Genomic DNA, 60,948 nt, shown 5'->3' with positions numbered 1-60,948 from the left:
GAAAGTAAAACTCACCCTAAGTTCTGGGCCCAGAACTTTTGAGCCTTAGCTGGTCTGGGGCTGGGGCTGCTGGCTTAATAAACCTGAGTTCTCCAAGCCTCCGAGTGTGCTGCTTGGTTTCTCGAGGGACTGATTTCTGCAACAGGTTAAGTTTATTGATTGAGTGATTTAGACCCCGCTGCAGGCTTGTAGGATTTTAGCTCCCTGAGCAGGGATTGAACCTGGGCGCTTGGCAGTGAAAGTGAGGAGTCCTAACTACTGGACCACCAGGGAATTCCCCTAAATTTATTTTTTAAAAGTTTATTTTAAAAAATGATAAGAAAAGTTTATTTGCTTTCATTTTTAATATGATGGTGCTCATCTGAAATCTGGTTTTGTGTATTTGTTTAGCAAACTCTTTAGTTCATATAGTGCAGAAATCCACTCAGCAAGGAAGATCTTTGAGATGTAGAGACTTAGAGAAGCTGGATCCTAAAGACCTCAGGCTGGTTGAGTAGTGAAATCTCTGAGCATGGACTCTTTAAGAGACATATACCCAAAAGATAGGACGGAAAACAAAGATAGTGGTGCTTGCTTCCAAGAAGTGTCAGCATACCTTCTACCCAAGAAGGCCTGGGCCTCAAAAAGGGTGCTTTTAAGATAATATCGAAGGGGAGGTGGGAGAGGTAAATTGGGAGATTGGGATTGATATATACACATTACTGTATATAAAATGGGTAACTAACAAGGACCTACTGTATAGCACAGGGAACTCTACTCAGTGCTCTGTAATGACCTATATGGGAAAAGAATCTTAAAAAGTGTGTGTGTGTATATATATATATATATATATCAATAAAACTGATTCACTTTGCTGTGCACCTGAATGCAACACAACATTGTAAATCAACTATACTGCAATGAAGTTTTTTTAAAAAAGTAATATTGAAAATAATAAGACCACTAAGGGAAATTGCAGGTATAACCGAGGAAGAAGTTCTCAGCTCCTGTTTTGTTTCTTTCTTCCTTATTAAGGACTATACAGGGGAAAATCACCTTTAGAAAGAGGAAATGGAAGGCCAGGGTAGGTAAAGTGCTTCTATGAGCCAGGCTTCAACTTGCTGTTAGGAAGAACAGACTGTATGCAGAGATGCCATCAACTTGCATGGTGTAGAGGGTCTCCAAGAAGCCTATTGGACTTGTGATTTTTCAGCTCCCTTTTGAGCTTAGACTCTATGATAAAATTGTCTTTGAAGCCATTATACGCAACCTTGAGTCACCCTAACTCATTAAGGCAGAATGGAAAGAGGCTTTGGAGTCAGTATGGTTCTGTACTCTGCCCTTATTAGCTGTGTGATTTTAGGCAAAATACTTAATTCCTCTGGACATTATTTTCCTTAGCTGCCAGGTCTGTTACATAACAGAGGTTAGTTCTCTCTTTGTGTCACTTCTAAGTTAGTGTCTGCCCATCCTCATTGGGTACTTCTATGGCCCTAGTTCTCCAAACAGCATTTTTCTTCTCTCCCATTCCTTCTTATTTTTCTTCCCTTTCTCTATGCTTAATATCATCTGCTTTTCTTCCCCCTGCCCTTGACTCTGTATACACACACACAGTTGTATCTTTGAAAGAAGTCTAATTTTTTTGTGTTGTGGGGGAATCTCCTGGAATAATTTATATGATGAAAGGTAATGCATTTATTTTTCAAAAGCTGCAGAACGTATTGGCAGTCTCCAGGAATATTACTATGAGCTATGTATGGAAAAGTCCCAGGAAATTAAACCTTTTATATTGCATATACTCCAAGAAGTGGATGAAGAAATTGAAAAGGGGTAAGGAAGACAAATACATGATTACATAAGTAACATTCAGTGATATTCATCTGTTCAAAAATCCTGGAATACTGAGTGATTTGAAAGCCATTTGCAAATGCTTGATAAAGTGGACATACTTTTTGATTCAGCATAGATGATCAACATAGGTAGGTTTTGGAGGTAGTGGAGTTTACTGAAAAAGCACTAGACCAGCATTCTCCAAGTCTGGGTTCCAGATTTGGCCTTAACTCCTATGAGCTGGGTTTTTTTATGCAAATCATTGAAGTCTTCAATGTCATTATCTATCAAGTGGGAATTCTTTGGTTTCCTTGTTGTTGAGAAATTAAACTGTGCATATATTAAAGTGCTTTGCAAAAGCGGTAGAATATTCATTAGTTTTAAGTTACTTGATATAAATATGTATTGTGGTACATACTTAATTCCAGTAAATGCTAACCATGATGTTACTAAACATGAAGGAAAAAATACTTTTATTTCTTTACTGGATTTCTTTTTTATATTTTAACAGATTGGTAGGAATCACATTAAACATTGCTGGTAATAGTCGCTTAATGCCAGTAGAAAGAGCAACAGGTGAAGATTTTTGGATTCTTTGCAGAATTTTAAAGACTACTCCATGTGTTAATGGTATGTCTCCTTAAGAATCATTCCTTCCTACTTTCACTTTCCTGATTTTAAATATTCATTAGAAGGAATATCAGCTTCTATTCATCTGTGTTCTTCAGGTTTGGATGTTAGATATAACCACGTAAGTGATGTTGGCGCGTACCATGCTGCAAAACTGCTTCAGGTACTATTTTATTACAAAATGTTCTTGGTTCATTTTTTTTCCTCCCGGGACCCAGTTAAGAAGCAATGCTTTTTTTGGGGATGTGCAGGGTTTCAGCACCCCTAGCCTGCTAAGCTAATCCTTTACTGAAGACTTCACTTTGGAGATACTCAAGCTGAAATGCTGTTTTGTGGTTGCATTTTATTTAAGAAAGACAGTGTGGTCCACCAATCAGAATAGGTGTCCTTAAAGAAAAGGCTTTATTTCCACCTTAGAAGATTGGCACATATGTGTGTATGTCTGTATTTTCAGTTAAAATAAAATGTTAAAGCAGCATATATCATTTTTTTATTCTTCCCTTAAATTGGCTTTTAAATTTCCTATTTGTTCTATTCTCATCTGCTACAAGTGCTTCTCATGAGCTTAAAATGATCTTAAAATTCTCATATCCGTGAAATGGCACACAATGTAAGGACGGAGTGAAGATTAGAAAAAATAATAGTAAAGTAACCAAGTTATTTTCAGCAACTACAAATAAAAATGCTGCAAAAATCATTGCCGTCAAAATATTCTTAGTTCTGTTTACAGTGAAATCACCTAGCTAATGACACACACACACACAAAATACTAGTTTTGCAAAATGTCAAGTGTCCTGACTGTGCCATATTTATAACACCTGAAGTACACTAAAAACCCATTTGTGTATTTGGTCTCAGCAGAGCTGGTACCTAGAGCCTGCTGAGTCACCTTTTGCAAACTTGTACACTATGGTTAAGTACACAAAGCACATCTATACTTTGAATAATTGATCAAAAATGCATATAGTTTTTTTCTTTATATTACAATTATATTTGTTTAAATGGTAATGGTTTCTTTCCTTAATGTTCCTGTCTTTTGCTGGACCTTGAAATTTTCTGGTTATAAAGATTTTCTTTGGAGGTAAACAGTTTTACTTAAAAAGCAGTTCTTATATATTATTGATTGAGTTCTAATAATACATGTGTAATAGCTTCTTTTCTCTCCTTATTTTAGAAACAACATAATCTCATTTACTTAAACCTTATGTTTAATGACATTGGGCCTGAAGGTGGAGAACTGATTGCTAAGGCACTACATGTAAGCATTCGTAAAACTAACATTTTATTTGGGAATTTTAACTTCTTTGATTTTAGCTTGGAACAACAGAAACAAATGTTAATGTCAACTTATTTTAGTATTGCTTGAATGTATATTTTTTATTGCACTTTAATTTATTAAAATCTGGACATTACATGAGCACTTTTGAACTCATTTTTAAAAATAAATAGCTTTATGGATAAACCATAATGGAAAATATTAAAGAATGTATATAGGTGTGTAAGTCATTTTTCTGTGCAGCAGAAATTAGCACATTGTAAATCAGTTATACTTCAATAAGAAAAATAGAGAATAAAAAAATAACCAGCTTTATTAAGATAAAATTCACATATACAGAATTTACCCTTTGTAAGTGTTCAATTCAGTGGGTTTTCAGTATATTGAATACAGTGGACCCTTGAACAGCACAGGTTTGAACTGCATGGGTCCGCTCATATGTGGATTTCTTTCACTAAATAGATACTGCAGTACCACACAATCCATGGTCAGTTGAATCTGAGGATGCAGGACCTCGGATACGGAGGGCCAACTGTAAAGTCAAACTCATTTTCAGCTGCGTAGGGGGTCGCCAGCCTTAACCCCTGTGTTGTTCAACGATCAGCTTTATTCACAGAGTTATGTGACCATCACCACTATCACTGTTTTTAGAATATTTTCCCCCCAAGAAGAAGCCCTGTACCTGTTAGTAATCTCTCTATGCTTCTCTCCGTCACTCTCCAGTACCTGGCAGCCACATCTGCTTTCTACCTGTAGATTGCCTGTTCTGCCCATTTCATATAAATGGAATCATACAATATGTAGCCTTTAGTGACTAGCTTAATGCTTTCAAGTTTTATCCATGTTGTAACATGCTTTATTCCTTTTTATTGCCAAGTAATATTCCATTGTTTGCAAATATCACATTTTCTTCATCCATTAGTTAAGGGACATTTGGGTTTCCACTTTTTTGTCTATAATGAATGATGCTACTATGAATATTTGCACACATTTTTCTGTGCATGTATGTTTTCAATTTTCTAGGGTATATACCTAGGAGTGAAATTGCTGGTTCATTTGGAAACTGTTTGCCATTTTGAGTGACTGCTAAACACTTTTTCCAAAATGGTTGTCCCTTTTTACAATTCCATCAGCAATGTATGAGTGTTCTGATTCCTCCATATTCTCACCAGTACTTGTTATTGTTTTTTTGATTTGAGCTATCCTAGTACGTATGAAGAGGTTTTGTGGTTTTGATTTGCATGTCCCTAATGAATAAAGATGTTGAACATCTTTTTATATGCTAATTAGTTATTTGTGTATCTTTTCTGGAGAACTATCAAGTTAAATCTTTTGCCCTTCCTGGATATGAGCCCCTTATCAGATATATGATTTGAAAATATTTTCTCACATTCTGTAGGTTGCCTTTTCACTTCCTTAATGGTGTCTTTTGAAGCACAAATTTTTTTAATTTTGATAAAGTTCATTTTATCTATTATTTCTTTTGTTGTTTGGGCTTTTGGTGTTACATCTAAGAAGGCTATAAATTCATGACTTTGCCTAATCCAAAGTCATGAAGATTTACACTTACATTTTCTTTTAACAGTTTTTTGTTTTGGCTCTTTCACTTAGTTCTTCGATACATTTTGAGTTAATTTTTGTATATGATGTGAAGTAGAAGTCTAATTTCATTCTTTTTCACATGGATATCCATTTGACCCAACACCTTTTGTTAAGACTGTTCTTTCCCCATTAATTTTGACATCCTTGTTGAAAGTCAGTTGATCATAAATGAGGGTTTGTTTCCATACTCTCCATTCTGTTCTTTTACTTTATATGTCTGTCCTTAGGCCAGTCTCACACTGTCTCGACTACTGTAGTCTTGTAGTAAGTTTTAAAGTCAAGAAGTATGAGTCCTCTTTGTTCTTTTTTCAAGATTGTGTTGGTTCTTCTGGGTCCCTTGCATTTCCACATGAGTTTTAAGATCAGTTTATCAATTTCTGCAAAAAAAAGCAACCAGGATTTTGAGAGGGATTGCTTTAAATCTTTAGATTGATTTGGAGAATATTGCCATCTTAATGTTGTGTTCCGATCCAGAAACATGGGATGTATTTCCATTTATTTAGCTTGTTTTTATTTTTTAAATTTTTATTTATTTGTTTTTGGCCTCACTGTGCAGCGTGTGGGATCTTAGTTCCCCAACCAGGGATCGAACCCATGCGCGTTGCAGTGGAAGCTTGGAGTCTTAACCACTGGACTACCAGGGAAGTCCCTCTTTAGGTTGTTTTTAACTTCTTTCAACCATGCTTTGATGCTTTCAAGTTTTCAATGTGTAAGTCATGCCCTTTTGCTAAATTTATTCATAGTATTTTCTACTTTTTGATATTGTAAATGGAATTTTCTTAATTTCATTTTTGAATTGTTCATTGCTAGTGTTTAGAAATACAATTGATTTCTATATATTGATCTTGTGTCCTGCGGTCTTGCTGAACTCTATTAGTTCTTCTTTTTTTTTTGGCCAGCTTGTGGGATTTTAGGTCCTCGACCAGGGATCAAACCCAGGCCCTTGGCAGTGAGAGGCCTAACCACTTGACCACCAGGGAATTCCCCATTTATTAGTTCTAACAGCTTTTGTTTCGGTTTGGGTTATTTTTTTGGTGGATTCCTTAGAATTTTCCACATATAAGATCATGTCATAGGGTTTCCTTGGTGGTGCAGTGGTTAAGAATCCCCCGCCAATGCAGGGGACACGGGGTCGATCCCTGGGTGGGGAAGATCCCACATGATGCGGAAGAACTAAGCCCGTGTGCCACAACTTCTGAGCCTGTAAGCCCGTGTGCCACAACCACTGAGCCTGCGCTCTAGAGCCGACAAGCCACAACTGCTGAAGCCCATGCACCTAGAGCCTGTGCACTGCAACAAGAGAAGCCACCGCAATTAGTAGCCCCCGCTTGCCACAACTAGAGAAAGCCTGCACGCAGCAACGAAGACCCAACACAGCCAATAAATAAATAGATAAATAAATAAATAAAGATCATGTCATATGCAAACAGAGAATTTTCTTTCTTTTCCAACCTGGATGCCTTTTTTGTTTCTTTTTCTTGCAGAATTGTCCTATCTAGACCCTCCAGTACAGCGTTAAATGGAAGTGGTGAGAGTGGACATCCTTGCCTTCTTCCCACTCTTAGGGGGGTTTGACTTAATTTTAAAGACAATTATTTACACTTATATGTCCATATATTTATTCATTAGGACAATGAAATGTCTGTAATTTTGTGAAAGATTTATCAAAAGAAATAAGACAAGGAATTAAACTTTGCAAATGTTTGAGAAATTGTATCACTTTCAAAATGATATAGGGGGAATGTGAAGTGATTGCTTAATGGGTACAGGGTCTCCTTTAGGGGTGATAAAAATATTTTGGAATTAGATAGAGGGTGATGGCTGCACAACACTGTGAATGTAGTAAAATCCAGTGAATTGTACTTTTTTTTTTTTTTTTTTTTGGCTGCACCATGTGGGTTGTGGGGATCTTGGTTCCCTGACGAAGGATTGAACCCAGGCCCTCAGCAGTGAGAGCATGGAGTCCTAACCACTGGACTGCCAGGGAAGTCCCAAATTGTACATTTTAAAATGGTTACTTTTGTGTTATGTGAATTTCACCTCAATTTTAAAAGGTGGTATAGTTTTCTTAGAAGATAAATTTATAGATTTTTCTAATGAAAGTTATTAAAATCTGCTTCATTTACTGGTCATTATTTTGGTGTCTGTTTCCTGGGCATTCTCTCTACTAAACTATTAAACTAGATTTTTATCTGTTATGGGGAACTGAATGTTTCCTTTAAGGAATATGTCCTGTTCTATCTCCATGAAAAATTGAGTCCGCAAATAGTAATATAGTCTGCTAACTCCTGTAATCTATAGAGAATTCTGTGGGTTAAAATTTTAACCAAGTTTTGCCTCTTTTCCTTTTCAGAAGAATACAACTCTGAAATACCTAAGAATGACTGGAAACAAGATTGAAAATAAGGGTGGAATGTTTTTTGCTGCAATGCTACAAATTAATTCATCCTTAGAGAAATTGGATCTGGGTGACTGTGATCTGGTGAGTTAAGTTGGTTATGAATAGTCACTCAGATACTGGATCATTCTTCCTGGAAACGAGTGTAGAGAAGTGTCAGAGACCAGCTAAATGACAGTCCTATGATTGATTAAGCTTGTCTCTAAGGTCTAATATCAGAGAAAAATATTTTTTAAATAAAAATCAGATTATAATAAATAATCTGATTAAATTTGTCTCTAAGGTCTAGCATCAGAGAAAATATTTTTTTAAATAAAAATCAGATTGTAATAAATAATACTATGGAAGAATATCCAGTGTAATAAAAATCTTCCTGAACTTCCATCTATTACTCTTCTTAACTGGTATGGGATTTTCTAAAGAATATTATGTTCCTTTTAATTAAACAAATATTACTTCATTCGTATAATATAAGTTTTTTACTTATGGAAACATTTTGCAGTGAGTAGTTATGTTATAGCATAAAAACCTAAGATGATGCTAAAAGCTGCTCTGAACCTTCATCTGGCCTGATAATGAGAAGTGTGTCTGTTTTGCATGTCTTCAAATTCCAGGCTTCATTTTCTCAAACATGCCTTTCAAACCTTCAGGCCTGAAGTTAGGGACCTATTGTTAATAGGTTAATGCAGAATTAACTGGGACAGGGAAACAGTAAGATGGGCCAAGGAGGCTTTTTGAGGTAATAGGCTCTAAAGCTTAAGAAGTGGGTAGATGGAGCCAGTATGGTCTTGGGAAAGCATTAATTCAATGTACAGTTGACTCTTGATAGCACGGGTTTGAACTGCTGGGGTGCAGTTACATGCAGATTGTTTTACAATAGTAAATACTACAGTTACTACAGGATTCAAGGTTGTTTGAATCCGTGGATACCAAGGTACATAGTTGATCCTTGACCCTTTAGGGGTCAACTATGTATTGTCTACACATAACAGTCACAATTCTAGATTCTAAGAATACAAGAGTGCATCAGATATGGTCTCTGCCCTCATAAAGGTTATATTTTGGGAAAATATCAGTAAATTAGAGAAAACTGGTACAAAGATGGCAAAGTACTCTGATAATGGGCAGAAGGTAATCCGCATGATAGGATGGTTACCCGAAGACCTGAGGAGGTAATACTTAGGAGCTGTGAAGGATGAGAAAGAGCTGCCTTGAAGAGGGTGCGTGGCAGAACATTCCAGGCAGGGGGTCCAGAACACACAGACTCTAAGGTAGTGCTTCCCCAAGTGTGGGATGGGTAGCATGACTGACACAGGTCGAGGTAATTTTAATACTCATGTATTTATTTTTACAAATGCTTTCTATTTATTTCAAGGGATTATGGTTTTCCATTTATGGTAGTGACAGTTTTGAAATAAATATAAATGAAAAAGTGAGTTGATTTAGTGGAAAAGTATTAGGTAAATAGTAAAACTGATAACTCAGATACGGCAGAAGTCATGAGCAGGTACATGAATGATGAAATACTGAGTCTGAGAACTAAAAGGCCAGAGTAGCTAGAGGAAGGGAGTTAAATGCAAATTATGGAAAGGCTTTAAGTCGGGAGTGGGTAACATGATATGATTGGTGCTTGTAAAAGATCACTCTGGTTTCTCCATGGGGAATTAGAAGGTGGCAGGAGAAAGCCCACTGACCACTTAAGAAGTTTCTGCAGTAATTCAGGTGGGCGATGAGGACTGGAGGTGGGGGTGGTAGCTACAGAAAAGGACTAATTTGAAACATCTTTTGGAGGCAGAATAAGACTTGGTGATCAACTGATAGGAGGGTAAGAGGACTGGCAAAGTGGAAGAAAGCCCGTGTTTTCTGGCATAATAACTAGATGCATGTGCATCACAGAGATGGGAGAGGATTAGGCCCTTCCAATAAGATAGAGGGCCGCCTATGGGAGCTGTGAAAAATGTGGTTAGTAACCCTTTCTTGCCACAAACACACACTTAAAGTACTATCATGAATGTAAAAGAAAGTTTGCATTAAGGATATACGTTATAAGTTAGTATAGAGCCCTAGCTGGGATCCACTTGTGTGTCTGTATATCTGTGCATCATATAGAACTCTGAGGGCTAGGAGCAAACCTAGAAGTAAAACACCTGAGGAAATGGATATTGAAAGCTTAAGAAACTCCCCAGGCATGCTATAGATTTTAGGGCAGGGAGAAAATAACACAGTAACAGTTCATTTCTGAATGTGATCAACATACAATTCAAGGAGCAGGAAATTACTTAAACTCTTTAAAAACACAGTTTTGATTGATCAGAATCCAGATTACTGATCTTGAATTATTAGGGAGGTTAATTTATATGCTGTCAGTTTCCTTGATGAATTCACCTGTTTTCAGGGAATGCAAAGTGTGATAGCATTTGCTACAGCCCTCACTCAAAACCCAGCAATTAAGGGATTAAACCTGAACCGACCTGTACTCTACGGTGAACAGGTATGTAGTCAAAGTGAGCCGTTCATAACGCTGTATGTGAAGAAAATGAAAGTATTACTTACTGAACGACATGCCAAGGTTCATGGATGCATTGTATTTTTAGAATCATAAACTCCTGTTTACAAAGAAAAACTTGAAAATTTTAAATTCTTGGTAAGACTTTATAAGTATGGTTTTAGATGTTGCCTACATAAACAGTAAACATATCATCTTTTTCTCTTATAAACTCATTCTCAGTGGGTAAACCTGTGAGGGGCAGAGTGCTTAAGATGAAAGCATAAATGATGAAAGTTTTAAAGGCTGGAGGATTAAAAGAGCCCAGTGTGAACTGCTTTGTCATTTGCTTGTTTTTGTTATATTGATGTGATGAACCATTACACCTTTGAAATCATGAGTGATAATGGAAAATGGCATATGAATGGCAGGCTGGGAGGTCTGGGCTTGCTCCTGTAGGTAAACTGCATGCTGGAGACAGATAGATGGTAAGAACATGGTTCCAACTTCAGCGCTTCTCTTGCCCCTGAACGTTGTTTTAGGTGGCTTTTCTCTCTTATCAGCAAAATGCTAGGGAATAAGAACTCATGTTACTGTTGGTCTAAACAAAAACAGAGTATCTACTAAAGGAAGAAGTTCAAGGACTTTGGTCTTTAAATCATCTACTTCACCGTTCCCCGTTAGTATCAGTAATTCAGAATTAACCATATTTTAAAATTTTTTAAATTTTTCATATTTTTAAGTGTATTTTGCATTCTTTGTCTACATAGATCTCTCCCTTTGAATTATCTCTGTACTTTTTTGTACCAAAAATTTTGGAATTTTACATCATGCTAATTGTTTCATGTTTACAAATTTAATCTGCTCAAAAAGACATCCAGAATCCTCAAACAGAAGAAGCTACTTTAAAGACCAGCAAAATAAAGCATTCAGTAAATTGCTTCATTTCTGATTCTTCATTCAGTAAATATTTGAATGCAACCCTAAATAAGAAACGATACTGGTGCCAGGGATAATGTCAAAGCACATAGCCCTTGTTTTCAAAAAGCTTTTTTTCAGTCCACATGGAGGGAGAGTGATATGCTCAGGGTGCCTTGGGAGCAGGAGAAGAGACATAGGAGTCAATGCAGGGGATGAGAGGTGGCAGGCAAGCTTCTCAGGTTGAGGGCATGTTGAGAGATTTGAGGCTAAATCAGAATTTTCTGGATTAAAGCACTGAGGAAATAAGTAGGTTAAACTATATGAAATTACATTAGAAGCACAGTTCCTCTTTTAAATATGCTGAGTGGTATCATTATTCCTAAATCCATCTGAGAATAGTTACTAAAAGCCCAGGGCCCTTTCTCAGGCCCTGGCCCTTGCTTTCAGCCTAGTGCTTCTGGGCAGTCAGCTAAACTCTAGCCTGCCTTCTGTTCCTCTCCAAGGCAGCCACCACCCCCTATCCCTGACAGTACTATTCTCTTCAATGGTTGTGGAGCAGAAGCCTCTTGTGCTTCCTCATTATTTGCTGTTCCCAAATACCAGCCAGCAAACCTATTTCACTGAAGGGTTTTACTGTTCACTAAACTGGGGAGGCTGGAAAAACACTGAGGCCAGGTGCCACGCTAGGTAAACTAAGCCACAAACTCAGTGGATGGAGCTAAAAAACAAAACAAACAAAAAAACCCAAAAAACAAAAATCCTTTACTATTTTTGATACTAGTTCCCTTTCTTAATAAGGATGGTCCCTCTTTCAAATTTCTTGACCTAAAAGTGCAATCAAGGCATACAGCACATCTGTATTGAGTGTGTCCCCTGTTCCAGGCACTATGCAGTACAATACCGGACCTCCTAACTGGTCAGTTTTCATTTAAGATTTCAAACTACAGCTTCCCTCTGGGTGTGTATTTTCAGTGTCAAAGCAATAACTTAAATCAGATACAGTACTGAACAATAATAAATGCTTTGTGGTTTTCTATAGAATACCTATTTTGTGCCAGGTACTTTTGTTAAAATTTTACTTCCCTCACAGAAGTAAATAAATTACCTATTTTATATAGAAAAGGGAACTGGGACTCAGCTAGATGAAATAATTTGCCCAAAGTGGTATAGCTAGTACAAGGTAAAGCTAGCATTTGGACAGTTTTATTATAAAGCTCATGTACAATCTGCTATTGCTATGTGATTTTATTTAACTTTTTTTTTTTTTCTCAAAGTACTTTTAGATAATTCGAGCATATGTGGCTATCCATGATCAGCATTTCCAGTGACTATAAAACTTATTATAAAAACATCGATCGTACATCAGGACTTCTTACCATAAAATACCTTGGCCCATTCCTTTTAAGACATGCTTTGATTCTGTTAAAAATTTGAAGTGCTTGGTATTCAAACCCTCATTGAGGTTACATACCTTTTGCCTGGAAGCAGCTAGATATTGGAATTTAAGAAAAAAAGAAAAAAAAAAGGCTTCCAGTGACCAGAAAACAAGAGTACAACATATTTATGAATTTGGAATGATTATAAAAGGGAAGAACTGGATATATCACAGGGTGAATGAGTGTATTTTAAAAACAGAATCACGATTGGGCAATGTCTATGTTTTGTCTAAAAACTACAGAGTGGAGATCAAGAGCAAAGTTTAGAAACATACCTAAGGGGGAAGAACACCTTGTCTTGAGAGGCCAGCAGTACAGGACCTTTCACGCTCAATTTTTTTTTTTTTTGGCCACACCATGTGGCTTGCGGGATCTCAGTTCCCCAACCAGGGATTGAACCTGGGCTCTCGCAGTGAAAGTCTGAGTCCTAACCCCTTGGACCGCCAGGGAATTCCCTCATGCTCAATCATGGGACCAATTGTTTTGATTTTTTTTTTTCCTTCTGAGATGATTGTTGCTTTTTTAATAATGTTTTTTTAACCAGCCTCTTTTACATCACTTAGTCGTGTCTACTGCCTGTTTCTAAGATGCTAAAGATATTTGTGGCAAAATGATTTTTTTTAAAAGCCATGCCAAACAAATTGCAAATTGTAGACTTAATAGTCTTAACTGATAAAATCTTTTAAAAAAGCTAATTTAAATAACAGCATGTTTAGAATAAGCATGTACTGCTTCAAAATTATATTCTAGAAAAAAAGACTGTCTATTTTTAGGAAGAGTCCACAGTTCATCTAGGCCACATGTTGAAAGAAAATCAGTGCCTTGTTGAACTACACATGTGTAAGCATGATATAAAAAACTGTGGTATGAAACAGTTATGTGATGCACTGTATCTGAACAGAAGCCTACGCTACCTTGATGTAAGCTGGTAAGTGATAATTTTTATGTTAATTCAGGAGTTAAATTTTGGGAATAATCTATGTAAATATTCATTGTAGATCAGATTCTTTCTTAGACACTACTTCCAAAAATTGGAAAAGGCAACCATTGTTGTCAACTTTTTATCTTGAGCCTTAGTATTTACTCAGTTTATACTGATATAACTTGAGAGCAATTTAAATATGTAAGCCAGAACAGAAGCAACATTTTATGGCAAATTTTCATTAACTTTTTCGGAAATTGAGTGATTAAAATAAATCTTAGCTAAAATAGAAAGTTCTGCTTATTACTATATAAGTTTTCAAGCATGCTATCTCTATGAATAAAAGAATACTTCGTATTTCCAAATATAACTACTTATCTTTCCTTTCCCAGCAATAAAATAACTCAGGATGGAATGGTGTGTTTGGCTGATGTACTGAAAAACAATACTGCCCTGGAAGTAATAGATCTTTCTTTTAACAGAATAGAAAATGCAGGAGCAAACTATCTCAGTGACGCTCTTGCTTCACACAACAGGACTCTTAAAGCGTTAGTATGGTTTTATATTTAATCAGAATAACAGAAAAACTTAAATTTTTTAGAATACTAGCCTTAAACCTCTACCTCTTAGGCAATATGAAAACTCTTAGGAAATATGAAAACCTCTACCTCTTAGGAAATATGAAAACTCTAAACTGATATATTAAAGTTATAGGAAGCACTTCAATTTCTTCTATTTTTCAAAAGTAATGTCTTTTAAAAATTAGATTGATTTTAGTTACGACTGCTTGAAATTAATGAGAAAATTCTTATTGCTTATATTATTTATCCTGACTCTAAGAGAAAAATTATAATCATTCGATATGATCAAGACTTTAAAATAAGAATGAATCAAAGAAGAAAATATTACTTGGATGACTTTATCTTGAAAAATGTATCTGTAATCCACCTTAAACCTTTACTGAATAAGTAGAAAACAATAGACTGTTTATTTCCAAGATGTAGGTAGCTCTACTTAGGTACATGAAGCATCCAATTAGAAAACTAAGTTTCTTGGATTTTAGGAATTATGAGGTCAATATTTTGACTATAGATTAAACGTATTTAATGCTAAGACTTAACACAGAATGTGTGTAATAAATGCTGTTGCTAGCTTATGCATTCTCTTTGTAGAACTGTTGGTTTCCAGGGTTATTACTTTTTGGTTTTCCCTAGGTTGTCTGTGGTCAGCAACAACATAGAGGGAGAAGGACTTGTTGCACTTTCACAGTCAATGAAAACAAATCCCACACTCTCTAATATCTACATCTGGGGAAACAAATTTGATGAAGCTACATGTGTGGTAAGTTTTTTTCTTCACTGAGGCTTTTTCTGGTGTTTCCCTATAAGGTCAGATGTTATTTACAGATGCCTTAGATTACAAAGTATAGTGACACACTGAAGTTTTGATAAATTTTAACGTAAGTCCTAAAAATTAGCTACTGCAAAGCTTTGTGGTTGAAATAGGAAAAGATGTCAAATACTACATATTAGTATAAAGATTACTAAATTACACAGTCCCAATTTCTCCAAAGTTGTTTTTTTAAATCACAATTGTTGATTTATTTTACATTTGATGTGGCACAGTCTCCAATCAATTACCCAATAATTAAACCAAGACACAATTTGGAGAGATATAATACAAGTTATCAAAATATTTGGTATGTTGCTTATGTAAAAACAGAGAACTCTTGATACTACTTTCAAAACATACACAAAAAAGCATAGTTACAAATAGTTTTCATTTGGAAAGAATAGAAAGAAAAATAAGATGTTAAAATTGTCAAAAACTGCCAAAAGACTAACCAGAATTCTATCACTAAAAAGGTTAGTAAAATGTACATTATTAAAAAAAAAATCCTTGACTTCAGAAAAACATCATATCCACATTCTATACACTAGAAGCTGAGCTGAGTTGCAACTAATGACAAGCTACAGCAGAAAGCAACTAGACTTTTGAATCTTTTACTGTCTAATTTCTGCCTTTCTTTATAATCGCAGCCTTATTGACAAACTAGTTTAACGTGTTTGCGTGACACCTTTATGTAGCTATCAATGATCCATAAGAGATATACAAAGAAAATTCTACAATGAAGAATTAGGGGGCAGCCAGGCCAGCATCTAATACTATGGGAATAGTCTCTCTAAGCCCAAACCTGTCCATTACCTTCACGGGGTCTATGAGCTCCACACAGTTGTATGCCAAAATCTGTGATTGTTTATTTTTCTGCAAAATGGATCCCTGGCTATCATCGGATCTTCAAGGGCATATACAACAGCACTCCATCCTCATTTATGGGTCACATTGGGACTTGAAAATTTTGACCATGAGACCTTTGGTCCACAAAATTAATAATATATAGATGGAACTGTTATCTCTGGGAGTCATGAAACAACAAAACATACCTAATAACAATAAAGTGTAGAAATAAGTTTTGCAAGATTGTAATTACACTATGTGAAAGTAAATGAATAAAAAACTGCAATGTCTGGGAAATATTAAAATTCAATGTTACTCAGAATATTTTATTTTAAACTATAAATTATCACATCGAAGTTGAATGTTGAAATCTGCTTAAGCATGTAAAATGAATAAACTATTTTCTTAATGATATAGTTTTTCTTAAAAATCCTAGGCATATTCAGATTTAATTCACATGGGCCGTCTAAAATCAGACAATACAGATGTGGAGCCATTTGTGGTGGATGGACATGTGTACCTTGCAGAAGTCTCCAATGGCCTTAAAAGGCATTATTACTGGACACCAGGTTGTGGAGAAGCCTGTAGCCCATCATCTAATGCAGGTTTTACTCTTGTACCAGTAGGTCAATATCTATGAAAAACAAGCTTTAAAGTAATTTTCATATATTTATCTTATTACATCTCACAGATAATATTTTATTGGCTATTAAATTTTCTTTCATAAATTACAAGTAAAAGAGATACTAAACTTTGAATAACTGTGTGTTGTGAAAAACTGAGTAGTGTAATTTTTTCAAAGAAATTTTACAAAATAGGGACTAAAATTTGGACACTTGGAGAAGGAAATCGGGAACTAATTTCTTCTTATAAAGAAAATATACCTGAAGAGTAAAGCAGCATACAAGGAGAAAGATCATTATAGGTATTCTAACCCAAAGTCATGAAGTGGTAAGAAGGTTTAAGGTGGCAGATTCCAGGGACTGTCAAGGGGTTTAGAGGTTGAAAAAGTAAAGTATTTTAGGTATTTTACAGGTGGCTATTGATACAATTTCACAAATACAGGCAAATATATATATAAACATACACATATACAAATACATGTAAATTTATACTTTCCAAACAAGTCAGTGCTGCCACTGAACTTTTAAAAAAGATAATTCTCTTTTGGAGGATGCCAGTAACATTTTAATGATTTGATGGCAATTACTGCTGTCTGTGGTCAATCCTGTTTTTAAATTAAAATTTCTATGAAGAGGCAATAAACACTATGATCCTTTAATTACAGACCCATGTTCTCAAATTTATTAATTCATACATGCTACTTAACTGTTTAATCTGAATGATTTATTACTGATAAAGCCAGGCAAAGTGTGAGAAAAAAAATGTTATGTGGACAATTTAAAGAGGTTACTTTAAGTTCTGTAGTCTAAAGGGAAAAACCACCTATCTCTAAATGTTGAGAGTGGAATAAAGGTGGTCAACTTTACAGTTGTCAAAGTACTGGCCTTTACTTAAAGTACTGTGGATTCCTCAAATCATAGCTGTATTTATTTTAAAAATTTAACATTACAAAAAAACTCCACATCTGTCGTTGTCCGTTCCTTTAATAGATTGAAGAATTAAGATAAATATCCCCTACTCACTACTTAATGATTTGTAAAGTTTAACAGGTTTTTGCTTATATTCAGCACCTAATACCACATTTACGTACTCCCTGGGGAAATGTGGGGTGGTGGTGGTGAGAGGGTGGGCACAGATGGTGGTGGTCGTTATGAAACAGGAAGAACATCTGAATAAATTATATGAGCCATTATTTTCACCTAATGTTGTAGAGTTACTGAGCCAGAAGAGACCTAAACGCCTTACTAAAGCCTTTCTCATGCTTTCAGAGAGATGAATTTGAATCGTCCAGGACAGATGGTTGCTATCAGGTTGAGTCTGTACTGAAAAACAAAATCTTAAAACATCTGGAATTGTTTGAAAAATACACACTCATTAGTTTATGTTAATAATAACAAAATGTGTGAAATGGATTTCAGGGCTTTTTTGGGGATATGTGTTGTTTATATGTTATGTTAAAAGAAAACTACCACAATCTGATAATGGAGTTGTAGAAATAATATGACTTTCCACTGCTGCAAAAAACACTTACTGAAGATCTGCTGTTAAAAATGTTTACAATGGAACTGACAAAACTGTATAGACTGCAGAATTCTACAAGTGACCCAGATACTTATACTGACTGATTTTACTAATTATTGATTTTATTCTTAGTTATTAGTTTTTGTCAAACTTTAGTTTCTAATATTCTCTACAGTTTCAGATCTTATTTTCTTTCCACTTTAAGATCTCTCCTCTGTAGATATAAAGACTAGTTGTCTTTTTACAAAGTTCTTTTATATTATTACATGCTGAATATAGCTAGAAATAACTGTATCTAAAAAAAGTATGTCTGAGGAAAGTCATGTCTCTATATTATTAAAAATGCAGTAGGAAATTTTAAAAAATTTTGTGTTTTGATCAGATTTGAAAAACTGCAGAATTCAATGAGTGCAAGAAAATCATGCTATAGGAAAAAATACAGACATTTTTAACAATGGTCATTACATTTGGAAAACATTAAGCTGGTGAGGAAATGCTACTGCTAGCAGTTAGAGAGCCAATAAATTCAGACTTGAATAACAGTATGACAGACTCCTTACACTTGGACATCTGTCCAGAAAGTAAAGATAGTTTAAACTGAAGATACTAAATCAGCATTTTTTTAAAGTATGAAGCATCAGAATCACCTGGGGCAAATGTTAAAAATACAGATTCTTAGAGTCAGACCTGCTGAATCAGAATTTCTGAGGACAGTCTGGGGAATCCGCATTTTTACAATCCAGGTCGTCTTTAATCTCACTGAAGTTTAAGAACCAATGCTCTGGTTTTCTCATTCTTCAAATTAGTTCTTTTAATATATACTTCTTTTAAATGTAAGTGTCTAAGTGAATAGCGAGATGAATTTTCACAAAGCTAACCCATCTTTGTTAACCATGACCCAGATAAAGACAGTAAATGCCAGAAGCTTCCCAGAACGCACCTCCAACCATCTTCCAATAGACAACCACTATCATGATGTCTAACACCACAGAGTAGTTCTGCATGTTTTGGAATTTTATATAAATGGATCATACAGTATATACATACTTTGTGTTAGACTTCTTTTGTACATTATATTAGTGCAATTCATTCATGTTGTTTAACGTAGCAGTAGTCCATTCAGCTTTTATTGTTTTGAAGTAGTCGACAGGATTCTGAAAGAGATACTCCCAGGCTAGGACACAGTCCCATCAAAGTAAACCCTCCTAATGCAGTTTGCTTTCCCAGGCTACTCTCTGTCCCTCTGTGCTACAGAGGGGACCCACAAGTTCTTACATTCTCCCAAGGGGAGACTGACAAGGTAGCACAGTGGGAAGCAAATAAGTGAATGAGAAGTAAGTAGGCTTATCTGGAGCCTGTAGTGGAGTGACATGTGCCAAACCTGCAACCCGACGTACATGGGACTACTTGAGACATTTCTGCAGACGTCTAAGAGCTGTCTTCTCCACATCTAAGAGAACTAAGGTGAAGCCAAGTCAGCCAAGGATTACGGGGCTCTGACCAGGCTAGGAAAAACCTGATCACTTATTTCACAAGCTGTTCCCTAATTGCATCAGAGACCAGCAGGATGATCAGAGAATGTAATAGTGAAAGTGTCTTCCCTGATGCCATTTCATCATGTAAGCCTCCTCTCCTCCCCATATATGTGGACACCATTTTAGAGAGAAGACAAAGGGTAGAAATAAGACAGCAATTTTCAAAATGTTTAAGCACTGCCTTAAGATATTATAAATTCTATCTCCTTTATATCAGACTAGGTTTTAAAGTGGCCAGGAGGAAAAGTTAATTTTTTTCCAGACTTCCCACTAGGTGGGAGCTCAAGGGGAAGAACACATTAAGTTGTTTAGGAAAACTCCACTTCTTCTGCACATCTGAATTGTAATGAGCAAATCTGCAACCATATACATGTTATAATTTCCTTCCATTCGCCTCTTAACAATCATCAAGATCTAGCTCAAATACAGCCTCATATTACAGCTCATCATTTAACAATGTTTCAAATTTGAAGCAAAAAAGCAAGAAATAAAGTGGTTTATATTTTTTTAGATACTTGATAAAATGATCTTGTTCGCTGAAATTGCTTGGCTTTTCAAACAAAGTAGTAGTATTCACTATGTCTTATCTACTACAAACTATATCCACCTGGCTTCTACTCCCACTATTGTTACCGCAGCTGCCTTTCTCAGGGGATCATCATGCTCCAGTTACCCAACCCAGTGTTGTCTTTGATTTGCATCCTGTTTAATTTCTCTGTACTACGTGACCAAAGCCACTTGTCTTTGTTAAAACTTGCATCACCCTGGTTTTCTTCCTGTTATCACTTTCCATCTCCTTTTCTGTCTTTTACTCATTCTTAAAATGCATTTTCCCCAAGATTTTGTCCTCATCTTTTGTTCTGTACCATCTCACAGGGTTGCCTAAATCATTTCTATCACAATAATATGCTGCAAGATCTGTACCTCTAGCTTTACCCTCTGCTGGGTTTCAGTCCCCATTTCCAACCATTGCCAGACATTTTCACATAGGTATCTCACCACCAATCAAATTCAGCATATACAAAATAAAGTCTTCTCTTCAATAAACTTCCACCTTATCTTCTCTGTCACAGTTACTGGCATCATCATCTACTCAATCACTAAGGATCAAAACTTAGGTTACTAAGTTGGAGCTGCCTAACTACAAGGAACAAAAACTGGTTCAAGTCTGCTTAAGAAAAGGTGGATTTAGGGAATTTGCAGGCTCAGTCCCTTGCTGGGGAACTAAGATCCTGCAAGCCGTGGGGCACAGCAGAAAAAACGGGGGGGGGGGGGGGGGGCACTCTTAAGAATTTAATGGGCAAAAATCACTGGCATCCAGGAACAAAGAAATCAGGCATAACTGTGCCACCTCAAGAATGGGACTGCAAAGCCAGAAACCAAGCCATTTCTATCTCTCACAGGGCCTCAGTCACTTGGTTCTGCAAGCCTACTTCATCCCCTTGCTTTGCTCTATGGATCAGCTTTCTCCGCTTCTTCACTATTTCCTTTAGACTTTGGCTTGCTTCACTGAGTCTGGACCAGATCTAAATCTTTTCATTTACATGTACACCAATACCTAGTAAGTCTCTGAATTTCATAGCTCAAATTCTTAAGAAAGTCGCTAAGTTTGGCCTAAGAGTTGTTTCTCCCTGGTAAGGTGTTCCATCAGCTGTGGTCACAAGTATGGAATCATGTGTTAGAAATGTGGCTATCTAATCCCTGACCTTCAGCAGTCAACTGTGGTTGTGTGTGTGTGATCCTGGATTATAAACTTGGCTATCTAATCCGACCTGTTCAGCACAGGCTAAGGGTAGAGGACTACTTCAAGGTGGCATAGGTATAGTGCTAGATGTGTCTTTATTCCTATCTCTGCCACCACCTTTCAGACTTTTTCTCTATTCTCCCTACCTCAGTCAGGGGAGCAATGGCCCTTTCTCTGTCCACTCAACTTCCACTGACTGCTCAGCATTTCCTTTCTTAGCCTTCCTCCACTATAACACTTGGCATTCAGGCTTGTCTTTCCCATTTGACTGTAAACTTAAAAGAGGAGATTACCTTATCCATCTTTACAGCTTTATTCTGATTTCAATAATTTTCCAGCATTTCCAAATATCGGATTCACATCCATGGTGTTTATTACTTCAGTATATTCTTCTTGAAATTAAATACCCTATTTCTGAATAATTACTATGTTTACATGATGATTATTATCTAAATTCTTTAAGTAAATGCACCAAATCTCTGTTGAAGGAAGGAGGGCAGGGGTTGCAGAGGGACAGATGAGTAGACCATATCACTATCTCAAGAAATGCTCCAATAACTAATATCAATATCGTTCATAAATAATAAAAATGGAGAATTTACAGAAATTGCATTAAAGTACAATTTCTTTTTATTTGGTGGTACGTCTAGCCAAGTTCTAAAGACTCAAAATCTCTGAGTAAAAGGCGAAAAGTTATACCAAGAGCTTCATTTATCAAGAGCCCACATAAGGACTTCTCTAGCAGTCCAGTAGTTAGTACTCTAGGCTTTCACTGCTGAGGGCGCAAATTCAATCCCTGGTCAGGGAACTAAGATTATCGCAAGCTGCATGGCGCGGCCGAAAAAAAAAAGAAAAAAAAAAAAAAGAGCCTACATATCACGTATCAAGAGCCCAAAGGAAGAACATGAAGAAATGTTTAGATTAATAGTTCTCAATGTCTGGTATGCATTAAGATCACCTATGGAGCTTTTCCAGCATGTTCTGGAGACTCTGATTCAAAGGGCCTAAGGTGGGGTGAGGCTTGGATACCACTATTTTTAAACTATGTTTCTGATATGTATCAAATGTTAGAGTTACTGTTCTAGGATATTTTAAAAAATGAGTACATGTAGATTAATTGTCTTTATATAAGCACATTTCAACTACTCTCACTTGCACAACTTCTGTAGAAATGAAGCATACAGAAAAGTGACAAACTGTTGCAACAGAACTGACAGAACCTTTTCTTTTGAAAAAATAAAACAATTTTCTAAAATTTGTCTATCAAAACCATTCTATGAAATTAAACATATAACATACCAGCAAAAAATCATTTATATATAATCTATGGTTTCTTTTTTAAAAACCCTAAAAACTAACAATACAGAAGGAATAGTCTAATACAAATACAAAACAAAATTAACTTAGAAATTTCTCAATAAGATCTTCAGCATCCTAAAAAGACTTTCAAAAAACTTAGTAATACTTATATATAATTAAGAACAGAACTTTCCCAAAACACTGCATTGTAGCAAATATATTTAAAGATGAACTTAACTGATAATTATGAGTGTTACAACGATAGCAGATACAACTACAATATATGCATATTATGGTAAAGAATAATACAGCATTATGAGAAGAATGACAAGATAGATACTCAGTCTTCAAGCTTTCTTTACATGTCATTTTGGAAGAGGGTCAAGCCATGTCAATTTAAAATAAAATTATTTTAGCTAAGAAGCAGATAATGTGATGAAGAAAAGCACAATAAATCAACCTTAGTCGCTCCAATCCAATAATCCTAAAAATAATAAATTTAAAGGCTAATTTATGTAAAGGCAAAATGCTAATTACCATCATATTAGAGGAAATTTGGTAACTACTACCCTTATAGAATTATGACATCACTACAGCAGTTTTTAAAAAGAAATTTTGTTCATTAGATGCTTGGATTAATGAAGATGTGAATTAAATACAGCCTCTCCATTTCAGCAGACTTCTTAAAAAGGCTGTCTTAATTTTCTTTAATTTCTTCACATTTCAATAAATTCCTATTGAATTTAAGCCAGAATAGATTAGTTGGACATTTTTATAACTTTATAAATTGTATTTAAACCCAGTATATTAAATTAATACATGTGCATAATTAGATATCTTAGATAAATTAAATACTAAGTCTGATGTATATTATACAAAGGCAGTATTTCAAACTCTATTAAGTCAATCCCACTGGTGGCAATTTATTGTAAAAAATGCTGAATGTGCTGTGGAATGGTGATGATCTATATAGTTGATAAGAATTTAATTTTATTAAGTCTTCTAGTTGGTTCCTATGACTAGGACCCCAGAGAAAATACAATTAAAGAAATCAATACCAATAGAAAATATATTAATTTTATTACAGGTTTAAAAGCAGAAAACAAATGAGCCACAACTAATGCATGGCAGAAATACAAAATAATGTCACCATGGTGTTTGATCAGCAGTATAGGAACTGACTTTGAAGAACTGATAATTTAATGTTCAAAGATTAGGCAATGAAATAAATCAATATGTGGGAAAAATAGGAGGAGGAAGAGTGCTAGTAAATATCAGAATAAACCTGAATTTTCTAAGTTCATTAGGAAGGAAAAGGACTACTGTGAAACTACAACCAGCACCAACTGCTGTAGTTTTATCTATAAAAATTTAAAACTCAAAACCTGTAGAAAACTCAAATATAAAATGTTTAATAAACTGGCTTTCTGATAACTCAAATGTTTACTTACAATTGAAGTTAATTTCTTAACTATTTATGAATATAATGTATCAAATTCAGAAGACAAGTGTTTTATACTATGCATTGTTTCTATTTAGAAAATTCTTTTTAGGATTTTATATTTTAAAAAGTGCATACAAGGTATAAGAGAGGCTTATCACAAATTTTCAAAACTCAGTATATTTTCCTCATCTCCAGTAATCTAGAAACCTATTAAAACAATCTGCACCAAAACTGAAACTGTCTTTAGTAAGATAAAAACAAGTATCTATTTGAAACTCATTTTGAAAATGTAGTCTCAGATAATTCAATTCAAAAGTGCTGACCATTGGTTTTCTCCAGAATACTGAGTTCTAAATGAACAAAATTTATATATAGTTTTCTAGTTTTTAAGAGAAGCACTTTTTGTTTCATTCGAAGGGTTACCTCCAATGGACTATATTAATAGAGAAATAGCACAATTCTTACTCAGTACCTAAATTTTCTTAGGCAGATATACGAGAGTTTTTGCCCCACAGTTTATGTACTAGTCTATGGGGCTTAGTAACAGCACCACTCTTGGGCTCACAACTATTATGGATTTTGTTTACATTTTGAGAAGAAGAAAATAAACACATCCCACAGGTCATAACTGAATCATAAACTGATTGATTCTACTTTAGTAAATGAAAGGCAATTCTAAAATGAAAAATAAAAATAGAATTAAGGCAGCTCTAAAAGAAAGTAAAACATCCACCCCAAATAGTGCTACTGTAGTATAACTCATTCCTTTAAAAACTGTGTGTAAAGGTAGACATAAAAGCCAATAGCAAAACAAGCATTGCACAGTTAATGGTGCAGCATCAGATGCTTTTACTTCAGTGAATGAAAAATAATGGCCACAACTCAAATGAAGGGTTAATTTATATGAATATATGCACCTTACCGGAGATGTTTATGTTTACTACCAGAGACGTCTTAGCAATTCCATATTCCTCACAAAGTCAGTATAATTGTTGTAAAAAAATCAATTGTGGTTCTGAATACCCATTCACAGTTGACCTCAACAATGTGTCTGATGTAGGAGACTGATTATCTGTGACAGGCAGAAGCATGTGGTGGTCCTCAGTCCCAAGTGGAAGAGTTAGTGGTAAAGTCATATCAGAAGGCTTCACATCCAAAGTTTCTGATAAAGGACTTTTTTGTATGGAATCTTGTTCACTCAAGGGATGATCCTCTATACTGGAATCTAGAATTTTATCTGCACCTGAAATAGAAGGGGAAAAAATTCACCATGTTTAAAAAAAAACAAAAACCCTGAGGAAGAGTCAATCTATTAACCATCCCCATAAACTTGCATTCCGACCCCACACTGTTTCTCTTTTGCTGATTTGCCCTTCTCATTATCTATACAAATCTATTACGGGTCTCAAGACTAGGTTCAAGCACAACTCCATCATAAATACGGACTTAATTGTTCTAGACCAGGGTAAGCTGCTTCTTATCTATTTTATCACTCATTTGTCAATTTTTCATATACCACCTTGTGACATCTATCTGTCTTACTGCTATGTAATATTCTACTTAGATATGCCTTGAATGTTCAATAGGCTATAAATTCCTTCAGAGTAAATGTCTAATTATACTTCTCTAATTCCTTCAAAGTACCTACTAGTGCTACACACACAATAAGTGCTCAGTTTGTTCACTGAATGTATTAATGAGTAGTTCATATTATTCTGTGAGTTCAAGTTCAGAGGTATGGCACTTTCATTTGTTTTCAGAAGTAAGAAATTCTGTTACTCAAGGGAGTAATTACCCCACTGACTAAAGATACATTTTTCCCTTCAAATTTTCCACTAGCTTTACCATGCTCCTGTCACCTCAAAGTACTGACATGATTTCAATCTCACTGTCCCTGTTAGACAAAACTGCATATTTGGTTTTTTAAAGTTATTAATTCTGTTTTTGCCAGACCATTCTTCAGTTCAATCTGCCAAGAATACAACCTGCACTCTCTTGTTGCAGTGACTCTCTTCACAGTGTTCTCTCTGCCTTGGATGAACATTCCCTTTCCCATCTCCACCTTCTGAACTCTTCTCCACCTTTCAGGTTCCCTGGAATTAAGCCTTTCCAATACCAACCTCAGAAGGACTTAATCTCTTCTTCAGTACTCCTGCATCTCTATTATATAAATCCTATGCTTTGTCTTGTATCATAGTTATTTATTTAGATTTCTGGTCTCCCACACCAGATTGTAAGCTCTTTGAGGACTAGGACTACTCCTTGTTCAACTTCACATACACATCCTTTTGATGTTTATGTTTACTGTCCAAGACTTACTATCATCTCTACACAGTGAAGAAGACGAGTGTTTTGTTTCTAAGCATGACAGAATGGTAAACACAGTGAAACTTTCTCAAGGATTCATTTTAAGCAACAGTCTAAAAATTCTGTAGTCTGGCTTTCCATTTCACATATTATAATAAGTTGGGGATACCTGTCTCCCTATTTTCTCTTATACATTTCTGGACTAGTGTTCACGATGCTCCTTTCTTCACGTAACTACAATAAACCCCAGATAACCCAGACTCTAGTATGGCAAAGAGTGATATATAGTTTATGTATTCTTTCATTCTTGAAATTGTTCATGTATCAGGTTTTTAAAGGAGGAACTATTTCAAGCAATGTTTACTACAAGGTCAACATGGAAAGAAGTTCAGAGCGAGCTCATTTGCACATCATAAAGCCACCTTCCTCATATGTGTGCACCTAGTTTAAAAACACATACCTAATTTAAACCGTTATACTGTGTATCTCAATACTTTAAGGAATGGTACAAACATGAGAGCACTAAATTTTTAAAAAACACAAGCATTTACCAGAATGGACTTTTGTTTTGTGTTTCTTTAAATTTTTAATATCTGTGTAAGAATTTCCACATAATTCACAGATAAATGGTCTTTCTCCTGAAAAACAAGTTAAAAAATTAAAATCTCAGTATTTCAGAAGATGCTAAGGCAAAAATATCAATGTTCATGAACACAATGCAAACATTATTAAATTGTTTAAATTTAGTTTCAAATTACCATTTTAATCTCTTGGTTCTAATACAGTGAAATGAAAACTTATATACACATAGGCACTCCTTTATACAAAGCATCCCTATTTCAAGGAATAATTGAGCATTTTCACTAACAGAAACTTCAAACTAAAAAAATAACTTACGCCTTTATTTCTATCAGACATTTAGTGAGTGCCAATTATATGCCAGATTCTGGCTAAGAGATGGAGCTGGGGAAAAAATGAATAATTATGGTTTCTGCTCTCACATAGCTTATAAATTAGAAGATCCTTTAAAAATACTCACAGAATAAAAATACTACAGAATTATAATTCTGAAATAAGAACTGTTCATTGCTTTATAATGCAAAGTAAGGAACATGAGGATATAGAAGTTGCCAATAAACTTATTAACTGTCTACTAGACGCTCACACTATCTAGATAGGAATTAGAGGAAATAGCTTTCAGAAAGAAAATGAACAGTACATTTTCAAAGTGGTGTTTTCCTTTGTCTTAAGATTTTTTGTATATTTCATATTTTCTTCATACAACTTATATACTACCTTTTACATTAACCATGTCAATATTAAAATATATTCCTAAAACTTGCATACTGTACATCGTTTAATAAGAAAACCTGATATCTTGTTATCTATTCCTTTTCATTTTTTGGTGTATCTGCAATTTAATCCAAATCATTTAAAAACTACTGATTATCTGGCACACTTCTTAGAAAATCAACACAATTCTTGACCAAATTTAATCCATACTCCAAACAACTGAAAAAACAAAATAAACAAATAAAAAGTTGATGTTCATACATTAAAATATAGCTATAGCTAGAGTATGACTAGATACCATATAGTCCATAATGGTTTAAAGTCAAGATTTACATAAAAAGAAATTAGAGAGAACAAACAATAATACGTTCTCCCTAAACACAGACCTGTATGGGATCGAAAGTGTTTGTTGAGCTCTCCTGAGGAAATAAAACTTTTCCCACAAATACCACATATGTATGGTTTTTCACCTAGATGGAAAATAAAAGATAGCGAAGTGGTGTACTATACCAATATAATATTTATCAATTACAATAAACTAAAGTAAGCTGTTCTAAAATATAATTTAAAATAAAACCTCTTCATATTGTACTTTAGAGGTATTTTCAGTGTGATCCAACTTAAATGAACATTAGTAATTACTTTACACTGTTCATGTAACCTGATGCTTTTCATGTAATAAAACTTTCCAAATATCCTTCTAGTAGACTAGAGGTGGGCCAGAAGTCTGATTTTTATATAATTAAAAACATGAAAATTCATCAATTCATATTTCAGTTCTTGCTAGCTACAAGATTAAAGGGGAATAAAATCATTTAGGAAAGATCTATTAAAAATTACCCTGCAAAAAATGAAAATCTTTGAACAGATTTTGCTTCAAAATTGATACTTTGGGTATGAAGCATCCATTTAATTTGCAAGTCTTAGACTGTGTAGAAAAAGTCCTAAGAAGTTATTAAATCAATATTCTACCCAAACTCACCCCAACCCCTTAACTTTATAGTTTTATCCAAGGGAAATGAAGCTTTGCGAGCCTAAGGAGTTTTTCGAAGGTCATAAAAAATGTCTTAAGTTTATATATTGTCAAAATTATCTGATTTTAATGTACATAAGTTACATGATAAAAAATTTCACCCACTGTGTATTATTCTAGAAAATAAGTGCTTTTCTATCTAATATTTATGTGAAAATCAGAAAAATAAAAAGCTTCAAGAAGCACAAACACAAAAGATATATAACTACAAAACCTATAACCTACTTTTTGTAAAGGCTCAATTTCCCTTTTTCTCTTATTTACAACTTCCCTTATTTTAATAATCTCTGTGTCAAATCCTTACCTGTATGTTTCCGAGAATGAGTGATAAGAGAACTAGAGACAGCAAATGCCTTCCCACAGGTATCACACACATAAGGCTTTTCTCCCGTATGCCTTCGAACGTGATAGGTCAATGTGCTGGCTTGGGCAAATCGCTGTCCACACCTATCACAGACATATGGCTTCTCTCCACTATGCTTCCTATTAGTAAATAAACATAAAGATATATGTTGGCAAGTAAAAAAATCTGAGGATCATGCCACATAGCAAACATTTTTCATACAATTTTTCATGCGGTATTTTATTTCATTTAACAGATCAAGAATATGTATTTAAAATCAACAGTTTTCAATGTATACTGTCAAGAATAAATGTTTTGGTTGTTATCAAAACATTAGTTCTGAGATCAGTTCAAAGTTTTGTCATCAGCTTTATGTGGTAGTCAAGTGTGCCCTTAATACTGCAGGCAATTATTTTTGCTTTTCCATTCACTCACTCTTCAAAACTCTTTCCTCAAACCTTCAGCACCTCCTCACCCATCCTCACTCTCAGCTGATGTCCTTGCTTCCCGTTTCACTGAGAAAAATTTAAGCAATGAGAAGAAAATTTCTACCACACAAATCTCTACCTACAGGCATCTGTATCTAGAGTTTGCTTTTCTTAACTCTAATATGAGAATGACAGTTCTTCCAAATCCAACTACTCCAGTTTGTATACCTAAGATACTACCCTCTTTGCCTACTCAGTGATCACTCCTGAAACTTCCTCCATCCTACATCATCTAGTTTCCCCACTCCTTTGGATAGTAGCATACATATATAGATACATCTCCCATCTTAAAAAAAAAAAAGACCCCTGACCTTACTTGCACCTCTATTTTTCTGCTCCCCTTTAGTAACATCTCGAGTCTCCAGCGGTTCTATTTTCATTTCTTTTCTACCAGCCTCTGCTAACATTGCTTTTGTCAAAACCACTGCTAACCTTTCACTTTGCCAAATCCAAGTCAATTCTTAGTCTTAATCTCCCTAACATCAGAATCTGACACAGTGATGGCTCCCTTCTGAAATGATTCCCTCCACCTGGATTCCAAGACAGCCTAATCTTCTGGTTTGCTCCTGTACTGGCAGCTCCTTCCTAGTCACTTCCGCTGGTTCTTGCCTATCTGCCAGAAAATCTTAGTTAGTGTGCCTCATGACTCCATCCTTTGATCTCTTTTCTATCCACCTCCATTCTATTGGTGACCTCATCTAATGTTACGACTTTAAATGCTATCTACTCAAAGCAGTCCCGACTTCCTGACTTAGATAACCAACTATCTATTGCATATTTCCATTCAGATGTCTAACAGTCATCTCAAATTTAACATGATCAGAACTCTACTCCTAAACTCCTGTAGTCCTACTTAAACTGCTTTATCCACAAATCTCCATTTCAGTTAATGGTAATTCTATCTTTTCAGATGCTCAGGCTCAAAACCCGAGAATTGTTTTTAATTCTACTCCTTTTCTCCTTTCATACCCCACATCTAATGTGCAGCAAATTCTGTTTGCTGTCCCTTTAAAATATGTCCAGGGTCTGACCACCACTACCTCTCTGACCTGAACCATCAACACTCTCACTTGGGTTTTAGCTATAGCTTCCTAACTGGTAACTTTGTTTCCACTCTTGCAATCCTTCCATCCTTTGCTTAACATAGCATCCAGAGTGATCCTCTTACAATGCAAACAAGATCAAGATCATATCACTTACTTCTTATTCTCAAGAGTAAAAGCTTTATAATGACTTACAAAACCTTCACCATCTGGACACCCTAACACCATTCCGATCTTACTTCCCTCCAGGCACCATGGCTCCCTTGTGGCTCCTTCACTGTGCTAAGAATATTGTGTGGTGGTATCACAATTAGAACTCTACTGTCCTGAATTCTCATACAATGGTCTATTTAAGACTATAGTGAATGACAGACTCAAAGATCAAACATCTGTTTTTTGTTTTTATTTTTACCTTGCATGAATCTTGAGATTGCTAGAAGTTGCAAATTGTAAATTGCATACATCACATTTATAGGGTTTTTCCTCACCATGATGCATGCGACTATGGAAGACTAGTTGGCATTTCTGAGCAAATCCTTTATCACACAATTCACATTTGTATGGCTTCTCACCTAAAAGTAAATAAAATTTATATTTAGAAGGAAATATTGTTTTAGTTGCTTAAGCCATACAAGCTTTCAAAAGCTCATCAACACTACTAGTTTCAGTATTCGGAAAATGTTAACTGCTAGAAGTAAAAAAGCAAATAGGATCTTTTTCCAGATTGATTATTGAAAAGACCAGTAGAGTTAAAAGAAATTAGTGTTTCTTAGTTCATAAAAGTGAAAGGTGATCAATGAGGGAAATATATAATGCATCTTAAAAAGTACAAATCTAAATGTACCAATAACGATAGATGTAGAGGCTGAGGAAGGAATGTATATATAATTTATGTTCAGAAGTGAACAAAGTCTAAGGAAGCAGATGGTAAGATGTGATGGCAAAATCTAAGAATCAGCCTCAGTTGTAATTACTTTCTATCAGTTTTAATATATTATCTGTTAAATATTTAGCAAGCTAGAATTAAGTTTATGATTATTTTAACTGTGAGGGAAAATGGTTTAGAGTTCATACACTGGGACTTCACAGTATCAGTTACAATAAAATGAACAGCCATTAAATACTTGGTCACAATTACAAAGACATTTTCCAGTCTAACATGCTCCAAACTTTCATGAATACAAGTGTATACCAAATTGTGGTTACAAACAGTCAACACTGTTATGTTAATATCTCTATAAAAATATTATTTCAGCCACAATATAAAAACAATTATACTTCCCACAAACCAGTCTTACCTGTATGAGTTCTTACATGCGTTTTCAGCTGGTTACATTGAGTAAATGCCTTTCCACACAAGTGGCAGACATAAGGTTTGACTCCTTTATGTATTCTCATGTGTCTTCTCAAGCTGCTGGCTTCTGAAAATACTTTCCCACATGTGTTACACATTGGTTTGGCCTTGGAATACCTCTGATCCAGCTCTTCCCCAGAGCTCTCCAGCTCGTAACAGTTCTTGACACTGGCTATATTAGACATAGAGTGTTCTTTCAGAGCACAGTTTGGCTGTGATTTTCCACGTTTCCGTTTCACTGTAACAGTTTGCACAATATCTTGTGCTGGAAAAGTATTTTCCACAACTGATGTCAATTCAAGTTCTGAATCATTTCTTTGTGCAACTTGTTCTATTACAGGTGTGGACAATTTATTTGCATCTAGAAACAATTCAACAGATGCATTCTCTAAAATGTCACTGGGATATTGCACTGTTTTATTCTGCCCTGTTTTCTGGGAATTGAAGGCCTTCTTCTTCTTTTTAGTTTGAGACGACTTCTTTGCTAAAGCCCCTTGTTTAGGATTTGCCTGAACTAAATCTGTAGACACTTCTGATTTCTCCCGACTGTTATAATCTCGTAGAGTAAGGAGACAAGTCTGTTGATTCAATTCAATGTTTCCAGTAATACTAGATATCTCTGTAGAAGAGGGATTAGCAATAAAAGCAAAATCTTCCATCTTTATTTTACATTTAGTGACCACCTCTTCCACTTTGAGATAGTCAGCAGCCTGATGGATTTCTTTAACATTCCAACTGTAAGGAAACAAGGCTAAATGACAATATTCTGATCAAAGAAAAAACGTTTTTGAAACAGAGCTACACAAATATTTCTGTCCTTTAAAGACCTAATGAAGCAGAATGATAAAAAAGGCTTAAGAGAACAAATTTATAAAAAATTTATTCACTCAGAATGTTTAGCCAAAAATCTCCAGTTTTACAGACAGAACTTGAAAAGATTAAAAGTAATGGATTATTCTTATGTACAACCATGGAAAAACAAAATGTTAAAATTTCTACTTGTTTAGAAAACACCTGGAACACAAAAGTAGTGGTTGGCAACTTACTGCTTCCTCCCATTTATCCTGAGGCCTCTTCAAATAGCAACCAACTTTTCTGGACTGGCGACAAGAAGAGTCTAAAAAAAAACTATTATCTTCCTCTGCTCCCCTGTGAGGGATTTTAACTGCACTTCTCAAACTTTCCTGTGCGTGTGAATCACCCAGGGATTTGTTCAGATTCAGCAAGTCTGCTTTGGGGCCTGAGCATCTGCATTTCTAACACACTCCCTGGTGATGCCAATGCTGCTGGTCCATGAATCACACCTGGAGGAACAAGGCTTTAGAACGCAGCAAGCTCTCTCTAGCAACCTTCCCAGCTTTTTTGTTTGCGATACCCAACCCAAATTAGCTGGACAGTTTGTCACAGAGTTGTGTAGAAAAATCTAATGTTCAACATTCCAATCAATATTTACAGAGCATCTACCATGTGTGGTACTGAAAGGGATATTAAGAAATATCCAATAGTCTCTGCCCTCTAGAAGTTTACAATGTAGTGAAAGGTTGGCTGTTCAATTACCGTAGCAATGGCTCTGGATTACTAGCTGAATTAATTAGGATAAATCAGCATCTTTGAGTGCTTCAGTTTTCTTAGCTGTAAAGTCACAGCGCTGAGTTGGTATTAACACTAAAAATATGCCCTTTTAATTATTTGAGGATGGATACATACATACACATAAATACATACACACACACACACACACACCCCTCTCAAGTAACCTTCTTACTTGTCGTTTTCCCCAGATAGTATTTAATTCCTCAGAAAAAAATACGTACATTTATAGGCTAGTTTGGAATCCTAACCACCACTTTTAGGGAACATTTTATTCTCTGGGAAAATCCACCCCAAGTTCCTAAGCATACTACAAATAAACTTTCAGAAAATAGTCTGTTTGTAAACTGACTCCCTTAGCTAAGAAAACATTACTTAAAATAGTCTTTCCTTATGGCCGTTGGCTATAATTTTGGAGCAAATAACGAATGGTCTTGGTAATCAAGTTAACTCTCTGTTTGCAAAGATATAGCATGAGTGCCCCAAACATAAATACAATCTTATTCATCTTTCATACAAAATGTTTTTTGCATGTATACAGCACTGTCACTCTCTAAAAACATTGCATTTCTTATGCATTTTTATTGATTTTGTTACAGTCTATTATTAAACTACAATAAATGAGAGACACTATTAGAATGAAAACCAAATTTACTCTATCACTTATTATACTTAGGTCTCAAATTATAATTGTGCTTAGTGCTTCATAAAATGAATCACAAACAAGGTAAGATAGCCTTTAAGACCTATACAAACTAGTATTGAGTCACACACTAATTGTTCAGTACTGAAACAGTAATTCATACAAATTATTTATATATTTCATAGATAAGCCTATAATCTCAGTTACAGTTAAGAGAAAACCAATCAGCATTTGTCAATTACTGATCTGCTTTTGTTTATAAGCATGACCTTAAAGTGCTTGCAAACTTGCTTTCACTTTTTGAACAGTCACCGAAAGTCATTTAATTACATGTTGCCAGGTATATGGCTAACTGCTTTGTATTAGTAATTATAATCCCCATTTTACATAAAAGTGAAGGATCAGATGTCCAAAGAAGTTAAGTAACTTGTTCAAAGACCTGAGTGCTAGAACTAAGACTTGATCAAGGTAATCTAGCTCCTGAGTCCACTTAATTCTTTATTATTCTGTTTTCTTAATCACTAAGTTGTACAGACTTTCTATTTTTGGTAAATGTTTTCTCTTGCATTTGTGACTGGGCTCCAACAATTAGCTCCCCAGCTCCCCAGGAAAGATATATCAAAAAAGACTGAGCCAAATATCTGGCTCTTCTTCACATTAGTTCTTTGCATGAAGGCTCAGAGTAAGGTGTTCTTCAGTGTGTTCCAATCAATTAAAGATTTTTCTGGCAAAGTTCTTTGAGAAAAGGAAACCACTGAATTGAAGATCAACTAAAATTCACTGGTTTTGTGATTATTTTATATTATGTATTCTAAATTTTTAGATCAGAGGCACTTGTATAACTAAATATTCAGTAAATTTAACTAATATCATGTGACGTTTATCTATGACACTGTTTTGTTCCTTTAATCAACTTACACAGAAATGACTCAAAAATTTCATTACATCAAAATTTAAAAGTAATTCCAAACAGTGTGAATGTTTCCTTTTCAATAGGATTAAGGAACATCCTGATTCCAGCTTTTCAAAGAAGTATATTTCCATTATAGGCTGCAATGTAAAGAGGGAAGGATTTTGCTTAATGTGTACATGCATCTGGAAAACAATGAGAGACTATTTAAGTGTTAAGAGTGGTTAGCAGTGGGTGGCAGAATTTCAGGTGTTTCCTTTTCTGTTTTTTTCCTAATTTTTCTCCAATAAATGTGGAATTAATGGGCTTGGAGAGTAGGATAGAGAAGAGGAAATAAAGGACGGAAACTAATGTTCATAGGGAGGTAGTAAGTTCTAAATCTTCACAGTAACAGTCAATGCAGTTTTTATCATCTCATTTTTACAGATGGAGAAAATGAGGCCCACAGAGGCTGTATCTTGCTCAGAGACATAGTGACTGACTGGCAAGATCTAATTCTAAAGTCCAAAATCTATGTCAGATGATGATCTATTCATGTTTACACTTTCATAAAAGATGGAGAAAAGAACACAGGAGTAATCTGATTGGCTTCTCTTTCCTTTTATCCCTACCACCTTTCCCAACAACCAGTAAACGTATTAGTATTAATCTAATTATACAGTTCATCAAGTATGAAAGACACAAAATCTGTATTACCAGATTCCTCAGAACCTACTTCTTGTCAGTGCAGTGACAGCATTAAGCACTTCAGAGAAGCAGTCTAGCATACTGGACCCAACTTAAGCATTAGCACTAATAGCTCTACCAAGACAACAGGAGTCACTGCCATTAAGATGCCAATGTAGTTATTTTCCTGAATCAAGATCAGGAAGAGGTCCTGCATGTTGCTATCTATGGCTTGAAATGGGAGCATTACTAAATGAACAGAGGTTCTTCCTTCTTTCTCCACCTATATCTCCCCACCCCAAACACCTTAAGAGGTAGGAGATAAAGAGTGAGAGAGAAGACCAGAGGAACATAAGGACCTAAAAGCAAGGGGAAATTGGAATTCAGTTAAAATTCATCATATTTTGATCTTTAAGTACACATAACTGAAATCACAGGCTTTGTTTCAGTAGATAAATGTGTGAAAAACCACGCTTTAATTGTATTAACCATCTGTACCTTTTGTGCTTATGAAATGTACTGTTTATCACAAATCAGTGATACTGACTTCTTTATTAAAAACAACACTGTGCACATCATTTGAAGACTAAGAGTTCAGGGACTGAATGGAAAAAATACTAATCTGTTTTAGCTCTAAATATTATTGACCAGCTTTTATAAGTGGAAATAAAACGTGTACCTTACCTGTCAAGATTTAAAGTTCCTGTGTATATAAACTCCAACAGTTTCTGAAATCCATCAGCCTTCACCTGACTCTGATCAAGAAAGACATTGTTCTCAGAAGTGCTTCTGTAGATCGCACCAAAATACTCACTAAACGAGGCAAGCACATTCCTATGAGCTTTAAACTGGAATTCCCCAATCACTATGGTGCAGTCACAAAGAAAACCTGCTTCCCGTTGTTTGTTCAGTCTCTCTAAAAGGTGCTCACAGTGATGCGAATACTGCATTTTGATATCAGAATCGAATTTTACCCTTGTTCTAAAAAACAAAAAGAAACAGTAAATCAGTAACCCTAAGTTTTCATCAAGCTTTTCACCCAAGCAATTGGTGACTGAAGAGACATAGAACACGAACAAGAATAAAGTCTGTTCTCATTTTATGCCCCCGCAAAATTCTTATCAGATATGAATAAAAATGCCGAAGGGATAAATGCCTTTCTAGCTTTTATCTCATCTTGGTCAACTAACACAATCCTTTGGACACATCAATAAATAGCGATGTTTGAAAACATTTCCACAAAGTGGGAAAAAAAAAAGCATCGCAAAATATCACGCTTTTGCATCAGTTGAACCTTCAGACTTTCAAGTTAAGTAGGCACACGTATATTACGAGAAAAAATTAATAAACACTAAGAAATGATTCCTTGGGACAAGTGGGGAAAGGACACAGTACAAGTTCTTTAAAATTGCTCTCAATCGGTTCTCGGCCTTTTGGCTAAGATCAAGTGTAAAGTTGCGCTCCAATCACTGAAACCTGTTAGCTTCCGCGGGGCACACAGTGGCTTCAAACGAAGGCGGGTGCCGAGGGGGCGGAGAATGAGCAGGGCCAAGAGTTGTCAAAGGTTCGGTCACTTGCCCCAGGAGGCCACACCCCCCGCTACCCACCCTCCACTGCAGGCGGCATCGGAGAGTGACAGCGAAATTCGGTCTCTCCCGGCTTCCGCCTGCCCCTGCCCTTCGCCCAGCTCCCACTCCCACGAATTCCCACAGCAGAGGTTGTGGCCAAAGCCAACACCCGGGCTGCCTCGCCCAAGCTTTCCACACTAACACCTTGACTACGACCTGAGCTCGAAGTCCAAGAAGCCTGCCCTCCAATGTCCCAAGGTCTGGAGAGAGCGGGCAGGGGGCGAACGCAGAACTCACCTATAGCAACCCAAGAGGGAACACAGTTTCTTCACTCTCTCTCCGCCATCTTTGAGGGACGTCACCGCGCCACGCTCCACCTCTCCCTGCTTCCTCCATGGCGACGTCACATCCGGCTCCGGGCGTTCGGTGGCAACACCGTAGGCTCTAGGACCATGGAGGTCCGACACCGGCCTAGGGGGGAACAGGCCGGCGTACAGAGACCCCGCTACCTAGCCTGCCAGGAACCGCCGGAAACAGGGAGAGTCTTGGACACGCTCACAGCGCCACGCCTGTATTCTTTTCTGGCTGGAGGACAGTCTGCATCACCGCGGACCTTTTGCCAGGAGCCAAATTGCGCGTTGCATGCTGGGGCTTGTAGTTAGCTGCTCGTCTTCTCCCATCATCCTCCCCTTCCCTGAGGCCCCCAAGAGTGGGAACAGCTGCTTTGTGTACTCGGTTTCTCCGCCATGGGAATTCCTGAGCTGAGACTAATCACCCGTGTTTTGTTTACGTACCGGGAAGCTCTTGGGAACCCATGACTCTTGTTTGCATCAGCCAACTGGAGCCCAGTTTCCCGGATATGCTTACCTGCTGATAGAAGTCTGAGACGCAGGAAAGCGGAGCAAAGCAGTAGGGTACACTGAGCATGCGCCTGGGGAAAGGTGGGCTTTATACCGGAAAAGGTTCTTCTGCGTCTGGACTAGAAACATTTTAATACAACTATTTACATCTTATTCAGATTTTGTACAGTGAGGGAAGGGGGTACCAGTTATCTGCGTAATATAACAAGACGCAGAAATGGTAAGTTAGGTCGTGCTGGTGTGTTAGGTTGAATTCTTTCATACTGCCCGCGAATATCATAATCTAAGAAATCCAAAACTTCAGGATGTTTTTCTCGTTCAAAGTTGTAGCACAGGGAGCTCAGCTCCGGTGCTCTGTGATGGGGTGTGGGAGGTGGGAGGGAGGTCCAAGACGGAGGGAATATATGTATACAGACAGCTGATTCACTTTGTCATACAGCAGAAACTAACACAGCATTGTAAAGCAACTGTACTCCAATTTAAAAAAAAAAAAACAGTTTTGTCAGGACCGTAGGAAATTTACTCCCCATCTTAAAAGACAGGCTTAACTTGAATTTATTCTTTTCTTCTCTCTCGAGATTTTTTTACAACCAGATTCTGTTTGCTCTCTTTGTAAATTATTTCTTCTGGGTAGGAATCATGTTTGTGAAAACAACAACAAAAACAACCACAACCCTTAGGCTTATAAGAAAAAAAATGAGGCCGGTTCTTTCTTGATTTCATCTTTATGGGTATAATTTTCTTTCTGATTTCATTTTATTTTTGTCAGAATCCTTTTTGGTAATTTATTAATTCAGAAATATTTGTCACCACTAGGTGTCAAATAGATGCTAACTATATGGGAAAAGCATAAAACATGATCTCTGGCGTTTAGAGAAATCAGCAATCTCAAGGGGAAAACCAAATGACTTGTAATACAGAGTGCTGCAGGCGACAAGCCTTACCAGTTTTTCCGCACTGTCTGATTACTCTTAGTAGGCTGTGCATTATATTATTTTTTCAGTATCAGGTTGTGAGTTGAATTTAAAACTTTTTTAAAGTCTGGAGCACTTCTTCCATGTGTAAGCTGTTAATAAAAAACAGTTGATGAACAAGTAAAATATCCAAGTTGAAAGTTCAAATTCCCAGGGTACTGCAAATTACTCTCGGGATTATGTTTTTTAAAAAGCCAGCATAAAGAGTATCACAGGACCCTGTTAAAAGTACTTAAAGTAGAGGAGAAAGAAAATAGAAGCGTTAATAAAGTTGTTTCCGCCCGGTTTCGAACCGGGGACCTTTCGCGTGTTAGGCGAACGTGATAACCACTACACTACGGAAACCTGCCTGTTAAGGGCTGCTCAGAAAGCCCTTGATATCGCTGTTGAAACATTCAGTTCCCAAACATTTAAACGTAAGGAAGGTTAGCATAACTTTTAACTTAAAAAACAATGAATCCCACCCACCCTCCCCCAAAGAGGAAATAACCATATGTCCAGTTGAACTGTACTACCATTTCAAAAGTTGGAATTTGCACACACTTTTTTCAAAGTCCCTAGTTAGAAACCGGGTACCCGTTAGTTGCCCTTCTTTTGGGTTCACTTCCTTCTACGGAAAAGAAGTGTTATATTCGTTTCTTTTCTCAGCTGAGAGTCCCGGATGAGTTTCGGGGCTTTGGCAGGCTAGAAAGGGCTGGCAGCACGCGGATCCCGGAGTCTCTGCTCCCGCAGCGGCGCGCAGCACAGAAGTGTCATTTAGCGAGAAAGCAACCGTTTCAGCCTCTGGTGTAGGGACGTGTAGTTAGCTTTGAATTGCCTCCTCTGCTCTGTACTTGTTTTAGACAGTACTAGTTTTAAAATCTTCTACAGAGTGTGCAAAATTGAGGAGGTAAAAAAAATATGTATATATTTGACATCAAGATGCGCTTTTTGGCACGCAATATGCATAAATTTTTGTAAGCCTGGACTTCGTATGATCTAAGGAATATCGTTTTTCCCGCAAAGAGGCAGAAACACCCTTATGCCTAAAAATCAAGTATTTTTAGGGAACGAGAATGAGCTTCCATATGACACCGGGGGAGGCTGGGAAACCTGATGGGATTGCTAAGAAAAATTTTTTTAAGTGAGATTATACTTTTTTGGTTTTGAGTACATTTTGCTTAGAAACAACGGGGAAAGAAACACAACAAAGTATTGCCCAGTACACATAGAAATAATAACGAAAGTGTGTAAAACCCACTTTAAATCCTAGCATTTCCCCTCCCCCCCTTTTTAGAAGTTGACGAAGTTCTCTTTTAAAAAGTTCAGAAGCATGAACTGTGCCTCCCCTACTACGACACTTTCCCTGTCAAATCTCTCCACCCTTTTCTAGTTTCAAGGAATTTCAGAGCTTTCTGCAGGCCCCTGGACGTCAGACATCTATTAACCAGAATGTAATGACGTTGAGAAATAAAACCGTTTTTTTTTTATGGCTCATCGAGGTATCAGAGAAAGCCTCTAGTGAAGGGTTATATTTGTATCTAGCTTTGGGGGAAGAAAGTCAGGTTTTCCTGATATTGGCATTCCCGGATTCCAAGGGGGTGAGGAATGGTCCAGCCCAGGTGAGACGCAATCGTGGGTGGCACTTGAGAGTCTACCTTGCATCCACTGAGCCCCCGGCCTGGGACTCCCCACCCTCGCCACCCCACGGCCAGCACCAGCCTGGCTCAGGGCCCGCGGGGCCGTGCCGGGGCCTCTATGACGCTGCGTTCCAGGCCGTCGGACCCGGCACCTCACTTTCTGAGCTCCCGAACAGCCCGCAGCCAGCGTGGCCCGAGCGGCCGGGCGACGGGAGGCGGCGGCGGCATGAGCTACTACCGGTTACCCGTGGTGATCGACAACGGCTCAGGAGTGATGAAGGCGGGCCTGGCTGGGTCCCGGGAGCCTCAGTATGTGTACCCCAACATTGTCGGCCGCGCCAAAGGCCAGAGCTGGCGGGCCGAGGGCGCGCAGGAAGTGTGCGTGGGAGACCAAGCCCAGGATCGCAGAAGCTCGCTTTCCATCAGGTACCGCCTTCTCACGGCGGGCAGGACCTGCGCGGAGGGGAAGGAGGGGGAGCCCAGAGGGAGGGGCGCGAGGCTGAGAGAAAAGATAAGAAGTGAGGAACGGGAAAGTCTCTGCCAGCCTTCGTTACTGCAAACGCTGGCGCCACATCTCTCTGAGGGTACCACATACCATTACTTGCTCTTTATCTATTCAAATGTATTCAAACGTATAAACATAATTATCGTTCAGAAAATACAAGTTCATTTAGGAATGTCAATTCATGGTACCTTTGTCATTTGGGCTATTGGTTTTCAACTAACGGATATTAAAACTGTACTATTTTGTGAAGATTACCCAATTTTTTTTTAAGTCAAAAAGGGTGTTACAAAGGGGCAGGGAAGATGGAAAGCAACAAAAATTGGAAGGTAGCAGGGCTAATTTTGCTGGCAGTTACTCTCTCTGAGAGGCTCTGGTGGTCACAGCCCATAAAGGGATACTGGTAATAAATAGGGATTAACCCAGGTTTGAAGAGAGTAGAAACTGGAAACATTTAAAGTGCCACTTATCTTTTTGCTCTTCCTGCAGCTACCCAGTGGAGCGTGGTCTCATTACTTCCTGGGGGGATATGGAGATTATGTGGAAGCATATCTATGATGATAACCTGAAGCTAAAGCCCTGTGATGGCCCAGTCTTGATTACAGAGTCAGCACTGAACCCACTGGCCAGCCGGCAACAGGTCACTGAAGTGTTTTTTGAGCATCTGGAGGTTCCTGCCTTCTATATGTCCATCCAGGGGGTGCTAGCTCTCTTTGCTGCTGGCTTCACAACTGGCTTTGTGCTAAATTCAGGTGCTGGGGTTACCCAGTGTGTACCCATCTTTGAGGGTTACTGTCTGCCTCACGGTGTCTTGCAGCTAGATCTGGCAGGTCTTGACCTCACCAACTACCTCATGATGCTGTTGAAGGAACATGGCATCATGCTGCTTAGTGCTTCAGACAGAAAGATCATCACAGACATTAAGGAAACCTATTGTTATGTGGCAATGAACTTTGAAGAGGAAAAGGCCAAGAAAGCTAATTGTATAGAGAAGGTTTACCAACTACCTGATGGGAAGACACTCAAGCTCCATGACCAGCTCTTTAATTGTCCAGAGGCTCTCTTCTCTCCAAATCTCATGCACCTTGAGACCCCTGGCATTGATAAGATGTGCTTCAGCAGCATAATGAAATGTGATACAGATCTGAGGAATTCCTTTTTCTCCAATATTATCCTTGCTGGGGGATCAACCTCTTTCCCTGGTTTAGATAAGCGGCTAGTGAAAGACATAGCAAAGGTGGTGCCTGCCAACACCCCTGTGCAGGTTATAGCTCCCCCAGAAAGGAAAATATCCGTGTGGATGGGAGGCTCTATTCTTGCATCCCTGTCTGCCTTCCAGGACATGTGGATCACTGCTGCAGAATTTAAAGAAGTTGGACCCAACATAGTACACCAAAGATGTTTCTGAATACAGATAGCATGGTTAGAAGAAAATGTTTTGAGCATATGTGATAGAAAACTTTGGCTATTATATGTTTCTGGAAGAACAGAAAATATTTCAATTATTGGAATGTCCATGCCTCTATTGCATTTCTATAATGGGGAGAAATAATGGTGAAGCAGTCAAATAACAGATGTTTACTGAGTAAAATTAAATGCTAGAGGAGACATTCTTGACCTTGGAGATCTTACATTTCCTTTGGAGGGGGAGAGCAATTTGTGGTACAACATGATATGTGCCAAATAAGTAATATAGATTTAAGGCTGTTGAAGTTTATGAAAAGAAAGTGGCTAGGAGGGAAGACTTCATAGCAGAAGTATGCCATCATAAATGAGGTGGCATTAGGATGGGTGGGGGGGGAGTAAAAAAAAAGGGGCAGATATTCAGAGGAGCATAATGGAAATGAGCAAGAACCTAGATATGAGGATGAACAAGGCATATTCAAGACATGTTTAATACACTGGTTTTGTTAAAATGAAGAGCTCATATTGAACAGACTAAGAGCAATGACTAAGAAGGTAAATTAAGGCCAGTTACTGGAAGGCTTTGTTTCAAATGTCCTGTAGGCAAAAAGGAACCATTAAAGATTTGAAAATAGGAGACATAAGGAAATCAAGATGAATGTGGTGGTAGTTTGGAGGATAAATTGACTGGGAAAGGCCCTGGAGATTCAGTGATCAATTAAAAAGTTATTAGTCTAGATTTAAAGTAGTCAAGTCATACTCAAGATTATAAGCAATAGGAATTAAAAAGAAATTATGAAAAACTGCCAAGGCTTGGTGCCTAATTAGTTGTGAAGGGGAAAGAAGGGTCTGAAATGATGAAGGTAGCTGAGAAAATGATGGCAGTGTTGACGTAACTCAAAGTATGTAATATCTGTTCTATGTAAAGCACTGTGCTAAGTGCAATAAGTGCTAGATCAGGAGTCAGAGTGTGTCCTTAAGAAGCCAGCAGTCCAGTGTAAGCAGTGAAAATCATACCTTAATTACAATAGTATAAGGTGGAAAGTGAGTTAGTGTCCTAAGAGAAGTACAAAATGGGGATTCATAGGAGGGAAAACACCTTGAGGGCTCAGAAAAGACTTTTTGATAGACTTGGCTTTGGGGCTAGGCTTGAAGCTGGAATTTAAACCTAATAGAGTGCCCATCCCTCTGAATTTAGGGGCAGTATATGTGGGTTCAGGTCCAGGCTCTGCCAACTACCAGCTGCATGATTTAAACAAGTTGTTTAAACATTTTGAAGATCAATTTCCTCATTGATAAGTGGGGTTGCTAATCCTAATCTCTATCTGTCTCATAGGGTCCTTAGGAAATACAAACAAGATGATGTCTCCACAGGCACTTTCAAAATGTTATATTTTGCTTGTAGAATTAGACAAGTTATGGGTTCAGCTCATGCTACTTCCTCCATAGAGTCAAAATCGATTATTTGTGTCCTTCAGCACATTATATTACCTGTACTTTTATTGACCACCTAATTTATGCAGTCTTATCTTTTGGTTTGCTTGTCTTTCTCCATTACTAGATATGTTCTTAGAAGACAGGGATTGTGGGCTTTCGCTTTTCATCTCTGTCCCCTTCCCTGATGACTTCTATGGTGCACTCCCAGTAGGTATGCCAATACATAGAATTGACCAGAAGCACACTGATGGCATAGGGAACATTAGGGTCAAGGCTCCAAGGTGTAAAAATGATGCGCATGTACAAGCAGCAGGAAGTAATTCAGTTTGGCCTGAAGGAAGCATTTGTGAAGAGGTGCATTTCATTCTTTGACATGTGTTTTCCATTTTAGTGATTGTAAGCAAAACTACTAGATTGGATAAGGTGTAAAAAATGATTATCTGAGAGCAGTTTGAACAGTTGATGCTGTACTTACTAGGTTTACAAGCACTGTAGAGAGAATGGTCCCAACCCCCTCACTTTAGAATTCTTTAAGTGCTTTTTTCCTAAAATCGCGGCTAACCTGTTTAGATACATCTAACAAACTTCAATATCCCAGAGAGATGGGCAAGACGAGTAGTATTCCCATTTACAAATTAGGAAGTTGAGATTTAAAGAGGTTAAGAGATATAAACTTAAAGTGATCTCCAAAGTAGCTTGCTAGGTTAGGCAGGTGCACAATCCTTAACTGTGGTTTCTTAGGCAGTTAACCCAACAACTAGCCTGGAATATTCTGTACAGACTCTAGCCTCTTCCTTGGAGTCATAGGTGATCCTTTTCAGGTAATCTAGGAAAAGGAAATAAAATGTGAAAATTCCGTTTAGTTATATTTTCCCTTGTCTTAAATCGTATCATACCAATCCCCCTAACATTTTACCTCAGACTGAGATGCCAATAGCGACAAGTCCATGGAGTTCACCCAACTGAACAAAAGTTCAACTTTTAAGTTCAACTTTTAAGATCAGCCAGTTATATGAAAAACAGCATCGTATCGGCCAGTATATAAAACCTGCTACAATTTATGGCGTATTGTTTTTTTTTTTTTGACGTAATCACGACACAACATTAAAGCAAAGTCAGTGATTGAAAAGTCTTTATTTCCTAATAAAAGGGATATTCAGTCCTCAGTGTTAAGATCGAATGAAGCAGTTATACGTAATAAAACATCCTCTGCTCAAGAAGTTTAAGAGAAGGCATTCTAAGGAGGAGGCAGCCCAATGAGCCGAGCCAAGATGCTGCTCGTGAATCTATTTTCGTAAAGTTTTCTAACAAATGTGATCAGAATTGAGAATCAGTTTCGACCCTAAAATTTTTCTATGAATTCCGTTTCTTTAAGATAGTAACTTGCACCGCGCCTCGTGGAAAACGGCGCTCAGAAAGACTCAAGTTAGTTTTCAAGTTACAAGTGAATACGTCGTAAGAAAAGATCAAAATCTGCCGCTAAGCACCGTGTGGGTGGGGCGACGATCGTCCTCACGACCGGAAACAGAACTGCTGAAAAAAATATTCGCGAGACCGGCTCTCGCGAGAGCCGCGGCGGCAGGACTCGGCCAATCGGCGCAGGCGGCGGCAGCTCCCTTTATTAGGAGCCGCAGCCGACTGCACGCTGGGTTGCGGAGGGTGGGCCTGAGAGGGGTAGCGGCCATCTCTTACCTAACCCTAACTGAGACTGGCGTAGGCGCTGCGCTTTTGTTCCCCGCGCGCTGTTTTTCTCGCTGACTTTCAGCGGGCGGAAAAGCCTCGGCCTGCCGCCATCCACCGTCTAGTCTGAAGCAAACAAAAAATGTCAGCCGCTGGCTCGCTCGCCTCTCTCGGGAAACCTGCGTGGCTCGCCCGCCCGGCCCCCGCGCCCCGCCTGAGGCCGCGGTCGGCCCGGGGCTTCTCCGGAGGCGCCCATTGCCGCCGCGAAGAGTTGGGCTCTGTCAGCCGCGGGTCGCTCGGGGGGCCGAGGCGCGGCTCTTACCGCAGGGAAAGGAACGGAGCCGGTCCCTGCGCCTGGTGCGCTTCCCTGAGCTGTGGGACGTGCACCCGGGACTCGGCTCAGACACTTGCAGCCTGAGGGGCTGCGGGGGGTGGGGGGTGGGCAGTCCGCTTGTGTGCGTCAGTCTTCCCTCGCCGTTGGTGGTGGGCCTGCGTACCTCCAAACCTGCAGACTAGGCCGGAGCGCGTGCGAGGGAACTGTCAGAAGGACACGTGGAGGCACCTCCAAGTTGGTTCAAATGAATGGGCGGTGAGCCGAGTGGCCAGCTAGCGTAGGGTTTTTTTGTCCTCTGCCTCCTGTGGTGGTGTTGCCCTTTATCGGTATCCCAACGCGGTTCCTGCTCTGCGGATTTTGTCGAGGTTTTGGCCTCTCCGTAAATAGATCGCAGTCAGTCCGGCCAGTCGGGTGTTAGGAGAGCAGTGATTTTTTTTGTGAGATTATTAAACACTTAACATTTGTTAACTGGAAGATCTAGTCTGTTCTTAAAACAGTGGAAATTATGTTCCTTAATGGTCGTTGCTTTTCAACTTTGTCTCCGTCTTTGGATGCAAAGTATTAAGTGGTGACAAAAAAGTTTAGGAAGAAATATGTATATACCCCCCCCCCCCCCCGACTTGGGGCAGGTTTCTTCGCCAAAGGGCGGGGGGAAGGGGGGGAGGGAAAAAAAGGCCCATTCGTCTCCAAAATCTAACTTGCAGGTTAAAGTAAGGATTCATCCGAAGTCAGTACCTTTACTTCCTTAAGATAGCTATTCTGGCGGCAGTTGCTGTGGAGACAGTAGCCGGCAACCTGAATTATAAAGGCAAATTAACAGTGTGATACCCAGCTGGGATCTGGACCCGACAATGGACAAGAAAAATCAGAACCATGTCAGTATACGTATGAACATGTCTTGCGTTTCATTCGATTGCCTGAAGTAGGTCCCTCAGTGTCTAATATAATTCTTAGCCTTCAGTTAAGAAATGTGAAAAAAATGGACTGCACTGTTTCTGGTAATGTTCTCTAAGAAAGAAAAAGTTCTCCCATCAGCATGGTTTTGTGGAAAGAACATGGGGTAAGTTAGTGAATAAGATTCTAGTTCTGATTTTGCCAGAAATTTTTCTAGGTTTTTGAGGTAACTGCTAACTTCATTAAGTTTCCATTTACTCAGAAAGAGACCTTTTAAGATCACTTTTGAAGACTGCCAGGGTTCCTTGAGCTACAAATGTCTTTTGTTCCTGCTCCATCTAGTGGTACTTTTGATTCTCCACATTTGCAAAATTTGTGATGGAGTCTAGCCTGAGGAAAGGATGGCCACCTACTGAGGAGGCTCTTTCTCTTTTTTTTTTTCTCTTTTTTTTTCTTTTAGCTGCGCTCTGAGGCCTGCGGGGTTCCCCAGATCTGTGCCCCCTGCAGTTGAAGCTCGAGTCTTAACCACTGGGCTGCCAGGGAAGTCCCCCTCTCTCATTTTTAAAAAAGAAAGTAGTGATTTAATAAATACACTTTAAAAGACCACAGCCGTTTTCTAGTTCTTATACTTGAAATCCTCTTCTTGACAAATGTCTTATAAACATTCCAAAGGAAAATTCTCAGTATTATGAACATTTGATACATTTTTTTTCTGTTTTGGCAGAATGATTCACTTCCTTAAATTATATAATTTTGTAGCAAGAAGAGTTCAACCAATGAGATAATTTACATGACAGCTTTTTGGAGATAATAATTATGGCAAATGTGACTTACTGCTACAAGATTTAAGTCCCTCTACCAGACGAAGAAACTCCCTTGGGTAAGTTAATTTTTTGCAGGGTTGGGACTAGCAGCTAGCCCCCTGAACTTTTATGTCCAGTGTTCTTTTTAGAATGTGCTACCTTAATGCTGCACTGGCTTGCCTGGGAAAGATGATTAGTGTTCACTCCACCACCATTTTATGGTTTAAAATAAAATAACATCCTTTTTTTTCCCCCGTCTTACATAAGAAGCCCTAAATATAATCATTTCTTTTTAGTGGGAACAAATAACTAAAATAACATCCTTAAAGATTACTTGCCTGTGAGCTTAGTTTTCATCCCCTGCTCTCTTCCCTCCACAGCCTTCTTTGATAGGATGTTGTGCTGGAAAGTCCGTTGTGTGTTTCACTAGTTTACAAGTACAGTTTATTCTGTTTTTTTGTGGTAGTTTTGTTCTATAAAGTCACCACAAACACTGAATTAGTGAATACGAAACCATTTCTCCGAGGGGAAATACAAAATTAGTTTCCTGAGAGCCTCTAGCCACATCATTTTCATCAACTGATCAATGCATAATCTTGTTTTATGTGTGTTTCTGTTTAAAGACACCTTATTTAATATATATTATTGATTCATTAACGTTGAACTCATATTCAACAACACAATAGCTCTTGCCTGTATATGAGCTTATCTACACATGTATTTTCTCTAGGTATATCACAGCCTTCTTGCACTTGGGAACACCAGACAGCACTTCAGCAGTATACTTGGGGTCATTTTAAACAACAAAATCATTAACAAACGCAAAAATGAAAAACAAAGTGTCACTAGATCACAAAACGGGCACTTGTTTACAGTGTTCTTTTCGGAACAAGTAGGCAGTGGGTCACCTTGTTTGACCTCAGCGGGGAACGTTTGTGTCAACTGACTCAAATTTTTCCCTGCTCAGTGTGTGTCCGTGAATCACTGTAAAAATGCTGTAGGTATTGATTTGGGGTTACAAATAAATTTTAGAAGGTGAATTTACAAATATGAAATCTGTGAATATTGAGGATCACCTGGACTTCAAGGTCTATGCAACGTGTACCTGAGAGAGACTACATGTATCCATGTGGCCCCTGCAGTACTTGGGGCTTATTTCATGCCTTTAAGATTATTTAAACGAGTGACTTGCAAAGGGTGTTAATGGGGGAAGGGGTAAATGAAGTTTGAAAATAACAATATTTGTCTGAATTATTTATTTTTAATTACTTATGAATTTCAAATAATAAAGGAGAATGAGAATTTAATGCTTGTGAAGGAAGTTATAGCTTTAAAAATATTGAGAAACATGGGTTTTGTTTTGTCTTTGGAAAGAGAGGCTTCTTTTCCAAGGTCCTGGGTTGGCTATAATTTTTCATTCTGAGGATGATGTGAGTTTTAATTTAGTTTGTTCTGGTTCTGCAGTCAAAAATTCCATATTGGCCTGGCTCAAGACATAAGAGACAAATAGAAGACACCTGCACCCACACTCACAAAAAGTGTAGAGGAAGAGTGGTTTTAAATTAAGGTGAGGATGAAATGACAAAAGGTAATTGTCATTCCTTCCCCATTTATTCTTTTAAGGTAATAATGTGTGATGGGAGTAAAAACAGCAAAATTACCTAAGGCTTAGGCCAAGGTTTGCAAATTTAAATGCCTGCAGTGCACCAGAAGGAAACAAAAGGAATGAATCACACCAAGAATAAGAAAATAGTCAGTGGAGATGGTGAGGAAAATATCCCTTTTAAAGGGGAAGCAACCCTGTGGGAATGGAGGCCTGAAATTGCAAATATTTCAGGGGGGGACGAGAAGTTTAGATATTTATGTGAAGACTGATTTTAAAATGTTGATAGCTAATTTAAAATAAAATTTAAATATTATGTGTGTGTATATAATAAAGAATTTGGATGGCTTTTATTCCGGAGACCTGAGCAGTAGCTTCTATATCCTTGGAATTTCCTGATTGGTAGGAGTGACTTTCTTGTTCAGGCTGGGCCCTGTAGTACCTAATAGCTTATGGGATGACCTAGGATGGGGGCTGGTCACACCAGCAAGATCAGACATGTCCTTATCTTCCAGACCTCTCAGGAGAGGAGTGGGACTAGAGACTAAGGACTCAACCAATCATGCGGATGTAATGAAGTCCCAATAAAAACTCGACATTTTGAAGCTTGCGCGAGGAAGCTTCACTTTGGGGACCCTCCCAGACCTCTCACCCTGTGCATCTCTCTCTTTGGCTGGTTTGGATTTGAATCCATTATCTGTAATAAAACTATAATTGAAGGTATAGCACTTTTCTGAGTTCTGTGAGTCATTCCAGTGAATTATCTAACCTGAGGGAGAAGCCAGCTGAATTGTAGCCAGCTGGTCAGAAGTGAGGATGGCTTAGGGAACCCCAAACTTTAAGCTGATGTCTGAAATAAGGGCAGTCTTGTGGAGAGCTGTGCCCTTACCTGTGAAGTTTGGCCTAACTTGGGTGTTGGTGTCAGAAGTCATTGCAATGTGCCACCCAAAAAACCCTTTGAGAAAAAATCGGACCCATCATAGCTACTAACCTGTGACCTTTGGCCTAGGCAAATTCAGTGATACCAGAAGTCAGGAATGATTTTCCCCGAAGCATGGGAGTTTGGGCCATCCCACCAGTTAAAGGCCTATGCAAGATAATTGTTATTTGAGAGGAGGCTATGCTCTTAGCATCTTTTATAGGCCCCTGGGAATATCACTAAAGATAGAAATTTCAAAATAAAACTTTAATAATATTCTGAAAATAGAACTGAAACTCCTTTCCACATATAGGACCTAGGACAGCTAGGACATTTGTTCTCATGAATCAGCCTGATGGATAGGCCTGTCCTTCAGTGTCCATTCTGTCAGATGCTGGTGGGGCTGTGAGTTAACAGGGACGAGCCAAATCTGACTACAAGTTGAATCTGTTTCTTTTACTTTAACCTTTGCTTCCTGTTGCTTCTTTTCACTAAAAGGATACTGTCTATACACAATGGCCTGCCTCAGGGAACCCTGCCCCTCTGCCTGAATGTTAAACCAAAGTGCCTTTGTTTGGGGAAACATCCTGACCCTGTCTACCTGTGAATAGCTACAAAAAAACAAGAAATTAACACATCCGCTCCTCAAGGCTGGCCATTGTAGCAGATGTTTGCAAATCTTATGGCCTTTTACCTTTTCTTCCTCATCTCCTCCCCCTCTCTGTTCTATAAAAGAAACTGGCAGCCAAACCCCAATAAAGCTTTCCAAGTAAAATTGGAAAGTTCATTGCTCCTGATTCATTGGTCTGTTGTATGGCTAGCAGAGTGAGCCTGGACTCAGTAACATGAGGAAGCTTCTACCATCACTTGGTGGAATTGAGGCCATTTCTCCCATACCATTCCTCCACCTTGGTTTAGATCTCCCTTCTTAGAAAGTCATCAAAATGTGCAATATTGAAACCAAGCAGGACCCTGTGGGGCTCCTGAATGCAAATCCTTTCTGTGTCGCCCATTTCTATTGGGTTGGCCAAAAAGTTTGTTTGGGTATTTCCACAGCATCTCAGAGAAAAACCCCAATGAACTTTTTGGCCAACCCAGTAGTGTGTAGGAAATAGGCTTTACTCAGCCTCCAGGAACTTCCCTGAGGTTCAAAGGGCAGGTTCAAACAGTTGCTAATCAGGGAGGAGAGGGAATGCGGAAACAAGGGAGGAGAAGTCGAGAAACAAACTTGGGGCAGGGTCCTGGTTCCTCCTCAAGGAATATTTATAACAAATATTTGAGTTCTGCAGAACTAAGAACCCCACTCAGGTGGAGGATGGCAACTTCAGGCCGAGCACAAGATTCCTGGAGCACTGCCCTGTGGCCTCACCACCAACCAATCAGAAGAAAGTCACACATCCTGCAGCCCTCACCCCAAATTTTGCCTGTGAAAACTTGTCCCTGAAAACCATTGGGGAGTTTCGGGGTTTGAGCATAAGCCACTGTTCTCTTTGCTTTGCCTTGCAATAAACATTTCTCTGCTCCAAACTCCAACGTTTTGGTTTATTTTGGCTCACTCTGCATCAGGCATACAAACTTTGTTTGATAACAGTATCTTCAAATTCTCATTTCTTCCTTGAGAGAAAAAGAAAACAGGAAGAAATAGTCATTTTTAGCTTGGGTTCTGATCTGGCCAAAGGTATCTAGTATAAGTCACCCAAATTCAGGTTCCACATTTATCAAATGGATATACTAACACTTACATTGGATGGTTTTATTAAGAGGAGAGGTAGGTCTTATTCTTACAGTCTGCAAGGAATGATTTTACAGCATTCTGTGGGAGCATTGTGGTTACTCCAGGAGAAAGTGGTTTTGATCTGTGTTGGGTATACAGGTAAAGAATGTGTGGATAAGGGTGGAAGTGCTAATGTCAGGTTTTTTTATATAACACTGATTATGAACTTGATGCACATCTGCAATGACATGCTGTTCTAGGAAATTCTGTGGTGGTCCAGTGGTTAAAACTCCATGCTTCCACTGCAGGGGGCACAGCTTCGATCCCTGATTGGGGAACTAAGATCATGCATGCTTCATTGCCGGCCAAAAGTAAATACAATTGTTCTAGATGATGTTCACTATTCTGTATTTTGTCTTGAGGGTTGTAGGTTTTTACTTTAGTGATATTTATGTGTGTACCATGGCTGTCTATGTTAGAAATGTTAAAAGTGAATAATTATAGATATTAAAAGCAATTCTAGGAAAGCCCAACAGAAAAAAAAATACAGCAATGAAATAAAAATACTGAATTTTTATATCAATTTTTGAATGAGGATATTATAGCTAAAGTGAAAAGCATTATTTATACATATCATTTGCAGAAAACAGTTGAATTCATCTCACAATTATTTAGAATGTAAGTAGCTTACTAAAATGAACCAAGTGACTTATTTTCAACCTTGGGAGAAAAACTCAATTAAAGCTGCAGTTGAACTGTAATGGCACCAAGGAGTTCAACTCGACCTCACATGCCAGGTGATAGTCATCTTTCAAGTGTACAAACAAGGAAGTATGGTTATCAAAGAATGAGAAATACATGTGTTCAAAGACCATTTACTGCTTTAACAAGAGGTGAAAGCTTGCCAGAAATGTATAAACACCTAACACGGTGCTATTCATAGGCTTAACATGTTCAAAGACTTGGGGGGCAATTTAAAAATATCTTTGAAGTTGTGGGTATTCATCATCATATCTAATAATGCTTACTTTCTAGAGCCCCTCTCTAAGGAGGGCAAAGCAATTTATCTGACTTATTTTCATGACATCCTTGTGAGATAAGGCAACTACCATTATCTCCCTTTTGCAAATGGAGAAACTAAAACACTGGGAGGTAAAATCACTTGAAGAAGGTCAGTAGCAGGCACAAGAATTTAAACATACACATTAAAGCTTTTAACTCCCATTTTAGTGTAACACAGAAAACTAAACAAACAAAGAATTAAAAAAATAAGCATCTCATACTTTTTCGTTCTCTTTTCAGTTAAAGAATAATGAATGGTAAATAATTTTTTCTTTGCATTGGTAAGGAAAACTGTCTAAAATCGGGCTTTTCACAATAAGTAGACTCTTATTACACTGGAAGGAATGAAATATATGCAAAGCTGTGACATTCATTTAACAAACGCTTACTAAATGCCCAATCTGTAACATGTTCCATTGTTGAGACTTCAAAGGTGAAAAACATATTCCCCATCCTTAAAGGTCTTCCTGGAGAGTAAGATTATAAAAGCAGACTATAAATTCCACTTCAATGTTATTAAATTTAACTAAATTCTTCATTTTATTCCCCAAATTCTTCCTCACTTTTCCCATCTCAGGAAGTCCCACTGCCATATGTTCACCTGCTGAAAGCAGTCATCTGGGCATCACCCTTGCCTCTTTCTCCCCTCACCTCATTATGTTCTCTGGTCTGTCTCTAACTCATTCCATTGCCACCACCCTAATCCAGTTCACGATCATCTCCCTCAGAGACCTTCTGATTAGTTCTCTGCCTCTTATCACATCCTCTACTTGCCACCAAATCATTCTTCACAAAGCAGCCTGAGTTAGCTTATTGAAATGCAAACTGAACGTGTTTCTTCCCTTCAATAGTTTCACATTGCACTGGGAATAAAATCCAAAATTCTATCAAGATTTTGCATGATTTGGTCCCTCTTTACCTCTCCAACCTCATTTTAACCCCACTTCTCTTGCACAGTGTTCCAGTCACCAAGCTCTTTCTCACCTTACGTCCTCTAAGTTGAGTTAAATTGCTCTGCCCCGGCACTTGAAGTTTTTGGCACCTTCTCATCCTCATCTCAATTTAGATACCTCTCTGACCCCCTTTTAAAGCAGCTTCCCATTCCTGGACGTTATGTTGGTTACCTTCATACCATGTTTTCCTAATTTGTAATAAATTATTTGCTTATTGTCTATCTTCCTCACTGGGCTGTAAGGGTAGGGGCAGGGACCAAATCATTTATCTCATTGAAATATCCCTGGTGCCTAGTACATAATAGGTACTGAACAATTATTTTTTGAGTAAACGAATGAGTACTGTTGGGAGAGAGGACAGATCACCTAATTGTAACTGCTGTTTTATCAGCACAGAGGTAAACTGCTAAGTAGATATCTGCCAAGTAATAATGATTTCTAATTTTGTTTCAGTTATAAAATTAATGTAACAGTATCACAAAGAATGTTGAGAAGCAGAAAATCACATTTCAATAAAGCTCAAGTACCATTTGGTATATTTCTTTCTTGTCTCTTTTTGTATGTATACTTTACATAATTATAGCTAATATGTACATTTTAGTAATCATTTTTCAAATTCTGCTTTTTACACTTGGTAGTAAATTACAGACCTTACTTTCTGATATTACAGATCCTTTAGAACCATTATTTAATATTGTTACTTAATGGTCCATTGAATGGTTGTACCATAATCTACATAACACTTTGCCTACTGATAGATATTTAATTTCAATTATTTTCCTGCTATTGTGAATAATTATCATGCACAACATTGGCCATATTTTTATTATTTTTATTTTTATTTTGGCTGCGTCACGTGGCTTGTGGGGTCTCAGTTCCCTGACCAGTTATTGAACCTGGGCCATGGCAGTGAAAGCTCGGATTCCTAACCACTATGCCACCAGGGAACTTCCTGCCATATTTTTAGATTATTCATTTACTTAATTACTAAGAGTGTATGACTAACACAAGGGATCGTAATGGTTCAAAGGAGAATTGTCTAGACTTGTATAGTACCTCTGGGTAATCTACCTATTTTGCTTTCTCTTCTAAAATTTCCCAAAATAATTTTTTTCTGGATCACCACACACATCTGCTGATCTAGAGCACTAGTTCTGGCCATAGCTTCAGACTTTGGGTAACTGTGTAGATTTAATCACTGAATGTTTTCTAGAGTCCTTCTGCTAAAATGGACACATTATATCTTTTCCGTCTTGTTCCTCATCCCCTTTCCTACCTTGCTTTCACTACCAATCAGTTTTAACAAAGCAGAAGGTAAAGATGACAGGGAGAATGAGAGAGAGTGAAAGAGAGAAGAAAGAGGGGGAAGAGAGAGAGAATGGCTAGGAACAGAGTGAGTCTATTTCTTGGACAGCTTTGTGGTTCTAAGTTACAGGGACAAAGCATATCAGTGCAGAGGCTGGATATGGACGTGATGGTGTCTCTCCTACATAACACCTGTCTTGTGCATTCAGTTGCAGCCATGCATTGTAGGTGGGATGGATTGACCCTTGCCTGATTCTGGAATGGTTCTAATCCCATCTCCCTTGCCATCATGATGCTTCTGGGATGGTCCAGCTGAAACAGATCCAGCACTTCACTTTAATGGTTGAGTGAAATAATGGTCTCTCTCTTCAGATGGCAACAAAGAAGCAAGAAACAAATGTTGCTGCTATTAGCAACTAAGAGGGCAACCATTCTGAGGACAGAGTCAACACATAAAGAAAGGCAGAATCCAGAGAAACACAGAGAGAGAGGTGGAGTCCTTAATGGACTGAAAAGCTTGCTCTACTTCTGGACTTTTCAAATTCAAGAGCTGATAAACCACCTTGATTGTTTAAGCCAGTTGGAGTCGAGGTTCTTGTTGCTTCTACTAAAATTACTTTAACAAGGCAAAAGGACTGGCACGAGTGCAATATGATTGCTATCTTGCCAAGTAATGGTATTGTGGTCCTGTTCTAGAAAAGGGGTTACGATGGCTTGTGTACCATAGGAGGCCTGCCTCAGAGACCTCTGGGACCTGCTCTTCTCTCACTTTGAACTCCCATACCCTGGACCTCCACTAATAAGTGCCATTGCCTTTTTATTTTTTTTGACCACACAAAGTGGCATGTGGGATCTTAGTTCCCCAACCAGGGATCAAACCTGCGCCCCCTGCATCGGAAGTGTGGCATTTTAACCACTGGACCGCCAGGGAAGTCCTGGCACTGCCCTTTGTAAAGACGGGACTTGCAACTTTCAGATACTATATTTGCAAGTAAATTTTCTCCTATTAGAGATGTTTTGCAGCTACCAAATACCATGGATGTGGCTTGTGATTATTTATAATATCAAACAGGAGAGGCACAGGGGCTGTGATGCTGAGGCAGAACCAATCTTGACAACAGACTTTTGATATTCAGGGATATAGGCCCAAAAGCTAGGAAGCTGGAAACATAGAGTGTGCTTGGAACGCTTATCCTAAGAGGAGAAAGAATCTTTTCTTCTGTGTGTGTGTGTGTGTGTGTGTGTGTGTGTGTGTTATTGATGTGCAGCTTTTCAATAATGAGATATACAATAATGAAAACTTGAAGTTTTTCTGCCGTTTCCATCTCCCACTCCCATTCTTTCCTTTCCCCAGAACATGCTCTCACCTTATTTGGTTGGTTGTTTATTACAGAGAAATTCATGTGAATAATGTTATAATTGAAGGGAGAATATCCACCTACTTTTTGTCTTAATGTTTAAAAAGTGTTAATACATGTTATTGAATGACTGTCTAACGTGTTATTCCTGTTATGTAACAAATCTTCCTTTGGTGTTCGTTGCAACAACCTGACTAGCACTGCTGATGGTAATGCTTCTGAATGGTTGACTTCCATATCCCTTCTCTATCTGACAGAATGCTGTTCAAGAAAGATTGTTTTTACCTGTTCAATAATATAATTTTCTCTGCTAGTGCAAGATATGCAATTAAAATAGTTACTATATATAGAGGGCAAAGGAGAGGACTAGAGGGAATTTTTTTGTTTTGTTTTTTTGTTTTAACTTTAAAAATAGAGTTGCCATATGATCCTGCAAGCCCATTCCCAGGCATATATCTGGAGAAAACTAATAATTTGAAGTTGCATGCACCCCAGTGTTCATTGCAGCACTATTTACAGTAGCCAAGACCTGGAAGCAACCCAAGTGTCCATTGACAGATGAATGGATAAAGAAGATGTGGTATATATGTACAGTGGGATATTACTCAGCCATAAAAAGAATGAAATAATGCCATTTGCAGCAACATGGATGGACCCAGTGATTATCATACTAAGCAGAGGGAATGGTTTGAATTCACCAGTTCTCTCTACTTTTCTCCTCCCTTGTCTTCATTTTTGCCTTTCCCCACTTACTTCGTTGTTTGGTCTTTGTCTCAGAGATTCAGATGCTGATTTTTTAATAGGGCACAAAGACTCAGCTATATTATTCTCATTTTCACACTGTTTACGCTGGGATTTCTTGAAGGTGTTCTGCAGGTATTTACCAATTTTTTCCATCTGTTTATTCATGTATTCATTCATCCAGTGAACATTTATTGAGTACCTGCTATGTGTCAGCATCATGCTAGGTGCTAGGGATGCCAGCACTGGGTGACCAAGCCTCAGGGTCCCTGACAGTAAACTAGAGAAGACAGACAAACTAATAAATATATAATTACAGAGTGTAAAGGAAATGAACAGGGTGTTGTGCTAGAATACAATGGATGGGGCAGGAGGACTTAGGTGGTAGATGGAGGAGGTGGTAGGTATATATATTCGGATTATACTTTGTAGATAGATCTATGATAGAGATTTTATGAAATGTATGTGAAGCGGGGGGGAATCCATCACGATTCCTAGATTTCTGGCTCAAGCAAATGGGATGGATATATATAGGATTTAACAATATGAGGAAGAATAGGTTTTGTAGGAAAGTCAATGATTCACTGTTTTTATGTTGAGTGAGATGTGAAACATCCAAGTGGAAATATCAGAGTTGTCATCAATTCTAGTTTGCGTGTAGGACAGGCCCTGTTTGCATCTCTCATCCCAGTGTAATTATTAATAATGTTCCTTTTCATTCTCAAAAATGTTGGTTTATGCAGTATGTTACATGGTCATCCTATGTGTTGGTAAGGTTAGTTTTAGTGGATTAGGGAGGTGTGATATTGTGATTTGTAATAAGAAATATATATTTGGTCTTCCTCCCCATTTCTGGCACAGAGCTCTTAAAACCTTTGGAATTCCCTAAGTGGTAAAAGTGATAAAGATGGCTTGATATTCATAACAAACTCCTGTCAGCTATACCTGAGTTTATGTTAATAAGGTGACTTTTGGAAAGCATCTAAGGCTGGGGACTGGTTGCTGTGGAAATCAACCAGGTGATGAGGAGGTTGAAACTTTCAGTCCCACCACCTCTACCCCACCCCTCCACATGAAGTTATGAGCCTAGGTCATGTTCAAGGATTCCTTCATTCTTCTTATACTCAAATAACCCTTTATCAAATACTTTAAAATATTTGTTTTATTAGTACAAAACCACAGTATTGTAGCTACTATAATCTGAATTTTATATAGGATAAAATTGAGGGTGAGCAAGGCCTGTGATCCCCTCACTTAATGAATGCTTCCTCTGTACTTCCAACCTCCTATGTCCCATGCTACTTATTTAACTTTTCTCCTTTCCACTCTTTAATCAGTGGAGGGGGAAGAGGATGAGAGGCAGCCATCCTTCCATTGCACTGAAATTTAGAGTATTAGCTTGAGTATGTGAGCTGATTCCTCCTTTGGGAGCCCTCCATGGTTTTGATTATAGTGCTTGTGTGTTCTTAATTTTAAAACCAACTCTTATGTTCCAATAAATATGAATGTAGTAATGGGGAGACTATAAATTCACATGTGAAATCTGGACTGTCCTAGAGAAATTACACGTATTGTCCCCCAAAGTAGGAAGAGCATTGAATTGAGAGATGGAATATCTGGGTTTAAATCTCAATTTTGCCTCAGTTTCTCAATGAACATGAGAAGTTCACTTAAACTGGAGCCTCTGTTTTCTCATCTCTAAAATGAGATTATTAAAATCTGCTCTCTTTAACTCATAAAGATTTGTAAAGATTAGATTAGGCAAACCATATGAAAGTACATTGTTATGCAACTCTAGGTTATACAACTTCCTTCCTTGAAAGAAATATTTTGAGACTTCTCTTCATGTACTGAGAATGAGAATAAAGAAAATCCATCTAAATTCATGAAAGTGTCCTGATTTTGATGTTAAAGAGGACTCTTGGGCAAGGTATAAAATACAAAGAATGATCTAAAGAAGACTTTCAATCAGTGAGAATTCAATTAACCAAAACTTTTAATCAATGAAGATTAATTTTTAAATTTTCTGATTCTGACCCCCTAAAAGAAATTTCTTGCATTTGTCCTGAGATTAATATGGTGTCCACCAATGTGCATTTTGTGGCTGCAAGTGGTAAGTGTGAGGGTGATGACAGAGGGAAATATGCAACGGATGGAGTCCTTGATGACATTGTTGTGCTACTATTTTGACTTGCTCTGGAATCTCCTACCACTGGATTTATTATGAGATTATACATTTCTTTATTGGTTGAGGCTCCTTCAGTTGGGTTTAACTGTTATTTGCAACCAAAAGCATCATAATACATTCGCTTCTACTAATCTTATGTGAGGTAATCGCAATCCTTTTTTCTCATAAAGGATAGGCTTTTATGGCAGGTCTTTGAGCTCTTCCTGGCTAGAACTAACACCCAAAGGCACAGGGCTTTGCAGAAGCAGCACACAGCAGAAAATAGATAAAAAGCAAAAGTTTATGCTCTAGAATCAGAAATTCACCCACCCCATTTGCTTTATCTATTCTGCTGACCTCCTGATAGTTAACTCTGGTTGCCTGGACTTAGGTGTATTTATGCCTTTTGTTTCTTCTGCTGGCCTCGTTGAACTTGACCACATATTGTCAATTTGACCTCTGCTTCTATTTGACCCTTCAGTTTGTCTAGACTCCCACCTAGAGCTTGCTTCTCTTAAACAATCATGTCCCAATGCTGTCCCCACCCCAACATAGTACACCCTTATTTCTGAGCTTAGTCTTAAACCGTGTATGGAGCAGGAGTCATAAATTTTGCTGAAATGATCATACAAATGTTTTATCTTTCCCTCGGCTTCCACCCCTGAATTCCTCACAACATCTGTAGCTTAGAAAACAAACAGCAATAGGACCCTGCTGGACTGAGAGTCTTTCATTTAATCGCAAATCTCATTTTTTTTTTTCCATGTGAGTCTTGAGACTGGCTTATTCTAGGTTATCCTTCAGATGCCTAGTTATGAGTTAGCCAACTCCTTATTCTCCTTTCCCGTCTGTCTCCAATACACTTCCTGCCCATTTTAATCTAAGTATAAACTGCCTCATCTTCTCCAGATTCTCAGTTCTATTCAGCCCAGCTTCTCTTTTCCTTACTTGATAACCGGCATAATTATACATTTCATACCTTGGAATCCTACCTCTCCGGTATTCAAGTAAAGCAGGAAATTATCATTCTGGTGGTATTCTGAAGACTTTAGAAGATTACAGAAATCTACACATGAGAGAAAATGACATATAAGTATAGCAGAGTTCATTGATTTATCGTTTCATGTTCGATGACGGCAGAGCCAGATTCAAACCCAAGTCTATTTGTTCCAAAGTCTGGGCTGCTAATCACCATGCTTCCTATTTATTACTTTCAAAAAGTTAATAAAATCATACTTAGCTTGAAAGATAAGTCTTAAAAACCAAACACACTTACCATATGACCCCGCAATCACACTCCCGGACATTTTTACCAAAGAAATGAAAGCTTATGTTTTTATAAAAACCTGTACATAAGTGTTCATAGCTTATTTATTTATTTATTTACTTACTTACTTACTTACCATATCTCACAGCATGTGGGATCTTAGTCGCCTGACCAGGGATTGAAACTTTGCTCCCTGCATTGGAAGCATGGAGTCTTAACCATTGGACCAC

At 37.8% G+C, this 60,948-nt stretch overlaps 3 protein-coding genes, 1 long non-coding RNA gene and 1 other non-coding gene across 9 annotated transcripts; 3 read left to right on the top strand and 2 right to left on the bottom strand.

Annotated features, from left to right (window-relative positions):
- The first annotated feature begins 1,720 nt into the window (after positions 1 to 1,720).
- On the top strand, positions 1,721 to 16,357 carry LRRC34 (leucine rich repeat containing 34). Its single transcript, XM_057739397.1, has 10 exons — positions 1,721 to 1,809; positions 2,321 to 2,439; positions 2,538 to 2,602; positions 3,614 to 3,697; positions 7,671 to 7,799; positions 10,111 to 10,206; positions 13,331 to 13,485; positions 13,872 to 14,027; positions 14,694 to 14,820; positions 16,154 to 16,357. Exons 1-10 carry the CDS (start codon positions 1,736 to 1,738, stop codon positions 16,355 to 16,357), a joined length of 1,209 nt encoding a protein of 402 aa, XP_057595380.1. The 5' UTR covers positions 1,721 to 1,735.
- A 6,172-nt stretch (positions 16,358 to 22,529) lies between these two features.
- Positions 22,530 to 38,141, bottom strand: MYNN (myoneurin). 4 transcript variants are annotated; one of them, XR_009054359.1, is made up of 9 exons: positions 37,420 to 38,140; positions 36,239 to 36,535; positions 31,690 to 32,480; positions 30,804 to 30,963; positions 28,822 to 29,000; positions 27,871 to 27,954; positions 26,743 to 26,829; positions 24,807 to 25,127; positions 22,530 to 23,174 (listed from the first exon to the last, which is right to left on the bottom strand). XR_009054359.1 is itself a non-coding variant. In XM_057739626.1 (9 exons), exons 3-9 carry the CDS (start codon positions 36,502 to 36,504, stop codon positions 24,865 to 24,867), a joined length of 1,830 nt encoding a protein of 609 aa, XP_057595609.1. In that variant the 5' UTR covers positions 36,505 to 36,535; positions 37,420 to 37,593; positions 37,990 to 38,000; the 3' UTR covers positions 23,496 to 24,864. The 4 variants fall into 4 exon arrangements, 3 of the variants coding, with proteins under 3 accessions (XP_057595609.1, XP_057595610.1, XP_057595611.1); XM_057739626.1 differs by lacking the exon at positions 22,530 to 23,174 and having other exon boundaries at positions 23,496 to 25,127; positions 37,420 to 37,593; positions 37,990 to 38,000; XM_057739627.1 differs by lacking the exons at positions 22,530 to 23,174; positions 27,871 to 27,954 and having other exon boundaries at positions 23,496 to 25,127.
- Positions 38,142 to 39,228: 1,087 nt separating this feature from the next.
- TRNAV-AAC (transfer RNA valine (anticodon AAC)) lies at positions 39,229 to 39,301 on the bottom strand. Its single transcript has one exon. It is a non-coding gene; the product is annotated as a tRNA-Val (tRNA).
- A 1,461-nt stretch (positions 39,302 to 40,762) lies between these two features.
- Positions 40,763 to 42,677, top strand: ACTRT3 (actin related protein T3). Its single transcript, XM_057739629.1, has 2 exons — positions 40,763 to 41,001; positions 41,567 to 42,677. The coding sequence occupies exons 1-2, from the start codon at positions 40,802 to 40,804 to the stop codon at positions 42,483 to 42,485; spliced, it is 1,119 nt and encodes a 372-aa protein (XP_057595612.1). The 5' UTR covers positions 40,763 to 40,801; the 3' UTR covers positions 42,486 to 42,677.
- A 2,894-nt stretch (positions 42,678 to 45,571) lies between these two features.
- Positions 45,572 to 49,903, top strand: LOC130855881 (uncharacterized). Of its 2 annotated transcripts, none has more exons than XR_009054386.1 (4): positions 45,572 to 46,807; positions 47,586 to 47,706; positions 49,094 to 49,196; positions 49,748 to 49,903. It is a non-coding gene; the product is annotated as an uncharacterized LOC130855881 (long non-coding RNA). The 2 variants fall into 2 exon arrangements; XR_009054387.1 differs by having other exon boundaries at positions 47,551 to 47,706.
- Positions 49,904 to 60,948: the final 11,045 nt, after the last annotated feature.

Source organism: Hippopotamus amphibius, chromosome 6 (genome assembly GCF_030028045.1).
Source record: "Hippopotamus amphibius kiboko isolate mHipAmp2 chromosome 6, mHipAmp2.hap2, whole genome shotgun sequence".
NCBI lineage: Eukaryota > Metazoa > Chordata > Mammalia > Artiodactyla > Hippopotamidae > Hippopotamus > Hippopotamus amphibius.
Note: the sequence above shows the minus strand (reverse complement) of the source record. Positions and strands in the feature narration are given on the sequence as shown.

What these genes read in the sequence shown, in the direction of transcription:
- LRRC34 (XM_057739397.1), top strand. Translation starts at nt 1,736, where the DNA reads ATGGAAAAGTCCCAGGAAATTAAACCTTTTATATTGCATATACTCCAA. An exon ending in ATCTGGGTGACTGTGATCTG is followed by an intron (nt 7,800 to 10,110) that starts GTGAGTTAAGTT and finishes ACCTGTTTTCAG; the next exon opens with GGAATGCAAAGTGTGATAGC. An exon ending in TTGATGAAGCTACATGTGTG is followed by an intron (nt 14,821 to 16,153) that starts GTAAGTTTTTTT and finishes TAAAAATCCTAG; the next exon opens with GCATATTCAGATTTAATTCA.
- ACTRT3 (XM_057739629.1), top strand. Translation starts at nt 40,802, where the DNA reads ATGAGCTACTACCGGTTACCCGTGGTGATCGACAACGGCTCAGGAGTG. An exon ending in AGAAGCTCGCTTTCCATCAG is followed by an intron (nt 41,002 to 41,566) that starts GTACCGCCTTCT and finishes CTCTTCCTGCAG; the next exon opens with CTACCCAGTGGAGCGTGGTC.
- MYNN (XM_057739626.1), bottom strand. Translation starts at nt 36,504, where the DNA reads ATGCAGTATTCGCATCACTGTGAGCACCTTTTAGAGAGACTGAACAAA. An exon ending in AATCTCAAGATTCATGCAAG is followed by an intron (nt 29,001 to 30,803) that starts GTAAAAATAAAA and finishes ATTTACTAATAG; the next exon opens with GAAGCATAGTGGAGAGAAGC. An exon ending in ACACTTTCGATCCCATACAG is followed by an intron (nt 26,830 to 27,870) that starts GTCTGTGTTTAG and finishes CTTGTTTTTCAG; the next exon opens with GAGAAAGACCATTTATCTGT.